Source organism: Salmo salar, chromosome ssa18, assembly GCF_905237065.1.
Source record: "Salmo salar chromosome ssa18, Ssal_v3.1, whole genome shotgun sequence".
NCBI lineage: Eukaryota > Metazoa > Chordata > Actinopteri > Salmoniformes > Salmonidae > Salmo > Salmo salar.
Window position 1 is genome coordinate 1,346,122 of NC_059459.1, and position 72,089 is coordinate 1,418,210.

The following is a 72,089-nucleotide window of genomic DNA, read 5'->3' on the forward strand; positions in this document are numbered from 1 at the left end:
GTGACATCTAGTGGAAGCAATAGGAAGTGCCAAAATATTCCTAAACCCCTGTGTTTTTCAATGGGATAGGTTTAAAGTCAATACAACACATCAGGTATCCACTTCCTGTCAGAAAATGTCTCAGGGTTTTGCCTGCCAAATGAGTTCTGTTATACTCACAGACACCATTCAAACAGTTTTATAAACTTTAGGGTGTTTTCTATCCATATATAATACGTATATGCATATTCTAGTTACTGGGTAGGATTAGTAACCAGATTAAATCTGGTACATTTTTTTATCCAGCCGTGCAAATACTGCCCCCTAGCCCTAACAGGTTAAAATAATGTCTGTGAGTATAACATAATTGATATGGCTGGCAAAAACCGGAGGAAAATCCATCCGGAATCTTTTTTTTTTGCGGTCACAGGCCTTTCCAATGCAAGTCTATGGGTCTATATATAAAAAAAATCCTCCCAGATTGCAGTTCCTTTGGCTTCCACTGGATGTCAAAAGTCTTTATACAGGGTTTCAGGCTTGTTTCTTGAAAACGAACAAGTAATAGTAGTTTTTCCAAAGGGAGCTCAACAGGAAAAATAGGCTTTTGGCGTGCGTGAATGAGGGCGCGCTCTTTGTTATTTTCCTTTCCTATTGAACACCATTCTTTCCGTCTGAAATATTATCATTTATTTACATATTAGGGTACCTGGGGATTGAATAGAAACATTGTTTGACTTGTTTGGACGAAGTTTACCAGTAGTTTTTTGGATTCCTTTGTGTGCATGTTGAAGGAGTGGATTACTGAAATTAATGGCGCCAGCTAAACTGACTTTTTTGGATATAAAGAAGGACTTTATCGAACAAAATGAACATTCATTGTGTAGCTGGGACCCATGGGATTGAAAACAGAGGAAGATCTTCAAAGGTAAGTTATTTATTTAATCGCTATTTGTGATTTTGTGAAGCCTGTGCTGGTTTAAAAAATATTTAACCTCTATGGGCTAGGTGGGATGCTTGCGTCCCACCTACGTAACAGCCACTGGCAGCCTGTGGCGCGATTTTCAAAACGTTAAAAATCCTATTACTTCAATTTCTCAAACATATGACTATTTTACAGCTATTTAAAGACAAGACTCTCGTTAATCTAACCACACTGTCCGATTTCAAAAAGGCTTTGCAACGAAAGCAAAACATTAGATTATGTCAGCAGAGTACCAAGCCAGAAATAATCAGACACCCATTTTTCAAGCCAGCATATAATGTCACCAAAACCCAGAAGACAGCTAAATGCAGCACTCACCTTTGATGATCTTCATCAGATGACAACCCTAGGACATTATGTTATACAATACATGCATGTTTTGTTCAATCAAGTTCATATTTATATCAAAAACCAGCTTTTTACATTAGCATGTGACGTTCAGAACTAGCAAACTTCCGGGGAACTCGCTAACATTTTACTAAATTACTCACGATAAACGTTCACAAAAAGCATAACAATTATTTTAAGAATTATAGATACAGACCTCCTCTATGCACTCGATATGTCCGATTTTAAAATAGCTTTTTGGTGAAAGCACATTTTGCAATATTCTAAGTACATAGCCCAGGCATCACGGGCTCGCTATTTAGACACCCGGCAAGTTTAGCACTCACCATAATCATATTTACTATTATAAAAGTTTGATTACCTTTTGTTGTCTTCGTCAGAATGCACACCCAGGACTGCTACTTCAATAACAAATGTTGGTTTGGTCCAAAATAATCCATCGTTATATCCGAATAGCGGCGTTTTGTTCGTGCGTTCCAGACACTATCCGAAATAGTAAAGAAGTGTCGCGCGCATGGCGCAATTCGTGACAATAAAATTCTAAATATTCCATTACCGTACTTTCGAAGCATGTCAACCGCTGTTTAAAATCAATTTTTACGACATTTTTCTCATAGAAAAGCGATAATATTCCGACAGGGAATCTCCTTTTCGGCAAACAGAGGAAAAAATCCCAAAGGCGGGGGCGGTCGGGTCACGCGCATAAGCCCAGTGTCCCTTGATCGGCCACTTGAGAAAGGCGATAATGTGTTTCAGCCTGGGGCTGGAATGACGACATTCTGTTTTTTCCCGGGCTCTGAGCGCCTATGGACGACGTGGGAAGTGTCACGTTAGAGCAGAGATCCTTAGTAAATGATAGAGATGGAAAAGAAGTTCAACAAATGGTCAGACAGGCCACTTCCTGTAAAGGAATCTCTCAGGTTTTGACCTGCCATTTGAGTTCTGTTATACTCACAGACACCATTCAAACAGTTTTAGAAAATGTAGGGTGTTTTCTATCCATATGTAATAAGTATATGCATATTCTAGTTACTGGGTAGGAGTGGTAACCAGATTAAATCGGGTATGTTTTTTATCCAGCCGTGTCAATACTGCCCCCTAGCCCTAACAGGCTAACCATGTGTATGTGACCAATAACATTTGATTTGATTTCTTTCAGCCTTTTAATTGATAACTTAAAGGACAACTCTGCCACTTTTACATGTGGGTTGTTATTATGAAGTATTTAGTGATGTTTTGTGTAATTTAATGATTTCATGTCTATTGACTGTTAAGTGATGAGCAATACCTGAAATTGCTTCTCTGTTATGTTTTCAAGTAGGATTTCTGAGATGACTAATACAATAAATTATGGACAGTCATTTTCAGCTATCTATATAACCCATCTGTAGTTTTCTGATTATATTGGAACTCCTGGCAATATGTTGCTCTGGTTGTCTTTGTATAATAACATCGGTAAATATTTTAAATAACTTACTCCAATATTTTTCTGATGTTCAAGGCTCAAACTTCCATGATTCCATTCGGCAAAACCACTCCCACCATCACAGACCAAAGGATTCCTGGAAGTGCCTTCTGATGGAGCTAATCAAAGGTAAGGGATTATTAACAATAGTATTTTTGATATTAGATGGTGCTAACCTGTATATCCTAGCCTATTGTTCTTAGCATGTTCTTAGCATAGGACCCCGTTTATTGCAAAGTGTGATTTCCCAGTAAAGTTAATTTGAAATCTGGCAATGCGGTAGCATTTACGAGATGTTAATCTATAATTCTTTGAATGACAATATTATAATTTACCAATGTTTTCGAATAGTACTTTTGTAAATTGTAACCTGATTTACCGGAAGCATTTGAGGGAGAAAAAAAATTCTGCCACTGTAAAATGCTGTTTTTGGATATAAATATGAACTTGATGGAACAAAAATGCATGTATTGTATAACATAATGTCCTAGGAGTGTCATCTGAGGAAGATTGTCAAAGGTTAGTGCATAATTCTAGCTGGTTTTCTGCTTTTGGTGACACCTGTCCTTGAATTGAAAATGGATGTTTGTACTTTTTTGGCTATGTACTGTCCTAACGTAATCTAACTTTATGCTTTTGCCGTAAAGCCTCTTTGAAAATCGAACAATGTGGTTCGATTAAGGAGATGTTTATCTTTTAAATGGTGTAAAATAGTTGATTGTTTGAGAAATTGAAATTATTAGATTTTTGATGTTTTGAATTTCCCGCCTTGCTAGCAATCCCAACTGGGGGATTAAGGCTACCCCCTAGCCCCAACAGGTTAAATTTCATATTAAATGTGGTGTTCTTCTAACAGGCCTACATGTTGTTTGGACTGTTGTTTCAGACAGTTGCTAGGATAAAACTCTGCTGCAATTGTTGCAAACACTATTATTTCAGATTTAGCAATCTGGCTAGCTAGTATGCTAACTAAACTGAACAAAAATATAAACGCAACATGTAAAGTGTTGGTCCCATGTTTCATGAGCTGAAATAAAAAATTCCAGAAATGTTCCATACGCACAAAAAGCATCCCTGTTCATGATTATTTCTCTTTTGCCAAGATAATCCATCCACCTGACAGGTGTGGCATATCAAGAAGCTGACAGCATGATCATTACACAGGTACACCTTGTGCTGGGGACAATAAAAGGCAACTCTAAAATGTGCAGTTTTGTCACACAACACAATGCCTCAGATGTCTTAAGTTTTGAGGAAGCATGCAATTGGCATGCTGACTGCAGGAATGTCCACCAGAACTGTTGCCAGAGAATTTAATGTTAATTTCTCTACCTAAAGCCGCCTCCAACATTATTTTAGAGAATTTGACATTACGTCCAACCGGCCTCACAAACACAGTCCATGTGAAACCACGCCAGCCCAGGACCTCCACATCCAGCTTCTTTACCTGCAGGATCAAACTGAGGAGTATTTCTGTCTGTAATAAAGCCCTTTTGTGAGGAAAATGTCATTCTGATTGGCTGGGCTTGACTCCCCAGTGGCTGGGCCTATGCCCTCCAGGCCCACCCATGGCTGCGTCCCTGCCCAGTCATGTGAAATCAATATAGTGCCTAATTTATTTATTACAGTTGACTGATTTCCTTATATAAACTCTAACTCAGTAAAATCGTAGAAATTCTTCCATGTTGCATTTATATATTTTTTCAGTATAGATACAGTAACTCTGTGTTATGGTTAGCGCAATTAGCTAGTTCCCAGCACATAAAAGCCTACACCCAATGCTGACTCAATGGTTGCTGAAATGGCAAGAGGTCTGTGCATGATAGGGTGTTGTCCTGCCTTTTTAAAATCTCAGTTAACCAGACAGGTCCTACAGGCCCTAGTTTTGTCGCACCTGGACTACTGCTCAGCTGTGTGGTCATGTGCGGCAAAGAGGGACATACTGTCGGTAAATTGCAGATGGTCCAGAACAAAGCACAAATAATACAGTGTCCCTGCAATAGACCTCACTTAGATGTACACGGAGGGCCAGTGTCAGTAACTTGCATGCAAATCTCTCCTGGCTCAAAGTTGAAGAGAAATTGACTGCATTACTATTGATCTTTGTGTGTGGTATTGATGTGTTAAAGGTACCGAACTGTCTATTCAAGCAGATGGCTCACAGTTTGGACACTCATTGGTACAACACAAGAGGTCTCTTCACAGTCCCCAGATCCAGAACACACTCTGCGAAATGCATCGTATTAAATACATCCATGACTACATGGAACTCTCTGCCACTCCAGGTAACTCAGCCTAGCTATAAAACCAGATAAAAAAAACTGATAAAATAACACATTACTGCACAAACGGAACTGTGATGAGACACAGACATTTTATATATATTGTAATTTGCATTGTATTATGTATTAGACCTAGATATTGTGTGTATGTACTGGCTATGTGGGACATTTTACATGTATGTATTTCCGTCCTAGACAAATAATGTTCTGTACTATGTATTACGTCATGTTTCATGTGGACCCCAAGAAGAGTACCTGCTGCATTTGCAGCGGCTAATGGGGATCCTAATAAATACCAAGTGCTATAAATTCAAGACATGATTTGCATCTCTGGCAGATAGCCCCCACTCATGACCATTAGGGAAAGGGGGATACCAAGTCAGTTGTCCAACAATGTATTCAACTGAAGTGTGTCTTCCACATTTAACCAAACTTCTCTGAATCAGAGAGGTGCTGCCTTCATCAACATCTACGGTGCACGGGGAACAGTTGGTTAATGGAAGATTTTTTACCTTGTCAGGTTGGGGATTCGATCCAGCAACCTTGCGGTTACTGGCCCAACGCTCTAACCACTAGGCTACCTGCCACTCATCTGGAGGTGCTGGGAACTGCCTGAAGGCAAGAGGGGCCAGGGAAGTTACCATCAAACCATCAAACCTGTCTTTGATAGAAGTTAAGATTGAAGAATGGCAGATTTTGGATAACAAAATTCCACAGGCAGTAAAGAACAGTTTAATTGTTTGTGAAATACTGAATAATAATACACTAACGGTACCCATTCAGTCGATATAGATAGATGGAGCACCCATCCGCTAGACTGGATATTGAATCAATCCATGGAGAGTGTATCAATGGCCCGGAGACAATAGACCTCATTAGCTAACTTAGTTAGCTAGTTTACATATTTTTTCAGACCAATGCGTTTGAAACATTTTCTAGTTTTTTGTTTCCTCATCTGTTCATGCACCAGATTGGAATGCAAAGTTTGTTTGCAACTATGTAACGTTACTGCTTTCCTTCATTTGGGTGTAGTTTTACTTTTGTAACCTCAACAAGGACTATAATGCAAGCTAGCTAGCCTAGCTAGTTCACATTCCTTGGTTAGCTAGCTAACAACATGAACTTGGCCATTGCTAGCTAGCTAAATGATGGTAAATGCTCTTTAATTGGCTAGTTTGCTATCTGTTTGTGTCCTTGCTAGCTGAGTTACTTAGCTAGCTAGCTACCTTGCTAACGTTAGATGGTTTGCCAAAGTTAGTAAATGTTGTTAGCTAGCTAGCTAACTAATGTTATATGTACATTCAGAGGGGAAAATAACCCCTTTATTCATGTAGCTAATCTGGTGTGTCTTTCAATTAGGGCAATGACCAGCCCTAGCATCATATTCACCACAGCACCTTGTGGATGATAGCCATGGAGGTATTTAAAGTTACATTCACTATCTGTTCTTTCTTGCACAGTATTTACTACATTTCAGTGTAAGTCATTGATTCAAGCAGGGCCAGGTGTGACACTCTACAACAGCCCAACGGTGCCAAATTTGGGCCGCAGAAGTAAGAACATAGCAACTTAAATGTAAATATACTGAACAAAAATATGAACGCAACAGTACGTCCAATCTGCCTCACAACCCGCAGACCTTGTGTAACCACGCCAGCACAGGGCCTCCACATCCGGCTTCTTCAACTGTGGGATCGTCTGAGACCAGCCACCCAGACAGCTGATGAAACTTTGGGTTCGCACAACTGAATAATTTCTGCACAAACTGTCAGAAACCATCTCAGGGAAGCTCATCTACGTGGTTGTCGTCCTCACCAGGGTCTTGACCTGAACGCAGTCCGGCGTAGTAACCGACATCAGTGGGAAAATGCTCACCTTTTTTGGCCCCCGGAATGCTGGAGAAGTGTACTCTTCACTGATGAATCTGGATTTCAACTGTACCGGCCAGATAGCAGACATGGCGTCGTTTGAGCAAGCGGTTTGCTGATGTCAACGTTGTGAACAGAGTGCTCCATGGTGGTGGTGGGGTTATGGTATGGGCAAGCATAAGCTACGGACAACAAACACAATTGCATTTTATTGATGGCAATTTGAATGCAGAGATACAGGGACAAAATCCTGAGGCCCATTGTTGTGCCATTCGTCCGCCACCATCACCTCATGTTTTAGTATGATAATGCACGGCCCCATGTCGCTAGGATCTGTACACAATTCCTGAAAGCTGAAAATTTCCCAGTTCTTCGATGGCCTGCATATTCATCACACGTCACCCATTGAGCATGTTAGAAATCCTCTGGATTGACATGTACGACGGCGTGTTCCAGTTTCCGCCAATATCCATCAACTTCTCACAGCCATTGAAGAGGAGTGGGACAACATTCCACAGGCCACAATCAACAGCCTGATCAACTCTATCCGAAGGACATGTGTCACGCTTCAAGAGGCAAATGGTGGTCACACCAGATACTGACTGGTTTTCTGATCAACACCACTACGTTTTTGTTGTTGTTGCTATCTGTAACCTACCTATACATCTGCATATCTGTATTCCCAGTCATGTGAAATCCATAGATTAGGGCCTAATTACATTTATTTCAATTAACTGATTTCCTTATGTGAAATCAGTCAAATCTTAGAAATTGTTGCATGTATATAAAATATAGGTGGTGGGGGAGGGAAATATGTTAACATAATGTGTCATTTGTAATATGTCTCTTGCATTTGTAGCTTGGGTTTCTGGCTGTAATGGGTGTAAAGGACTTGAAGTTGAGTGTGTGGCAGATGCTACCTTGCTTTCTGTCAAACCATCTTTCCATCGCCACAACCTGGACTGGGGATAAGGCCTGTTTAAAAGACTTGTTTCTGAAGACCATTCTTCACAGTAAGTTTTGATATTATCAAAACTTTTGCCTTCCCTGTATCTCAGTTGGTAGAGCATGGTGTTTGCAACGCCAGGGTTGTGGGTTCGATTCCCACGGGGGGCCAGCACAGAAAAAAAATGTATGAAATGTATGCATTCACTACTGTAAGTCGCTCTGGATAAGAGCGTCTGCTAAATGACTAAAATGTAAATGTAAATATTATTGAATGTGTTACACTTGTTTTCTCTACTTTTCAGTAAGTTCTTCAACTCATGTGTAATACCATGTGCCATTCAAATGTAACTCAATGTTATTTTTTGGTGCATATAGGAGCCATTTGTAAGAACCCTGCAACACGGGATGCCACGGATTAGGGCATCCGATTCAAGTCACCTGTTACCTGGTGCCTTGGATTGTGAATGCAGGAGAAGGAGACTCACAGCGGAGAGGGCTCTGCAGTGAGTGTCAACATCAAGTCTCGGAACACCTGTCTCAAAGCCAGCCTCTACTCCCAAACCACAAGACTATTCCAACAGCTGATTTACTGCCCCCTACCACACACTTACCATTTATTCATATTCTGTACACACTGAAATGACTTTAGTCTAACAGATCAATTAAATAGTTATGTCACCTTACTGCACTACTATTGTATATATTTTCATGTAATTATATGCTGCTACTGCACTGTACCTTATTCAACTCACTATGCACATGGGCAAACAATGTCCATACTCTATCCCTATTTGCACATTTTTAAAAATCCTTATTTTCTTATCTGCATGCCTCTTGTACTTGATTTAGTTCATTTAGTCATTTTATATTTTTTGTAACTTATATATTTACATTGTAACTTATTTGATTGCTTTTTTATGTTATTTATTTGATTACTATGTAACTTGTGTCATTATTGCACTGTGTGAGAAGCCTGCAAGTACATGGACGATAAAATTAGATTCGACTGGATTTGATATGTCATGACCAGTGGATCCAGTTGACCAGGACTGACCCTGGTTATCAGACATACTGTATTTTGCACACACATAATCAATTACAGTACTTTTCCACAAACCTTTTTCAAATGGACATAGCTTATATAATAAAAATAAGTGGTGATAAGTTGCCGCTGGTTTGATGCTGAAAAAGCGCCATGTCGGGAGAACGGCGGCTGGGCTGTGTGAGGAAAACCGTAAGTGAACGTAGGAGCACGGCTTATTGGGGGCACTGTGAGTGAGGCCAATGTGGGAAAAAAAACTGTCAGCACAGTACTCTGGCAGGACACATGCATGCTGTTTGCTCATTGCTAACTGGGTTAGCATCTACATTCAAATTATTTTTGAGTGTATTGCAGTTGATTGGTGACACTAACCAAGTTTCCATCCAACCTTTTTAAAAATGCCATGACAGGCCTGATGGAAACCAAAAACTTGTTGGGAAACTTTCCAAATGTTGAGAAAACAAAATATGCTAGACAAGGTGGGAACTTTTTCCGTCTGTAAAATGTATTATTAATGTTTACATATCTTACATTACTCATCTCATATGTGTATATACTGTATTTTATACCATCTATTGCATCTTTCCTATGCCGCTCATTTTTCCATATTTTCCTCATTAACATTTAAATGAAATTCTTTAATTAAGAGTCCTGTGCAGTATTTTAGTATTTTGATACTTTGTGCAAGGCAATTGATAAGCATTAAAAACTTAGAGGGTGGGCCTTCTCGAGTGGCGCAGCAGTCTAAGACACTGCATTGCAAGTACAAACTGTGTTTTTACAGATGCTGGTTCAAGACCCGTGCCGGCCGCGACTGGGAGACCCATGAGGTGATGAACAATTGGCCCAGCGTTGTCCGAGTTAGGGGAGGGTTTGGCCGGCCGGGATGTCCTTGTCACATTGCGCTGTAGCGACTCCTGTGTCGTGCTAGGCGCATGGACGCTGACACGGTCACCAGGTGTATGGTGTTTCCTCCGAGACAAAATGTTTTTTTGTGGATGGGTATAATTTGTATGTATAAAATGTATAATAGCAATATTTAAAATTACTAAATCGGGTAATTTCATGTACATATATTTAAATTTGCATCGGGCCGCTGGTAAGATTCTGGTAAGATGCCGGCAAAGTCAGCTGAATTCTGGTAGACGGAAACGGCGCGATGTACTTGGGCCGATTCTGGGCAGTGATTCATTTTGATTCCGGGCCAAGTCCGACCCCTTGATTCAATTAGTTCTGGACCCACAGAAGAGGGGGTTCTGGGCCGATTCCTCATTGCTAGCTGGGTCCCTACACTCGCGTTAACATCTGCTAACCATGTGTATGTAACCAATAAAATTTGATTTAGGAACATTGTACACAAAACAGCACTACCTTGCTGCTCTTTTTACAGTTTTATAAACTGAGGAGAAAATGTTCTCTCTCTCCATTCAGCTCCACTCTAATCTTGAGGGGCGTTTCTTTAAAACGCGCATCCAATCCCCTTGATCTGCGGTTCACAGTGCTGTTACAAAACAGGACAATGATAGAGGTTCCAGCGTGATGTTAATAACCTCTTACATCTAGACGTTCCGCTAGCGGAACACCTGCTCCAATATCCAATGATGGGCGTGGCGCGAAATACAAACTCCTCTAAAATACAAAAACTTCAATTTTTTAAACATATGACTATTTCACAGCATTTTAAAGATAAGACTCTCCTTTATCTAACCACACTGTCCGATTTCAAAAAGGCTTTACAACGAAAGCAAAACATTAGATTATGTCAGCAGAGTACCAAGCCAGAAATAATCAGACACCCATTTTTCAAGCTAGCATATAATGTCACAAAAACCCAGAAGACAGCTAAATGCAGCACTAACCTTATATGATCTTCATCAGATGACAACCCTAGGACATTATGTTATACAATACATGCATGTTTTGTTCAATCAAGTTCATATTTATATCAAAAACCAGCTTTTTACATTAGCATGTGACGTTCAGAACTAGCATACCCCCCGCAAACTTCCGGGGAATTCGCTAACATTTTACTAAATTACTCACGATAAACGTTCACAAAAAGCATAACAATTAATTTAAGAATTATAGATACAGACCTCCTCTATGCACTCGATATGTCCGATTTTAAAATAGCTTTTTGGTGAAAGCACATTTTGCAAAATTCTAAGATAATATTCCGACCGGGAATCTGCATTTAGGTAAACAGAGGAAAGAAAACAAAGCATTCGGTCGACGCGGGCACGCGCCTGAGTCTCACAGTACTGTAACCAGCCACTACCCAAACGCGCTACTTTTTTTCAACCAGAGCCTGCAAAGCCACGATTCAGCTTTTTGCCGCCTTCTGAGAGCCCATTGGAGCCGTAGGAAGTGTCACGTAACAGCAGAGATCCTTTGTTTTGGATAGAGATGACAAAGAAGGCCAAGAAATGGTCAGACAGGGTACTTCTTGTACAGAATCTTCTCAGGTTTTGACCTGCCATTTGAGTTCTGTTATACTCACAGACACCATTCAAACAGTTTTAGAAACTTTGGAGTGTTTTCTATCCAAAGCCAGTAATTATATGCATATTCTAGTTACTGGGCAGGAGTAGTAACCAGATTAAATCGGGTACGTTTTTTATCCAGCCGTGTCAATACTGCCCCCTAGCCCTAACAGATTAAAGTGGCCAATGATTTGAGTCTGTATGTAGGCAGCAGCCTCACTGTGTTAGTGATGGTTGTTTTACAGTCTGATGGCCTTGAAAAATAAGCTGTTTTTCAGTCTCTCTGTCCCAGCTTTGATGCACCTGTACTGACCTCACCTTCTGGATGGTAGCGGGGTGAACAGGCAGTGGCTTGGGTGGTTGTTGTCCTTGATGATCTTTTTGGCCTTCCTGTGATATCGGGTGCTGTAGGTGTCCTGGAGGGTACAACCTGACAGGATGCTCTCAATTGTGCATCTGTAAAAGTTTTTGAGAGTTTTAGGTGATAAGCCAAATTTCTGTTGCGCCTTCTTCACCACACTGTCTGTGTGGGTGGACCATTTCAGTTTGTCTGTGATGTGTACGCCGAGGAACTTAAAAAAAGTTCCACCTTCACTGCTGTCCCGTCGATGTGGATAGGGAGGTGCTCCCTCTGCGGTTTCCTGAAGTCCGGAATCATCTCCTTTGTTTTGTTGATGTTGATTGAGAGGTTGTTTTCCTGACACCACACTCTGAGGGCCCTCACCTCCTCCCTGTAGGCGGTCTCGTCATTGTTGGTAATCAAGGCCACTACTGTTGTGTCGTCTGCAAACTAGATGAACAGGGAGTACAAGAGTGGCTGAGCATGACCCTTGTGGGGTGATAGCACTTCATGATGACAGAAGTGCGTGCTACAGGGCGATAGTCATTTAGTTCACTTACATTTCCCTTCTTGGGTATAGGAACAATGGTGGCCATCTTGAAGCATGTGGGGACAGCAGACTGGGATAGGGAGCGATTACGGAATATGTCCGTAAACACACCAGCCAGCTGGTCAGCCGGCTGGTCTGCGCATGCTCTGAGGACGCGGCTAGGGATGCCTTCTGGGCCAGCAGCCTTGCGAGTGTTAACACGTTTAAATGTCTGACTCACGTCGGCCACGGAGATGGAGAGGGGGGCCCGCAGTCCTTGGTAGAGGGCCGCATCGGTGGCACTGTATTATCCTCAAAAGATTGCTGTTACTCCGTCCCTATTTCAGAATGCAGACTTTTGACAGCAAGCAATAATGTAAATTTAATCCACACTTGTATTAGTCCCCTCATGTGAACATTGTCACAGCCTAAAAGCCAACGACAAGAAAGCAGACAAACCTACGGTATGTTTTAGCAGGGAAGTTTGGTAGGGTGACCTGATTTATAACTATGACAATAATTTTGTCAGATTATGTACCCAAAAGTTTATTTTTGATTCTAGAGGGGGGGGGGGGCAATAAATAGAAAAAATATTTGGTAAAGTGTAAGGGAAGATTTATGTCATCTTGTCTTCAGGAGATTTTATTACTTTATTTTGTCTTTATTCTCATTTATTCTCATTCATAACAATGGGCTAAAATAAAGGGTATTCACCACACTTACAGTATTTTATTATTCAATTTCTTCCCAATTTTGCCAGTGTAATCACAGATTTCCTACTTGTCTTTGAAAATGAATTATAAGAGGCTATGTATTTTTGCTGTCATTTATGGACAGTTTTGAATAAATCCTACAAATATGCATTGGATATTAAATGCGCCAAGCCTCGAATATCATTTTTTACATTTTAGTACAGTGCACATCCTAGGCAGTGATGGTAGGGGAATCACAACTCATAAGCACATCATATGTTGTCTATGTAGAGTAAGATGATGGCAAGGATCTTCAACTAGTAGGCATAAACCAATAGAATATTTATATTTATTAGATCTTCCTTGAAGGTTGGGTGATTTTGAGAAATGAATTGTTGTATCAAGAACATTTTCAAACACCCAGCACTTGGGAAACATAGATCAGTGGTGGACAACCCTCCTGGAGAGCTAGCAGGATTTTTCCCCAGACCTATTTCAAAGAGATAGTTAACCAAAATAACAAAGTACAAAATGTTTGTGTCCTTACTTTGAAGGCAGTCTATGGACTAGGAGATTGCAATCTATGATTTGGTTACCCACTGCCATCAGCCATTAATTTTAGTATTTCCTGTGCAGAGCATTCCCACTGACCTTCCCAGTGTTTCTGACATTTGACTGTCTCCCCATCTAATTTAATTAATATCTGAATAAAGTGTCAAACCACCTAAAAAATATGTTGAGATATTAGCATACTTTAAATTTCATCCCTCAAAAATAGCAAAGTAACAAAGTCGTCAAATTTTGAGTGTTCATTTAATGTTCAAACCATTCCGAATATACCTGAACGTTTTTTTAACATAGTCGCATGAAAATCTGTCGCCAATTGGATAGAAACCTAGTTACTGACATGAACATATATTCAGACATAGGAAATATATGCCTTTCCTACGCACTTCTCAGTAGTTGGTTTTCAGACAAACATGCTGACCACATCACTCGCGTTATGTGTGCAAAATAAATGTACACATACATGTTATTCAATCATTGCAACCACACTGCTCGCGCAGTCAACGAGCATCTGTGTAGCCAGGCGCTAAAGTAGAACTTGGTTCTATATGTGACGCTTGACACGTTGCAAGTCCCATCTCCTCATTGGTTTATAGGAGCATATACCCAATTGGGTGACTGAAAGATAATCTGAGGTCCACACTCCAGTCAGTGGTGGTAATGCACGTTAAAGTTGGTTTCCAACCGTCCTATAAAGTCCAAAGAAGAAGAAGAATCCTGACAGAGGAGAGATTACTAGAAACAAACTCGGTTTACCCTTTTATCTGTGGATTAATTGTCGGAGTAGAGGACCTTTTCAGTGCATTTCAGGTAAAATAATAATCCAATGTTTATATCCCAGGACAAATTAGCTAGCAACAGCAAGCTAGCTAGCTAAATTGCCATAAATGTTTCATGCTTTTGATATGTCCCCAAATTAATTTAGTTGGTTTAGAGTTCGTTTTGATATTTCAACCTGCGTGTCCTGATCACGTCTGGTGTGGGTGGACAAAATCCCTTGCTTGCTCTGAATAAATGTATTTCAACCACTGAAAACCCTCCCACTTGCTGGCCAACAGATTTTCTCGTGGAGTTTTAATTCAATAGGGTTTTCAGTACCTTTATCTAAAGCTATCCATTTAAATTTGGTGTACTTTTACCTTTAATTCTCACGACAGACTCACTAGATTATATGGAGAACGGTTCAGAATATTAGGGATTACTGAAAGAAAGCCATATATGCCTAAATACACACATATTCATCTCCTTTTCACCACCAATTGGTATATTAAAAAAAATCTGACCTTGTATATTATTTAGGGTTAGGAAAGCATTCATGAATAAAAAAAAAATGGTTTGGAGAGCCTTTACGCACAAACATTGAATCAAATGACATTTTATAAATATATTTGTGAATGAAAAATGCAGTGTTTTGATTCATCCTGAAAGTTGCCATATTCAATTGTTCAATCCAATTAATATTAGAAGGTTAGAAAAGTGTACAATAGTTGAACAGTAGTCCTATAAATGTACTCTAATATTCCTCACTAATCATGGAACTGTGATGTCAACGGTCGAGTCGTCATGAACCATGCTCCAGGTTTAAACTGCTACATAAGGTCTGTGTTCCATAATGATTCAAATAGGCTATATGTCCCAAATTAATGCACAACTTGTAATACATTAGCCTAATATCATCCACTAATGACGCTCAGTAACAACCAGGCAAACACGGAGGAAATTAAGTTAAACTAACTATGCAATGGAATGATTCAAAATGCAAGGAAATTAAGACTAAAGTCAGTGACAGTTATGAACGTATGTGGGTATAACTGATGGTGGCTACCAATAGTGGCTAATATTTAACATGATACAAATTGTAAGAAATACATTGAAAAGTCCAGACATATAATTAAAACATTCTAGAATTTATAAATGATCTCGGGAAGGTTTGGCGCTATACTGTCATTATAATTAAAACATTCTAGAACTCATAAATGAACTCGTTAGGTTTGGCGCTATACTGTCATTTGTACATGGCTACAGAAATCTATAGCTTGGGTCTCCAAATTTCATCCCAAATTATAAGGCCAGCATTTCATACACTTCACTGTGGAAAAGGTGTTACAGTATGTTAATATGCTTCAGTTTTCTGCCATATGACTGGTTTCACATTTGTCTCCAGTGATCATAAGGTAAAATATATCTGAAACAATTGTAATTTATATTTACAATCCCCTTATCCAAACGACTTAATCATTTACTCAGCTCTTATCAATAGCTCTTATCAATTTGTACATTTCAGTGCATGGAGAAAGGTGTTTTTAAGTAGATTTTCCACTTGGAACCAACAGGTTGCTCGTCCTTATTCATCATTTCATTGCGTGTAAAGGTGTTGGAATTGTGAGGGAATTATGTCAAGGTCAGAATATGTTCTATCTGTACACACATCTCCGAAACACCTTAATTTCTTTGATCTCCACCCCCAATATATAGCGGATAAATAGCATGCTATTCTCATGCTTAAGTCAAGGTCAGAATATGCATAGAGAGAAAAGTGCATAAAAATTGATTTACTTTCCATTTATGTGCGTTTTCTCTGGTCAGAATCGGCCCCTATGACATTCAGGCAACCATTATAATATATTTACAACCCAAAAATGATGTGAAATGCACTCATAACTTATGACATGGGCAAAGTATTTAGACTAAGATGCATCTGGGCTTGATAGCAAGCTAGCTAAGCTAACTGCAGGCTAACTAGGCAAAGCATTGCATCATGGGAGACAAAATGCACCCTGGGAATTGTAGAATGCTGTAGATGAGGGCAATGCAGAAGCTTCAAAATGACAATAACTAGAAATCATGCAGTATGACTAACAAAAATGACAGAACATCACAATGTGTATAAAATCTTACAGTAGTGCATATATACCAACAGCATAATAAATGTTGATAAAGGGGCGGAATTGTCCTTTATCTATGATAAATGTATTTGAATGAAATACTCTGGGGGCTTGTTCATTTAAAACTAATAGTTCCCCATATGTGTAAAAACTCATTACAATATTCAAATTCTCTGTTGAAATACTATACATTTCAGATGTAAAAAAAATATTAATAATTTAATGTCAGAACTCCTTTAAACTGATATTTCCATGATGGTGCATTGTCCAAGCGTCATCTGATAGAACCCCCTATGTGGTGGAGCCCAACGTGGGTGGAGAGGTGGGAGAGAGTCCTGTGCCCTGTGTGAGTGTGTTTGTGGGCGGCTAAGGTGAGAGAAAGGGAGAGAACCAGATATGTGTGTGGGGCTACCGTAAGTGAAAGGGAGACAGTGAGGTGTGTGTGTGGGACTGTGGTGAGTGTGAGCATTTCGACGAGGTGTGTGTGTGGGGCTGTGGTGAACCTCAGAGAGAGTGTGAAGTTTGTGTATGGGGCTGTGGTGATGACGAAGTGTGTCTGTGGGACTTTGCTGAATTTGAGGTTGAGAGAAAGGATTAGGTGTGTGGGGACAAGGTTTGTGTGTGGGGCTATGGTGAGCACGAGGTGTATGTATGGGGCTGTGGTGAGCATGAGGCGTGTGCGTGGGGCTGTGATGAGAGTGAGGTGAGTGAGGATGAGACGTACGTGTGGGGCTATGATGTAGATGAGGTGTGTGTGTGGGGCTATGCTGTAGATGAGGTGTGTGTGTGGGGCTGTGTTGAGCCAGAGTGTGTGAGCGGGGGTGATAGCATGGGGAGGGAGCTGGAGCATGATGTCAGCAGAAGTACTCGTTGGGCTGTCCCTCTATCTTAGCCGTGGCCTCTGAGTCCAGACTGGAGCGGGCCGACAGCAGTCGGTTGGAATCCTCAGGGTTGAGTCTGGTCAGGTACTCACCATCCAACCCTTTAGCCTTGGTCCCGGGGGACAGCGTCTCAAAAGTCACGTACGAATCCTGGATGTCCTTGGACTTCTTGCCCCACATCTTCTGGATGCGCCTCTTGAGTGCGCCACAGCACACGATGACAGTGAGCGGCACGGCGATGACGCACGCCACCGTGATCACGATGACGTTGATGAGCTTCTGGGTGCCGGCTGCGCTGGCCGCCTCATCGGTTGAGAAGATGACGCACTGCTCCTTCTTGGGGATCAGGCCCCGGACGCAAACGCAAGCAATGTACTTGGTCTTGGGCACCAGGCCCTCGATGAAGACGCGATTCTGGCCCGCCGCCACATTGATCTTGCGCATGTCCCGCTCGCCGAAGACAGCGTAGAGCACGCTGAAGGCTGTGGTGTTCTTGGCCTTGGGCGCCCGCCAGTTCAGAGTGATGGTGTTCTCTGTGTCGCCCAACACCTTGACAGAGCGAACTATCCTGTCCGGGTCATACTGGGCCTGGGCCAGGTTGCTCAGGTTGGTTTTCTCCAGCTCCAGGAGTCCATCTGGACTAGGCAAAGTGGTTGGTCCAGGGGTGGCTTTATCTGCCACACTCCCCACACCCTCAGGCGCAGGGCTGGAGTCCAACACAACAAGTGGGGGTGGAGGGCTGGTGGTGGGAACCCCTACCCTAGCCACCAGTTTCTCCTGGTATGCTGCTTTCCCTATCCCATTGGGTTTCTTGACTTTGTTTTTTTTTACGGCAGCAGCAACCACGCTGGTTAGGTTGTTGTTGTTGTCGGGTTTCGGGGGTGCTTCGGAGATAACTAGGGAGATGACGGCCTCGGCATTGCCGGCGTAGTTATTGGCCTTGCAGACATACTTCCCTGAGTCGTGGTAGGACACAGCCGGGACACTGAGGATTGACCAGGCGATGCCTTCCTTGGAGTTCTCCTGCTGGACTGTAGTGCCAGAGAAGTGACATGGACACAATATTAGTCAGAGTATAACATTTAAATAAAATAATACAAAAAGTCATACAAATAGAGAGATTCCCATTGAAGGTGTTTTTTAGACCAGGAACATCCTTAATCAGCGTCCAGAAAAATGGCATCCAATATCGAAAAAATCCAATAATTACAACAACAACAAAAAAATCTGTAATGAATCCCGTCCTTTACATTAAAAGTAAAGTATCCAGTATTGGATGGAAAATTAGCTGTGTTGCTTTCACAGTGCCCTGGGGCTGACACCAAGGATATAGCTCTAGCTCTCTGTTTAATTACCAACATATTAACGCTACAGGGCAAACTGAATGAAAGTTTCTTAACCACCCGCGACGCACGCGTGCAAACTCACACACACGTGTACAGACTCAGAGAGAGAGAGAGAGAAGGCTCTATTAAATCGGTATCGTAGACGATTAGCGTTACATCGTGATTTCAATTTAAAGACAATGTTCCTGTGTTAGTGGAGATAAACTCTGCATATGTCAGCTCAATCAGAAATCATATTTAAGATTTCTATTGCGCAATCTGTAACGCTTCAGTGATATAGATTGAATAGAGCCCAGAGAAAAAGAAGCGCAAACACACACACACACACACACGTACACAAATCTCTTGCTGACTTACCTGTCCCGTTCAGGGCTTTCCCATCCGCCCTCCGCCAGGCCAGATCCGGACTGGGAATGCCAATGGTCCCGCAGCGCAGCAGCACATTGTTTCCCAAGGCGCTGCGGACTCGCGCCACTGCTGTGTGAATGCGCGGCGCCTGGCACCTCCGCAACTCGGCGTCGCTGAACAGAACACCTGACAGGCTCTCGGGGGCGGAGCAGCGGAGACGCGTGTCGATTAATGCCACGGAGAGTGTTGGCGACTTCTGAAACTGGATCAGGTTGTACAGGCGGCAGTCACACACCCAGGAGTTGTCATGGAGACCTGGATGGTTGAAGTTCAACTCATTCATTCACATGTCAGAATACAATTGAACTTTGAATTCTGTGATTAACAAAATAACACTAATGGGGGTTGGTGAGGTCAGAGAAGAGGGGAAAGCATAAGAGTAACTGTTTGAAGTGGGGGAGATGTTATAAGAAGGGCCCACAGTTTTTCCTGGTCAGGTCACGTGGTCAGGAAAAACTCCTGGCCCTGGTCACTTTATAAACACATTGTGAGAGTGTCTGTCTGGTTTCACAGCTTTACTGTGTGGCTACAGATGACTGCTGTGGATGTCTGTGTGAGGATTACTTACATGCTACGCTAAACTACAATGACGTGGTGGTGATGCTGACGATGACGATGGTTAAATTGGGATTAAGGCAGTGATCCCACAATAGTCAGATCATGTTGGCTTTTCCAGATGCTTTTGGAACACATCACACATTCTTCTTTATAGGGGGGTTCTACTAAGCTATATGGCATTTAAGACCCCTTTAAGTATCAAAAAATATATAATTATTATTTATTGAAAAAATGTATTTGGCCTTACTGCTATTAGCATGCATTGCATAACAAATTCACTACATGGAACAACAGAGTCCTCTCCCCAAAACTAATTTAAAGGAAGTTTGTTCTGAAGTGTTTGTCCTATATCTGAGAGATTTAAGTTTTATTAAATTTAATTTTGAATTTACATGTATTTAACCCCTTATTTTTGGCATGAAACAGTCTCCATATATACTTCCATTCATTTTTTCAACTGGTACCGAGGGACCTTCAGACTAGTATGGTAAAACAACTGACATGTACGTGTTCATCTCACCTTTGCACAGATGGGTCATGTTCTTGTGTAGCCTAAACTGTTCGGACGCTACAGACAGAAGTTTGCAGATAGGCTGTACCAACTTGACGAGTCCCAAGACATGTTCGTGAGAGATTCATATTTCCAAAGAGGGATTATAATAGTTTGTAGGCCATACTGTTCGAAAGCTACAGATGATTTTGTGAGAGAACCGATTTTCGGGATGTCTCATGGTCTGACAAACACCGCTCTAACTCCGTCAGCTTTCACAGAAGATGCAGAAGTGCGACATAGGTAAATAATGATTCATAAGATCATTAATAAATTGATCAATGCAGGTCCTTATAAACCATTTACGGTTGTGTCTCAATCCACTGCATCTGCCGGTGTCGGCCATTTGCACCAGTCTTCTTAGGAAAACATATGGTCTTCTCACTAAAGGTCTTCTCACGAAAACATATGTAAAGCCCGAACAGTTTGAGCTAGAAACTATTTGGACCCCACTATCGAAAGCTGAGATTTGCACGTTTGAGCAATTTATTTTTGGACTATCTTTTTTTGCCATGTATGAATATGTAATTCAATGTGCTTCTATGGGCTAATAGCAGTAAGACCAAATGCAAAGTTTCATCAGATAATTGTTTTATATTTTTTTGATACCGCCAGGGGCTTATGACCATATAATTAAAAAATATATATATTAGCATAGTAGATATCACCATCTAGAGGCTTAGATTCTTAGGGTTAAGGTCTCAAAATAGCCCCTAGAACATATCAATGGTTAAAGAAGTCAACAGCAAACGTCATCCCCCACGAATGATGCAGCGTCCCTCCTTGGGCCAATTAGAGACAACAAGTCAAATGGGTCAGGAGAGATGCTTGTTCAAAGTTTGGAATTTCTATTGATTACTATAGCGCTCCACTTGGGTCAATCAGTGTAATTTGGTAAATGATGGCTCTCTATGTCAAGACGCATCATCAAAATTGGGTGAGTGGTGTCTGAGATATCATCATGGGGGACAACAGCAAGCACACTATACAGAGGATGTTTTAGAAAATATAGTCAACATTTTAATCCAAAACAGTTATGCTGTTGTAACAGTGTGATATGTACAGTGCCTTGCAAAAGTATTCATCCCCCTTGGCGTTTTTCCTAATGTGTTGCATTACAACCTGTAATTTAAAATGATTTTTATTTGGATTTCCTGTAATGAACATACACAAAATAGTCCAAATTGGTGAAGTGAAATTAAAAAAATAACTTGTTTAAAAAAAAACATTAAAAAAAGGAAAAGTGGTGCGTGCATATGTATTCACCCCCTTTGCTATATATTGTATTCACCCCTAAATAAGATCTGGTGAAACCAATTACCTTCATAAGTCACATAATTAGTTAAATAAAGTGTGCAATCTAAATGTCACATGATCTGTCACATGATCTCAGTGTATATATATATATGTATATATACACATGTATATATACACACACCAGTTCTGAAAGGCCCCAGAATCAGCAACACCACTAAGCAAGGGGCACCACCAGCAAGGGGCACCACCAGCAAGGGGCACCATGAAGACCAAGGAACTCTCCAAACAGGTCAGGGACAAAGTTGTGGAGATGTACAGATCAGGGTTGGGTTATAAAAAAATATCCAAAACTTTGAACATCCCACTGAGCACCATTAAATCCATTATAAAAAGGTGGAAAGAATATGGCACCACAACAAACCCACAGCAAATCAACAAATCAGCAAAACAACAAATCAGAGAGGCAACAAAGAGACCAAAGATAACCCTGAAGGAGCGGCAAAGTGGAGATTGGAGTATCTGTCCATAGGACCACTTTAAGCCTTACACTCCACACAGCTGGTCTTTACGGAAGACTGGCCAGAAAAAAGCCATTGCTTAAAGAAAAAAATAAGCAAACACGTTTGGTGTTCACCAAAAGGCATGTGGGAGACTCCCCAAACATATGGAAGAAGGTACTCTAGTCAGATGAGACTAAAATGTACCTTTTTGCCCATCAAGGAGAACGCTATTTCTGGCACAAACCCAACACTTCACATCACCCCTAGAACGCCATCCCTGCATGGTGGTGGCAGCATCATGTTGTGGGGATGTTTTCGCAGGGACTGGGAAACTGGTCAGAATTGAAGGAATGATGGATGGCGCTAAATACAGAGAAATTCTTGATGGAAACCTGTTTCAGTCTTCCAGAGATTTGAGACTGGGACAAAGGTTCACCTTCCAGCAGGACAATGACCCTAAGCATACTGCTAAAGCAACACTCGAGTGGTTTAAGGGGAAACATTTAAATGTCTTGGAATGGCCTAGTCAAAGTCAGACCTCAATCCAATTGAGAATCTGTGGTATGACTTAAAGATTGCTGTACACCAGCGGAACCCATCCAATTTGAAAGACCTGGAGCAGTTTTGCATTGAAGAATATGCAAAAATCCCAGTGGTTAGATATGCCAATCTTATAGAGACATACCCCAAGAGACTTGCAGCTGTATTTGCTGCAAAAGGTGGCTCTAGAAAGTACTAACTTTAGGGGGGGGTCAATAATTATGCACACCCAAGTTTCTTTTTTTTTGGTCTTATTTCTTGTTTGTTTCACAAGAAAAAATATCTTCAAAGTGGTAGGCATGTTGTGTTAATCAAATTATACAAACCCCCTCTAAAATCCATTTTAATTCCAGGTTGTAAGGCAACAAAATAGGAAAAATGCCAAGGGGGGTGAATACTTTTGCAAGCCACTGTAACTTCAGACACACTATGCTGAGTAAAGTAACGTTTTTCCTCTGAAAATGCTAATATTAGCGTTTCATGGCAATAACCTTTCTACAAAAGCCAAAGTGTGGAGTGCAGTCACTCCTTAAAAGCAGCTGCAGTCCTGGGTTTCTACGAACCTAACATATGGAATTGTTTTAACCTCTGCGGGATCGGTGTCCCTATACTGGGACGGTTGAGCTAACGTGCGCTAATGTGATTAGCATGACAGTTGTAAGTAACAGCACACTTTCCAAGACATAGACATATCTTATATGGGCCGAAAGATTAAATTCTTCTTAATCTAACTGCACTGTCCAATTTACAGTAGCTATTACAGTGAAAAAATACCATGCTATTGTTTGAGGATTCTGCACAACAACAAAGAAACACATCACGGCAACTGGTTTGAAAGATTCACCCCTGAATGTACTTACATTCAGTAATCTTGCTCTGATTTGTCATCCTGAGGGTGCCAGAGATAAAATGTAGTTTTGCTTGATTCTACAGTTTGAACCCCTGCTTGTCTCTAGCGCCACACCCACCCCACCATCTAGATGTGTGAAAGTTAGTGTTTAAGCTAATGATCCATCATATATGACATTCCTGGGAGTGTGTAAACTTACATTTTGTATTACCATATATTTTCTGTATGTTCTCTATAGTTATGTACTTAAATGTATCAATTGACCAATTCGGCACATTTGGGCTTACTTGATGTAAAATATTGTCCAATGTCCAATTGATCACTGGATCAATCTGCAATTTTGCATACAGACTGATGCACATCTAGTGGCCAAAATCTAAATTTCGCCTAAACTGCACTATTATATTATGGCCTCTCTCTTGCATTTCAAAGATCATGAAAAAAAAATAGAAAACCAGATCTAATGTCTTATATTCTCCTACATTAATGTCACATTTCCACAAACCTCAAAGTGTTTCCTTTCATATGGTATCAAAAATATGCATATTCTTGCTTCAGGTCCTGAGCTACATGCAGTTAGATTTAGGTATGTCATTTTAGGTGAAAATTGAAAAAAAGGGTACGATCTAAGGATAATTTAGATAATTGATTTTAGATAATTGATCATTTAGATAATTGATTTTACATTTTAGGACCCCTGTAAGTATTCAATACATACATACATACATACATACATACATACATACATACATACATACATACATACATACATACATACATACATACATACATACATACATACATACATACATACATACATACATACAGTTGAATTTGGCCTTACTGCTATTAGCCTATAGAAAAGCATTGAATAACAGATTCACACATAGAAAAACAGTCAAGAAATGCATCAAAAGGAAATATGTTTTGAAGTGTCTGTCCTATATCTGAGAGACATAAGAAAGCTCAGAATATTTTGTTGTTAGAGTGGAGTGATCTGTATACCTTCCTATTCACTTCCATTTGTTTTTCAGCCTGGTACTGGGTTACCTTCAGACGAGTCCCGTGACACTTGTGGTGGTTATAGAGCAAAACAGAGAACACCATAGTGTTCGTGAGAGTCAAATCTTTCCATTGAGGGGTCATATTAGTGTGTAGGCCAAACTGCTCGGACGCTACAGACAGAAGTTGGCACATCGGCTGTTCCTATTTCAGACAAGTCCTGTGATGCTTCTAGGGGTCGTAAATCCGTTCCAACTCTTCAGACGTTTTTGTGAGAAGACCGATTTTTGGGAAGTCTCGTGGTCTGAAACACAGCTGTATCTCTGCCACCTTCCACCGCAGATGTGGCAGGCCGACATCGGCGGATGCGGTGGATTGAGACGCAGGATATGCATGAAAACATATCTATAGCTTAAACAGGCAGATTTTGATGGGAATATTTGTATTATGCTAATTAGATAATATAATATATGCCATTTAGCAGACACTTTTATCCAAAGCAACTTACAGCCATAAAGTTCAGCCCTGGCGCAGACATCAACTCTAGGGGCCAAAACATTTATAAAGTATTCATAAATAGGCCTCACTTTACAATAGGCCACGCAAAGACTTAACTAATGATTAGTACATGGTTTACAAGGACCTATATTAAACATCTTTTGAATTATCTTATTAATCATTATTAAATACTTAAAATTTTGAATAAATGTGGGAATAACTAGCTAGTTATTCACACACATAAACAACTTAAGTATTTAATAATACTAACATTTACAAATGGGAGAGTAATGATAAATAAATGAATAAACGAATTACTAATCCATTATAAATGCTTAATTATAAGGTGTTATTACAAAGTGATAGGGCACTGATGTCCTGTGGTTTTATATTAGAGCTGCCTTCTAGCCACATCTCACTTGTAAATGAGATTGTACCTCAATGGTACATGTGATCACCTGTTTAATTCGGTTAGATAAATAGAAGGAAAAATAAAAGGTAAAAATCGCTCTGCCTTACCAAGTATCATTTTGGAGCTATCTGGGCCATGCGGAGATTTAACTGTTAGCCAGGTGGCTAGCACCTCGGCCGGGACAGTCAGAAGGTTGTTGCTGGACAGATCCAGGTAGGTCAGGTTTGTTATATACATTGTGGCGTCTGCAGGAACTGAAGTCAACCGGTTGTTGTGCAAGTCCAGCAGCCTGAGGCTGGACATATCCATAAGAGACTCCCAGGGGAACGCAGTGAGGGCATTCCCATCCAGTCGCAGCTCCTCCAGATCTAGCAGCCCACGGAAACTGTCCGGGTTGAGAGTGGACAGCACGTTAAAGGACATCCAAAGGAACTCCAGATTGGGGAGGTAGTTGAAGGCTTCACTTGGGATCCGTTGGATGGCTGTTTTCTCGATACGCAGCTTGGACGTGTCCACGGGGATACTGGCAGGCACAAGGGAGATCTCGGGGTCGTTGCAAATGACACTCCTTAGGAAACATAACGGGATGTGTTTTATTTAGGTTTATATTATTTCAATTAAAATGTGTGAGGAAAGAAACAAAGTGATTATTATTTGAACTGTATTGTTGTAAAAAAAAGAAGAAGATTGCTGTGAATTATTTATGTGAAATTCATAAATTAATTTATATTGGCTATATGTCCATTAATATTATAATTATTTGCATCATAATTATAGTCAATCAATAACACTCTCACGAAAAACTAAACTCCGAGAGATTGTGAGAGATGGAGAGTTGGTCGACGTGCCATCGCAAAATAATCCTACATTAAATACAATTGGACATCATGCACTCCCCTAATTGAATTTGTCCACGTGCTGATTGCACAGTTTGCGGCAAACATATGTGATCATGGGAGAAAAGTATCTTCAATTAGAGAGAATGCATGTGCACATGAGTGCGCAAACAAATACATCGTGAGCATAAAGCAATCTTTTGTTTGGCATTGTCATTCATTTATTCTACTCACCTGGCCTTAGATCCATCACTTAGGTTGTGAAAAAAACAGCTGCACTGCGACGGGCATGCACTCGCCGAGGAGGGAAACGCACCTGTCGCCAGGTAGAGTCCCAGGAAGAACACGAGGAACATTTTGGCCCACATTTATCTGCAGACTGCACAGCTAGTCTGCATGCATCCAGGCAGCGCCACTGAAGCCAAAGAGACCGGAATATCTAATTTACCGGAATATCATCTGCATGGTTTTGTCCCACCGCTTCGCTGTCCCATAGTGATCAGACTGCTATGAGTCCCAAGATAAAAAGGATAGACAAGGATTAGCGAAAGGACTGTAGTTATTTTCATCTGGATGCGTATTGCATCCCGGAATCCGCAGAGATGTCCCTATTTATTATCACCAAAAATACTTCCGAAATTGTCATAATCCACTGATGTTTTTTTTTTTTTCTCCCCCACAAATTCAGTGTGTTCATTTAAGCCCTGCCGTGACTGCTAATCTGTTGTAGGGCTGCGTTGGTTTTGCCACAAGGTGGCCCAAATACAGCACAAATGCCGGATCCAACGGGACTGCTATTGTCAGCTGTGAGCTCCGGAGATTCACTGCATTCATTTTCACATGTGCATTCAGGAAATGTCCTTTGGTATGTGAATACCTACTCAATTACCAATTCAGTATTTCAATCAGAGTAATTTAAATGAACAGTGTTATACTAAAAGCTTAAACATGCAATGTTTATTTATGGGTTAAAGTAACATTGCTAGGAATGAATGGAAGAAAAGAGAATCTGAAAATACTTTAAGTGGATTTTGCATTTGAGAAAGAAAATGTCCATACAGTGCAGCACCCCTGGAGCAGTTTAGGGGTTAAATTACTTGTTCAAGGGCACAATGGCAGAATATTGGTGACTAGGACACTGATGTCAGCAATTCTCCGGTTGGCGACCCACTCCCCATCAGATGTTTCCTGTCAGAGCTTGGCTATAGTAGTTATGATGACCCACTCAGAACCTTGCAATAGGCTTTTCATTTTCACAATCTAATAGCACAACCAAATGACCTGAATTGCAGTTAAGATTGCATTAATAAAAAAGTACATGGTGCAAGTGATCAATGCTTGTCAAGATTCTGCACAGATTATTAAAGCAATTGTGAAGATCTCTACAAACCTGTGACTATCTTCAAAATGCACACTTTCTATGATTACATACGAGATTGTATAGTTACAGTACACCAAAATGTGGCCATTGATGTTTTACTCATTTTAAATCGTGTTTGGTCTTCTACACAGCCAAAAATCTACATAAAAAAAATCTGGACAGTGCATTCGTATAGTATTCAGACCCCTTGACTTTTTTCAAATTTTGTTACTTTACAGCCTTATTTTAAAATGTATTTTTCCCCCATCATCAATCTACACACAATACCCCATAATGACAAAGCAAAAATGTTTGCACATTTATTAAAAAATAAAACAGATATGACATTTACATAAGTATTCAGACCCTTTACTCAGTACTTTGTTGAAGAACCTCTGGCAGTGATTACAGCCTTGAGTCTTCTTGGGTATGATGCTACAAGCTTGGCACACAAGTATTTGGGGAGTTTCTCCCATTTTTCTTTGTGGATCCTCTTAAGCACTGTCAGGTTGAATGGGGAGCGTTGCTGCACAGCTATTTTCAGGTCTCTCCAGAGATGTTTGATCGGGTTAAAGTCCGGGATCTGGCTGGGCCACTCAAGGACATTCAGAGACCTGTCCTGAAGCCGCTCCTGTGTTGTCTTGGCTATGGTTCCTCAACCACGAGACACTTGCATTCAGTCTGTATGGTTAATGCAGCATATGCAACACTGTTGATGACAACGATGCAGTTGTCACTTTTCTTCTTAATATAAATCTACTAGCATTCTATAATTACACTATCAGCTCGTGTTTCTTACATCTGCAAACAGCTAGTTTGTATTTTCTTAGCAAGTTGTTCCTAAATCTTGTTAGCCACTAATGCTAATTGCTAGCTAGCTAATAAATGTACTGAGTAAGAGCAAGCGTAATTACTGATTGTGTAGACCTAAACCAGCATGTTGTTTGTGCAACAGTGTCTTCTAAATTAACCTGTTTGGGCTAGGGGGCAGTATTTTCACGGCCAGATAAAAAACGTACCCAATTTAAACTGGTTACTACTCTTTCCCAGAAATGAGAATATGCCTATTATTAGTAGATTTGGATAGAAAACACTCTGAAGTTTCTAAAACTGTTTGAATGGTGTCTGTGAGTATAACAAAACTCATATGGCAGGCAAAAACCTGAGAAAATTCCAAGCAGGAAATGGCCTGTCTGAGATTTTGTAGTTCTTCTTTAGATTCTCTATCGAAACTACAGTATCTCTGGGGTTACGTAGCACTTTCTAAGGCTTCCATTGGCTCTCTAAAGCCTTCAGAAAGCGGATTGAGGCGTCTCCTGTCTCTGGGCAGAGTATGGTAGCTCAGTTTGTCAGTGGTCTGCCTGGTGACAAGGAGATTGGATATGCGCGGTCCCGCGACCATGCTGTTTTTTCTTTTTTCCTCTTTGAATGAATACACTATTGTCCGGTTGGAATATTATCGCTATTTTACGAGAAAAATACCATAAAAATTGATTTTAAACAGCGTTTGACATGCTTCTAAGTACGGTAAAGGAACATTTAGAATTTTTTTGTCTCGAAATGCGCTCGCGCGTTACCCTTTGGATAGTGACCTGAACGCACGAACAAAACTGAGATATTTGGACATAACTATGGATTATTTGGAAAAAAAACTACATTTCTTGTGGAAGTAGCAGTCCTGGGAGTGCATTCTGATGAAGAGTAATTTAAGTAATTTAGTAAATTCACCGGAAGTTTTGGGTGGGGATACATTTTCTGAACATCACACGCCAATGTAAAAAGCTGTTTTTTGATATAAATATGAACTTGATTGAACAAAACATGCATGTATTGTATAACATAATGTCCTAGGAGTGTCATCTGATAAAGATCATCAAAGGTTAGTGCTTCATTTAGCTGTGGTTTTGGGTTTCTGTGACATATATGCTTGCTTGGAAAATGGCTGTGTGATTATTTTGGGCTATGTACTCTCCTAACATAATCTAATGTTTTGCTTTCGCTGTAAAGCATTTTTTTGAAATCGGACCATGTGGTTAGAGGACCTGATCCCGGTATTGGGATTTATTGTCAAGAGACCATGGCAGGAAATTCAAAACTGCAAGAATCTAATAATTTCAATTTCTCAAACAATCAACTATTTTTCACCATTTGAAAGATAAACATCTCCTAAATCCAACCACATTGTCCGATTTCAAAGAGGCTTTACGGCGAAAGCATAAAGTTAGGTTATGTTAGGAGAGTACATTGAAAATAGCTGTGTGTAATGTTTTGTCAATTCAAAGACAGGCGTCACCAAAAGCAGATAACCAGCTAAAATTATACACTAACCTTTGACAATCTTCATCAGATGACACTCCTAGGACATTATGTTATACAATACATGCATTTTTTGTTCCATCATGTTCATATTTATATCCAAAAACAGCATTTTACAGTAGCGGTGAAATTCAGAATTTTTTCTCCCTCAAATGCTTCCGGTGAATCAGTGTTACAATTTACAAAATTACTATTCGAAAACATTGGTAAATTATAATATTGTCATTCAAAGAATTATAGATTAACATCTCGTAAATGCTACCGCATTGCCAGATTTCAAAATAACTTTACTGGGAAATCACACTTTGCAATAAACGGGATGCTATGCTAAGAACAATAGGCTAGGATATACAGGTTAGCACCATCTAATATCAATAACACTATTGTAAATAATCCCTTACCTTCGATTATCTTCATCAGAACGCACTTCCAGGAATCCCAGGTCCACAACAAATGTGGTTTCTTTTGACAAAGTTCATAATTTATGTCCAAATAACTCCAAGTTGTTCCATGTTGTTAGGCGTTCAGTAGGCTCCTCAAAATGTAGGGCGGGGGGGGAAAGTCACGACGAAAAGTTAAAAAAAAATCTATTTACGTTCGTTCAAACATGTCAAACGTTGTTTAGCATCAATCTTTACGGCCATTTTTAACGTGAAACATCAGTAATATTTCAACCTGACCTCTCCTGTGTCTTGAAAAACGTTTTTGAAAAATGTCTCGCCTCACATGCATGTGCAGGTGCACACAATAATGAAGTGACGACATCCCAGGGACGTCAACTTCCCTGCATTCGGTCTCTGTTCATCATAGACGCTTCAAACAACTTTATAAAGATCGTTGACATCTAGTGGAAGCCGTAGGAAGTGCAAAATGAATCCTTTGTCACTGTGTGATCTATTAGCAATGACTCGAAAATAGTACAGCCACAAAATTCTCATTTCCTGGTTGTATTCTTCTCAGGTTTTTGCCTGCCATATGAGTTTTGTTATACTTACAGACACCATTCAAACCGTTTTAGAAAATTCAGAGTGTTTTCTATCCAAATCTGTTAATAATATGCATATCCTAGGTTCTGAGTTGGTGTAGGAGGCAGTTAAAAATGGGCACATATTTTTTTCAAAATTCTCAATACTGCCCCCTAGCCCGTAGAGGTTAACCTCTTGGGGCTAGGTGGGACGCTAGCGTGCCACCCGTGGTGCACTCCATCAACAGCAGGTGCATTTCAAGAGCGGCAAATTTGAATCCAAATAAATGTCAAAATTCAAATTTTTCAAAAATACAACTATGTTACACAATTTGAAAGATAAACATCTCCTTAATCTAACCACGTTTTACGATTTCAAAAAGGTTTTACGGTGAAAGCATAAATTTAGAGTATGTTAGGACAGTACATTTACAAGAGTTGTGTGTAATGTTTTGTCAAGTCAAAGACAGGGTCACCAAAACCATAAAACCAGCTAAAATGATGCACTAACCTTTTACAATCTCCATCAGATGACACTCCTAGGACATTATGTTAGACAATGCATGCATTTTTAGTTCTATCAAGTTCATATTTATATACAAAAACAGCGTTTTACTATGGCATTGATGTTGAGGAAATCGTTTCCCTCCAATAACCGGCAGTCAAGTCAGCGTCAGAAATTAAATAATTAAAATTAGAAAACATTGGTAAAATATTATATTGTCATTTAAAGAATTATAGATTTACATCTCTTGAACGCAATCAACTTGCCAGATTTAAAAAATAACCTTACTGGGAAATCACACTTTGCAATAATCTGAGCACTGCGCCCAGAAAAATACGCGTTGCGATACAGACTAGACGTCATGTTGGGGAGATCTAAAATCGAAAATACTATGTAAATAATCCATTACCTTTGATTCTCTTCATCAGATGTCACTTCCAGGTATCACAGGTCCATAACGAATGTAGTTTTGTTCAAAAAAGCTCATCATTTATGTCCAAAAATCTCCGTCTCGTTAGCACATGATGTAAGCCAGCCGGACTTCTCGTCATGAACGAGGGGAAAAAATATATTTCCGTTCGTTCAAACATGTCAAACGTTGTATAGCATAAATCATTAGGGCCTTTTTTAACCAGAACATGAATAATATTCAAGGTGGACGAATGCATACTCTTTTATAACGTATTGGAACGAGGGTACCCAACATGAAGTAGCGCGCCAGGTGTCTAATGGGACATCACCGTTCCATGGCTCTTGTTCGGTCAGATCTCCCTCCAGAAGACTCAAAACACTTTGTAAAGGCTGGTGACATCTAGTGGAAGCAATAGGAAGTGCCAAAATATTCCTAAACCCCTGTGTTTTTCAATGGGATAGGTTTAAAGTCAATACAACACATCAGGTATCCACTTCCTGTCAGAAAATGTCTCAGGGTTTTGCCTGCCAAATGAGTTCTGTTATACTCACAGACACCATTCAAACAGTTTTGGAAACTTTAGAGTGTTTTCTATCCATATATAATAAGTATATGCATATTCTAGTTACTGGGTAGGATTAGTAACCAGATTAAATCGGGTACATTTTTTTTATCCAGACGTGCAAATGCTGCCCCCTAGACCCAACAGGTTAACGAGAGTCTTGTCTTTAAAATGGTGTAAAATAGTCATATGTTTGAACCCAAAAACCCCGGAACACTCTAAACAAACACCCCTCTACATAAACACATAGCCCAACAAACCCCGAACCACATAAAATAAACACCCCCTGCCACGTCCTGACCAAACTATAATAACAAATAACCCCTTTACTGGTGAGAACGTGACATAGACATTCTATTTCCATGATTCCAACAGTTAACCCAAGTGTTAACGCAAGTCAAATTGCAACATTTGGTTAAAAATATGGCCCAGATTACTTGCCCAGATCGTGCAGCCCTATGTGGCAGTGTGGAAATGATCTCAAATGCAGACATTTATGAAAATTATGACTTTTTGGTGGTTGAAGTTGAATTGAACAGTACAAAACAATCAGAATGGAGAAAGACCCATTGAAATCACTTAGAATGTATGTGTTGCCATCCTAGGGTCATGCACTACTCAAAGCAAATGTAGAACTTTTATTATTAAAAAACATAAAATACCGTAATATACCGTCAATCTTTTTAACAATATTGCCCAGCCCTATGTCCAATCAATTGAATTTACCACCGATGGACTCCAATCAAGTTGTAGAAATATCTCAAGGGTGATCAATGGAAACAGGACACACCTGAGCTCAATTTTCGAGTCTCATAGCAAAGGGTCTGAAAACGTATGTAAATAAGGTCTGTTTTTTTTTATACATTTGCAAACATTTCTAAAAACCTGTTTTAATTTTGTCATTATAGGGTATTGTGTGTAGATTGATGAGGACAATTTATTTAATCCATTTTAGAATAAGGCTGTAAAGTAACAAAATGTGGAAAAAGGGAAGGGGTCTGAATACTTTACAAATGCACTGTATATACTGCTTGGATAGTTCCATCTATGTCACTGGCTTAGTCCTATTCTTTAACTTAGAGTTCAATTTTTTAGGATCCGCACTTTTTTTTCAATTTTCACCTAAAATGACATCCCCAAATCTAACTCCCTGTAACTCAGGCACTGAAGCAAGGATATGCATATTCATGGCACCATTTGAAAAGAAACACTTTGAAGTTTGTGGATATGTGAAAGGAATGTAGGAGAATATAACACAATAGATCTGATAAAAGATAATACAAAGAAAAAAAAACTTTATTTTGTATTTTTGTTGTACCATCATCTTTGAAATGCAAGAGAAAGGCCATAATGTATTATTCCAGGCCAGCTGCAATTTAGATTTTGGACACTAGATGAAAGCAGTGTATGTGCAAAGTTTTCGACTGATCCAATGGACCAATGCATTCCTGTTCAAGATGTTGTATCAAGAATGCCAAAATGTGCCTAATATGTTTATTAACCTAGCCATAACAGGTTAACAGAAACACTTAAAACTCAATATTATATAAGAGCCTAATGTTCAGCTTCCTGTGTCAACCAGAAGTGCCTTAAAATGGTGTCATAGGGGCTGTTTTGAAGGGTTAAAAAGGTCAGATCTTTCCACAACTTCATATGTGTGACTAGGCAACCCTCATGAACTGTAAATCAGTCATGTTTCCTATCAGATGTCAAAGAAAAGCTCTCTCACATACACACACAGCAAAGGACGGAGTGACACAGTGCGGTGCTTAAAGACACAAAGAGCCTGCAATGGCATTACCATTATCTCTAGGCTGAGACGAGTTCAACGAGATGCCCCGCTTGACCGTAGGTCGTTCGGTCTGAGCGCAGCGACCGTGAGAAAACTAGGCCCAAAATGATGCCTGCACCAATATGTCAAGTGCTTTTGGGTGACAGTGAGAGAACCGTTAGGGTTAGAAGCACAATTCAACCTCAGGAGCTTTCCTGAGGTCCTCCCGATCTGTGCAAGCCTAACCTTGACCCTGTGGCATTAACCCTTCACAGTGAAAAGAAGGTGTTTAGATCAAACAGTGTCCAATGACTTCTCTCCCCATAGGAATACAATGACAATTCTCCTAAATTCAACCTGAAGTCTATGTGGGTTATGAATGCCTTATGAACCTGTCTTCTATAACAATCCATCAGGCTACTGTGAGGTCTACCTGTGTCGATTCTAAGGTTCCTGTGACAACCGGAAGTTGTTAAAATCACCCTAGAGCTATAAGCAACCTGCAGATAGTGAAAATCACGCAACTCAACCATGTGTCATTCAGTCAATTCTTAAGGTAGAGACTTCATATTCAGGATTATGTTTATGTCTACCCCAAAGACAACGTGTGTGGAGCAAGAGCTTCCTGTGACAACCGGAAGTTGTTAAAAACAGCCTAGAGCTATTGTCATATGGCCACCTGCACATAGTGAAAATCACGCAACTCAACCATGTGTCATTCAGTCAATTCTTAAGGTAGAGACTTCATATTCAGGATTCTGTTTATGTCTACCCCAAAGACAACGTGTGTGGAGCAAGAGCTTCCTGTGACAACCGGAAGTTGTTAAAAAAAGCCTAGAGCTATTGTCATATAAAACACACATAGTGAAAATCACGCAACTCAACCATCTGTCATTCAGTCAATTCTTAAGGTAGAGACTTCATATTCAGGATTCTGTTTATGTCTACCCCAAAGACAACGTGTGTGGAGCAAGAGCTTCCTGTGACAACCGGAAGTTGTTAAAAACAGCCTAGAGCTATTGTCATATGGCCACCTGCACATAGTGAAAATCACGCAACTCAACCATGTGTCATTCAGTCAATTCTTAAGGTAGAGACTTCATATTCAGGATTCTGTTTATGTCTACCCCAAAGACAACGTGTGTGGAGCAAGAGCTTCCTGTGACAACCGGAAGTTGTTAAAAAAAGCCTAGAGCTATTGTCATATAAAACACACATAGTGAAAATCACGCAACTCAACCATCTGTCATTCAGTCAATTCTTAAGGTAGAGACTTCATATTCAGGATTCTGTTTATGTCTACCCCAAAGACAACGTGTGTGGAGCAAGAGCTTCCTGTGACAACCGGAAGTTGTTAAAAAAAGCCTAGAGCTATTGTCATATAAAACACACATAGTGAAAATCACGCAACTCAACCATCTGTCATTCAGTCAATTCTTAAGGTAGAGACTGCATATTCAGGATTCTGTTTATGTCTACCCCAAAGACAACGTGTTGAGTAAGAACTTCCTGTGACAACCGGAAGTTGTTAAAAACACCCAAGAGCTATTGTCATATGGCCAATCAGCAGATAGTGAAAATCACGCAACTCAACCATGTGCCATTCAGTCAATTCTTAAGGTAGAGACTTCATATTCAGGATTCTGTTTATGTCTACCCCAAAGACAACGTGTGTTGAGTAAGAACGTCCTGTGACAACCGGAAGTTGTTAAAAACACCCAAGAGCTATTGTCATATGGCCAATCAGCAGATAGTGAAAATCACGCAACTCAACCATATGCCATTCAGTCAATTCTTAAGGTAGAGACTTCATATTCAGGATTCTGTTTATGTCTAACCAAACGACAACGTGTGTGGCGCAAGAGCTTCCTGTGACAACCGGAAGTGGTTAAAAACAGCCTAGAGCTATTGTCATATAAAACGCACATAGTGAAAATCACGCAAGTCAACCATCTGTCATTCAGTCAATTCTTAAGGTAGAGACTTCATATTCAGGATTCTGTTTATGTCTACCCCAAAGACAACGTGTGTTGAGTAAGAGCTTCCTGTGACAACCGGAAGTTGTTGAAAACACCCAAGAGCTATTGTCATATGGCCAACCAGCAGATAGTGAAAATCACGCAACTCAACCATGTGCCATTCAGTCAATTCTTAAGATAGAGACTTCATATTCAGAATTCTGTTTATGTCTACCCCAAAGACAACGTGTGTGGAGCAAGAGCTTCCTGTGACAACCGGAAGTTGTTAAAAAAAAGCCTAGAGCTATTGTCATATAAAAAGCACATAGTGAAAATCACGCAACTCAACCATCTGTCATTCAGTCAATTCTTAAGGTAGAGACTTCATATTCAGGATTCTGTTTATGTCTACCCCAAAGACAACGTGTGTGGAGCAAGAGCTTCCTGTGACAACCGGAAGTTGCTAAAAACAGCCTAGAGCTATTGTCATATAAAACGCACATAGTGAAAATCACACAACTCAACCATCTGTCATTCAGTCAATTCTTAAGGTAGAGACTTCATATTCAGGATTCTGTTTATGTCTACCCCAAAGACAACGTGTGTTGAGTAAGAGCTTCCTGTGACAACCGGAAGTTGTTAAACACACCCAAGAGCTATTGTCATATGGCCAACCAGCAGATAGTGAAAATCACGCAACTCAACCATGTGCCATTCAGTCAATTCTTAAGATAGAGACTTCATATTCAGGATTCTGTTTATGTCTACCCCAAAGACAACGTGTGTGGAGCAAGAGCTTCCTGTGACAACCGGAAGTTGTTAAAAAAAAGCCTAGAGCTATTGTCATATAAAACGCACATAGTGAAAATCACGCAACTCAACCATCTGTCATTCAGTCAATTCTTAAGGTAGAGACTTCATATTCAGGATTCTGTTTATGTCTACCCCAAAGACAACGTGTGTTGAGTAAGAGCTTCCTGTGACAACCGGAAGTTGTTAAACACACCCAAGAGCTATTGTCATATGGCCAACCAGCAGATAGTGAAAATCACGCAACTCAACCATGTGCCATTCAGTCAATTCTTAAGATAGAGACTTCATATTCAGGATTCTGTTTATGTCTACCCCAAAGACAACGTGTGTGGAGCAAGAGCTTCCTGTGACAACCGGAAGTTGTTAAAAAAAAGCCTAGAGCTATTGTCATATAAAACGCACATAGTGAAAATCACGCAACTCAACCATCTGTCATTCAGTCAATTCTTAAGGTAGAGACTTCATATTCAGGATTCTGTTTATGTCTACCCCAAAGACAACGTGTGTGGAGCAAGAGCTTCCTGTGACAACCGGAAGTTGTTAAAAACAGCCTAGAGCTATTGTCATATGGCCAACCAGCAGATATTGAAAATCATGCAACTCAACAATCTGTTATTCAGTCAATTCTTAAGGTAGAGACTTCATATTCAGGATTCTGTTTATGTCTACCCCAAAGACAACGTGTGTGGAGCAAGAGCTTCCTGTGACAACCGGAAGTTGTTAAAAAAAGCCTAGAGCTATTGTCATATAAAACGCACATAGTGAAAATCACGCAACTCAACCATCTGTCATTCAGTCAATTCTTAAGGTAGAGACTTCATATTCAGGATTCTGTTTATGTCTACCCCAAAGACAACGTGTGTTGAGTAAGAGCTTCCTGTGACAACCGGAAGTTGTTAAAAACACCTAAGAGCTATTGTCATATGGCCAAACAGCAGATAGTGAAAATCACGCAACTCAACCATGTGCCATTCAGTCAATTCTTAAGGTAGAGACTTCATATTCAGGATTCTGTTTATGTCTACCCCAAAGACAACGTGTGTGGAGCAAGAGCTTCCTGTGACAACCGGAAGTTGTTAAAAACAGCCTAGAGCTATTGTCATATGGCCAACCAGCAGATAGTGAAAATCATGCAACTCAACCATGTGCCATTCAGTCAATTCTTAAGGTAGAGACTTCATATTCAGGATTCTGTTTATGTCTACCCCAAAGACAACGTGTGCGGAGCAAGAGCTTCCTGTTACAACCGGAAGTTGTTATAAACAGCCTAGAGCTATTGTCATATAAAACGCACATAGTGAAAATCACGCAACTCAACCATTTGTCATTCAGTCAATTCTTAAGGTAGAGACTTCATATTCAGGATTCTGTTTATGTCTACCCCAAAGACAACGTGTGTTGAGTAAGAGCTTCCTGTGACAACCGGAAGTTGTTAAACACACCCAAGAGCTATTGTCATATGGCCAACCAGCAGATAGTGAAAATCACGCAACTCAACCATGTGCCATTCAGTCAATTCTTAACCTCTATGGGCTAGGTGGGACGCTAGCGTGCCACCCGTGGTGCACTCCATCAACAGCAGGTGCATTTCAAGAGCGGCAAATTTGAATCCAAATAAATGTCAAAATTCAAATTTTTCAAACATACAACTATTTTACACCCTTTGAAAGATAAACATCTCCTTAATCTAACCACGTTTTACGATTTCAAAAAGGTTTTACGGCGAAAGCATACATTTAGAGTATGTTAGGACAGTACATTTACAAGAGTTGTGTGTAATGTTTTGTCAATTCAAAGACAGGGTCACCAAAACCATAAAACCAGCTAAAATGATGCACTAACCTTTTACAATCTCCATCAGATGACACTCCTAGGACATTATGTTAGACAATGCATGCATTTTTAGTTCTATCAAGTTCATATTTATATCCAAAAACAGCGTTTTACTATGGCATTGATGTTGAGGAAATCGTTTCCCTCCAATAACCGGCAGTCAAGTCAGCGTCACAAATTAAATAATTAAAATTAGAAAACATTGGTAAAATATTATATTGTCATTTAAAGAATTATAGATTTACATCTCTTGAACGCAATCAACTTGCCAGATTTAAAAATAACCTTACTGGGAAATCACACTTTGCAATAATCTGAGCACTGCGCCCAGAAAAATACGCATTGCGATACAGACTAGACGTCATGTTGGGGAGATCTAAAATCGAAAATACTATGTAAATAATCCATTACCTTTGATTCTCTTCATCAGATGTCACTTCCAGGTATCACAGGTCCATAACGAATGTAGTTTTGTTCAAAAAAGCTCATCATTTATGTCCAAAAATCTCCGTCTTGTTAGCACATGATCTAAGCCAGCCGGACTTCTCGTCATGAACGAGGGGAAAAAATATATTTACGTTCGTTCAAACATGTCAAACGTTGTATAGCATAAATCATTAGGGCCTTTTTTAACCAGAACATGAATAATATTCAAGGTGGACGAATGCATACTCTTTTATAACGTATTGGAACGAGGGTACCCAACATGAACTCGCGCGCCAGGTGTCTAATGGGCTATCATCGTTCCATGGCTCTTGTTCGGTCAGATCTCCCTCCAGAAGACTCAAAACACTTTGTAAAGGCTGGTGACATCTAGTGGAAGCAATAGGAAGTGGCAAAATATTCCTCAGCCCCTGTGTTTTTCAATGGGATAGGTTTAAAGGAAATACAACACATCAGGTATCCACTTCCTGTCAGAAAATGTCTCAGGGTTTTGCCTGCCAAATGAGTTCTGTTATACTCACACACACCATTCAAACAGTTTTAGAAAATTTAGGGTGTTTTCTATCCATATGTAATAAGTATATGCATATTCTAGTTACTGGGTAGGAGTGGTAACCAGATTAAATCGGGTATGTATTTTTATCCAGCCGTGTCAATACTGCCCCATAGCCCTAACAGGTTAAGATAGAGACTTCATATTCAGGATTCTGTTTATGTCTACCCCAAAGACAACGTGTGTGGAGCAAGAGCTTCCTGTGACAACCGGAAGTTGTTAAAAAAAAGCCTAGAGCTATTGTCATATGGCCAACCAGCAGATAGTGAAAATCACGCAACTCAACAATCTGTTATTCAATCAATTCTTAAGGTAGAGACTTCATATTCAGGATTCTGTTTATGTCTACCCCAAAGACAACGTGTGTGGAGCAAGAGCTTCCTGTGACAACCGGAAGTTGTTAAAAACAGCCTAGAAATATTGTCATATAAAACACACATAGTGAAAATCACGCAACTCAACCATCTGTCATTCAGTCAATTCTTAAGGTAGAGACTTCATATTCAGGATTCTGTTTATGTCTACTCCAAAGACAACGTGTGTGGAGCAAGAGCTTCCTGTGACAACCGGAAGTTGTTAAAAACAGCCTAGAGCTATTGTCATATGGCCAGCCAGCAGATAGTGAAAATCACGCAACTCAACAATCTGTTATTCAGTCAATTCTTAAGGTAGAGACTTCATATTCAGGCTTCCGTTTATGTCTACCCCAAAGACAACGTGTGTGGAGCAAGAGCTTCCTGTGACAACCGGAAGTTGTTAAAAAAAAGCCTAGAGCTATTGTCATATAAAACGCACATAGTGAAAATCACGCAACTCAACCATCTGTTATTCAGTCAATTCTTAAGGTAGAGACTTCATATTCAGGATTCTGTTTATGTCTACCCAAAGACAACGTGTGTGGAGCAAGAGCTTCCTGTGACAACCGGAAGTTGTTAAAAAAAGCCTAGAGCTATTGTCATATAAAACGCACATAGTGAAAATCACGCAACTCAACCATCTGTCATTCAGTCAATTCTTAAGGTAGAGACTTCATATTCAGGATTGTGTTTATGTCTACCCCAAAGACAACATGTGTTGAGTAAGAACTTCCTGTGACAACCGGAAGTTCTTAAAAACACCCAAGAGCTATTGTCATATGGCCAATCAGCAGATAGTGAAAATCACGCAAATCAACCATGTGCCATTCAGTCAATTCTTAAGGTAGAGACTTCATATTCAGGATTCTGTTTATGTCTAACCAAAAGACAACGTGTGTGGAGCAAGAGCTTCCTGTGACAACCGGAAGTGGTTAAAAACAGCCTAGAGCTATTGTCATATAAAACACACATAGTGAAAATCACACAACTCAACCATCTGTCATTCAGTCAATTCTTAAGGTAGAGACTTCATATTCAGGATTCTGTTTATGTCTACCCCAAAGACAACGTGTGTGGAGCAAGAGCTTCCTGTGACAACCGGAAGTTGTTAAAAAAGCCTAGAGCTATTGTCATATAAAACGCACATAGTGAAAATCACACAACTCAACCATCTGTCATTCAGTCAATTCTTAAGGTAGAGACTTCATATTCAGGATTCTGTTTATGTCTACCCCAAAGACAACGTGTGTGGAGCAAGAGCTTCCTTTTACAACCGGAAGTTGTTAAAAACAGCCTAGAGCTATTGTCATATAAAACGCACATAGTGAAAATCACGCAACTCAACCATCTGTCATTCAGTAAATTCTTAAGGTAGAAACTTCATATTCAGGATTCTGTTTATGTCTACACCAAAGACAACGTGTGTTGAGTAAGAACTTCCTGTGACAACCGGAAGTTGTTAAAAACACCCAAGAGCTATTGTCATATGGCCAACGAGCAGATAGTGAAAATCACGCAACTCAACCATGTGCCATTCAGTCAATTCTTAGGTAGAGACTTCATATTCAGAATTCTGTTTATGTCTACCCCAAAGACAACGTGTGTGGAGCAAGAGCTTCCTGTGACAACCGGAAGTTGTTAAAAAAAGCCTAGAGCTATTGTCATATAAAAAGCACATAGTGAAAATCACGCAACTCAACCATCTGTCATTCAGTCAATTCTTAAGGTAGAGACTTCATATTCAGGATTCTGTTTATGTCTACCCCAAAGACAACGTGTGTGGAGCAAGAGCTTCCTGTGACAACCGGAAGTTGTTAAAAACAGCCTAGAGCTATTGTCATATGGCCAACCAGCAGATATTGAAAATCACGCAACTCAACAATCTGTTATTCGGTCAATTCCTAAGGTAGAGACTTCATATTCAGGATTCCGTTTATGTCTACCCCAAAGACAACGTGTGTGGAGCAAGAGCTTCCTGTGACAACCGGAAGTGGTTAAAAACAGCCTAGAGCTATTGTCATATAAAACACACATAGTGAAAATCACACAACTCAACCATCTGTCATTCAGTCAATTCTTAAGGTAGAGACTTCATATTCAGGATTCTGTTTATGTCTACCCCAAAGACAACGTGTGTGGAGCAAGAGCTTCCTGTGACAACCGGAAGTTGTTAAAAAAGCCTAGAGCTATTGTCATATAAAACGCACATAGTGAAAATCACACAACTCAACCATCTGTCATTCAGTCAATTCTTAAGGTAGAGACTTCATATTCAGGATTCTGTTTATGTCTACCCCAAAGACAACGTGTGTGGAGCAAGAGCTTCCTGTTACAACCGGAAGTTGTTAAAAACAGCCTAGAGCTATTGTCATATAAAACGCACATAGTGAAAATCACGCAACTCAACCATCTGTCATTCAGTCAATTCTTAAGGTAGAGACTTCATATTCAGGATTCTGTTTATGTCTACCCCAAAGACAACGTGTGTGGAGCAAGAGCTTCCTGTGACAACCGGAAGATGTTAAAAACACCCAAGAGCTATTGTCATATGGCCAATCAGCAGATAGTGAAAATCACGCAACTCAACCATGTGCCATTCAGTCAATTCTTAGGTAGAGACTTCATATTCAGGATTCTGTTTATGTCTAACCAAAAGACAACGTGTGTGGAGCAAGAGCTTCCTGTGACAACCGGAAGTGGTTAAAAACAGCCTAGAGCTATTGTCATATAAAACGCACATAGTGAAAATCACGCAACTCAACCATCTGTCATTCAGTCAATTCTTAAGGTAGAGACATCATATTCAGGATTCTGTTTATGTCTACCCCAAAGACAACGTGTGTGGAGCAAGAGCTTCCTGTTACAACCGGAAGTTGTTAAAAAAAGCCTAGAGCTATTGTCATATAAAACGCACATAGTGAAAATCACACAACTCAACCATCTGTCATTCAGTCAATTCTTAAGGTAGAGACTTCATATTCAGGATTTTGTTTATGTCTACCCCAAAGACAACGTGTGTTGAGTAAGAGCTTCCTGTGACAACCGGAAGTTGTTAAAAACACCCAAGAGCTATTGTCATATGGCCAACCAGCAGATAGTGAAAATCACGCAACTCAACCATGTGCCATTCAGTCAATTCTTAAGGTAGAGACTTCATATTCAGGATTCTGTTTATGTCTACCCCAAAGACAACGTGTGTGGAGCAAGAGCTTCCTGTTACAACCGGAAGTTGTTAAAAACAGCCTAGAGCTATTGTCATATAAAACGCACATAGTGAAAATCACGCAACTCAACCATCTGTCATTCAGTAAATTCTTAAGGTAGAAACTTCATATTCAGGATTCTGTTTATGTCTACCCCAAAGACAACGTGTGTTGAGTAAGAACTTCCTGTGACAACCGGAAGTTGTTAAAAACACCGATGAGCTATTGTCATATGGCAAATCAGCAGATAGTGAAAATCACGCAACTCAACCATCTGTCATTCAGTAAATTCTTAAGGTAGAGACTTCATATTCAGGATTCTGTTTATGTCTAACCAAAAGACAACGTGTGTGGAGCAAGAGCTTCCTGTGACAACCGGAAGTGGTTAAAAACAGACTAGAGCTATTGTCATATAAAACGCACATAGTGAAAATCACGCAACTCAACCATCTGTCATTCAGTCAATTCTTAAGGTAGAGACTTCATATTCAGGATTCTGTTTATGTCTACCCCAAAGACAACGTGTGTGGAGCAAGAGCTTCCTGTGACAACCGGAAGTTGTTAAAAAAGCCTAGAGCTATTGTCATATAAAACGCACATAGTGAAAATCACACAACTCAACCACCTGTCATTCAGTCAATTCTTAAGGTAGAGACTTCATATTCAGGATTCTGTTTATGTCTAACCAAAAGACAACGTGTGTGGAGCAAGAGCTTCCTGTGACAACCGGAAGTTGTTAAAAAACAGCCTAGAGCTATTGTCATATGGCCAACCAGCAGATAGTGAAAATCACGCAAATCAACAATCTGTTATTCAGTCAATTCTTAAGGTAGAGACTTCATATTCAGGATTCTGTTTATGTCTACCCCAAAGACAACGTGTGTGGAGCAAGAGCTTCCTGTGACAACCGGAAGATGTTAAAAACAGCCTAGAGCTATTGTCATATAAAACGCACATAGTGAAAATCACGCAACTCAACCATCTGTCATTCAGTCAATTCTTAAGGTAGAGACTTCATATTCAGGATTCTGTTTATGTCTACCCCAAAGACAACGTGTGTGGAGCAAGAGCTTCCTGTGACAACCGGAAGATGTTAAAAACACCCAAGAGCTATTGTCATATGGCCAATCAGCAGATAGTGAAAATCACGCAACTCAACCATGTGCCATTCAGTCAATTCTTAGGTAGAGACTTCATATTCAGGATTCTGTTTATGTCTAACCAAAAGACAACGTGTGTGGAGCAAGAGCTTCCTGTGACAACCGGAAGTGGTTAAAAACAGCCTAGAGCTATTGTCATATAAAACGCACATAGTGAAAATCACGCAACTCAACCATCTGTCATTCAGTCAATTCTTAAGGTAGAGACATCATATTCAGGATTCTGTTTATGTCTACCCCAAAGACAACGTGTGTGGAGCAAGAGCTTCCTGTTACAACCGGAAGTTGTTAAAAAAAGCCTAGAGCTATTGTCATATAAAACGCACATAGTGAAAATCACACAACTCAACCATCTGTCATTCAGTCAATTCTTAAGGTAGAGACTTCATATTCAGGATTTTGTTTATGTCTACCCCAAAGACAACGTGTGTTGAGTAAGAGCTTCCTGTGACAACCGGAAGTTGTTAAAAACACCCAAGAGCTATTGTCATATGGCCAACCAGCAGATAGTGAAAATCACGCAACTCAACCATGTGCCATTCAGTCAATTCTTAAGGTAGAGACTTCATATTCAGGATTCTGTTTATGTCTACCCCAAAGACAACGTGTGTGGAGCAAGAGCTTCCTGTTACAACCGGAAGTTGTTAAAAACAGCCTAGAGCTATTGTCATATAAAACGCACATAGTGAAAATCACGCAACTCAACCATCTGTCATTCAGTAAATTCTTAAGGTAGAAACTTCATATTCAGGATTCTGTTTATGTCTACCCCAAAGACAACGTGTGTTGAGTAAGAACTTCCTGTGACAACCGGAAGTTGTTAAAAACACCCAAGAGCTATTGTCATATGGCAAATCAGCAGATAGTGAAAATCACGCAACTCAACCATCTGTCATTCAGTAAATTCTTAACCTGTTGGGTCTAGGGGGCAGCATTTGCACGTCTGGATAAAAAAAAATGTACCCGATTTAATCTGGTTACTAATCCTACCCAGTAACTAGAATATGCATATACTTATTATATATGGATAGAAAACACTCTAAAGTTTCCAAAACTGTTTGAATGGTGTCTGTGAGTATAACAGAACTCATTTGGCAGGCAAAACCCTGAGACATTTTCTGACAGGAAGTGGATACCTGATGTGTTGTATTGACTTTAAACCTATCCCATTGAAAAACACAGGGGTTTAGGAATATTTTGGCACTTCCTATTGCTTCCACTAGATGTCACCAGCCTTTACAAAGTGTTTTGAGTCTTCTGGAGGGAGATCTGACCGAACAAGAGCCATGGAACGATGATGGCCCATTAGACACCTTGCGCGCGAGTTCATGTTGGGTACCCTCGTTCCAATACGTTATAAAAGAGTATGCATTCGTCCACCTTGAATATTATTCATGTTCTGGTTAAAAAAGGCCCTAATGATTTATGCTATACAACGTTTGACATGTTTGAACGAACGGAAATATTTTTTTCCCCTCGTTCATGACGAGAAGTCCGGCTGGCTTACATCATGTGCTAACGAGACGGAGATTTTTGGACATAAATGATGAGCTTTTTTGAACAAAACTACATTCGTTATGGACCTGTGATACCTGGAAGTGACATCTGATGAAGAGAATCAAAGGTAATGGATTATTTACATAGTATTTTCGATTTTAGATCTCCCCAACATGACGTCTAGTCTGTATCGCAACGCGTATTTTTCTGGGCGCAGTGCTCAGATTATTGCAAAGTGTGATTTCCCAGTAAGGTTATTTTTAAATCTGGCAAGTTGATTGCGTTCAAGAGATGTAAATCTATAATTCTTTAAATGACAATATAATATTTTACCAATGTTTTCTAATTTTAATTATTTAATTTGTTACGCTGACTTGACTGCCGGTTATTGGAGGGAAACGATTTCCTCAACATCAATGCCATAGTAAAACGCTGTTTTTGGATATAAATATGAACTTGATAGAACTAAAAATGCATGCATTGTCTAACATAATGTCCTAGGAGTGTCATCTGATGGAGATTGTAAAAGGTTAGTGCATCATTTTAGCTGGTTTTATGGTTTTGGTGACCCTGTCTTTGACTTGACAAAACATTACACACAACTCTTGTAAATGTACGGTCCTAACATACTCTAAATTTATGCTTTCGCCGTAAAACCTTTTTGAAATCGTAAAACGTGGTTAGATTAAGGAGATGTTTATCTTTCAAATGGTGTAACATAGTTGTATTTTTGAAAAATTTGAATTTTGACATTTATTTGGATTCAAATTTGCCGCTCTTGAAATGCACCTGCTGTTGATGGAGTGCACCACGGGTGGCACGCTAGCGTCCCACCTAGCCCCAAGAGGTTAAGGTAGAGACTTCATATTCAGGATTCTGTTTATGTCTAACCAAAAGACAACGTGTGTGGAGCAAGAGCTTCCTGTGACAACCGGAAGTGGTTAAAAACAGACTAGAGCTATTGTCATATAAAACGCACATAGTGAAAATCACGCAACTCAACCATCTGTCATTCAGTCAATTCTTAAGGTAGAGACTTCATATTCAGGATTCTGTTTATGTCTACACCAAAGACAACGTGTGTTGAGTAAGAACTTCCTGTGACAACCGGAAGTTGTTAAAAACACCCAAGAGCTATTGTCATATGGCCAATCAGCAGATAGTGAAAATCACGCAACTCAACCATCTGCCATTCAGTCAATTCTTAAGATAGAGACTTCATATTCAGGATTCTGTTTATGTCTAACCAAAAGACAACGTGTGTGGAGCAAGAGCTTCCTGTGACAACCGGAAGTTGTTAAAAAACAGCCTAGAGCTATTGTCATATAAAACGCACATAGTGAAAATCATGCAACTCAACCATCTGTCATTCAGTAAATTCTTAAGGTAGAAACTTCATATTCAGGATTCTGTTTATGTCTACCCCAAAGACAACGTGTGTTGAGTAAAAACTTCCTGTGACAACCGGAAGTGGTTAAAAACACCCAAGAGCTATTGTCATATGGCAAATCAGCAGATAGTGAAAATCACGCAACTCAACCATCTGTCATTCAGTAAATTCTTAAGGTAGAGACTTCATATTCAGGATTCTGTTTATGTCTAACCAAAAGACAACGTGTGTGGAGCAAGAGCTTCCTGTGACAACCGGAAGTGGTTAAAAACAGCCTAGAGCTATTGTCATATAAAACGCACATAGTGAAAATCACGCAACTCAACCATCTGTCATTCAGTCAATTCTTAAGGTAGAGACTTCATATTCAGGATTCTGTTTATGTCTACCCCAAAGACAACGTGTGTGGAGCAAGAGCTTCCTGTGACAACCGGAAGTGGTTAAAAACAGCCTAGAGCTATTGTCATATAAAACGCACATAGTGAAAATCACGCAACTCAACCATCTGTCATTCAGTAAATTCTTAAGGTAGAAACTTCATATTCAGGATTCTGTTTATGTCTACACCAAAGACAACGTGTGTGGAGCAAGAGCTTCCTGTGACAACCGGAAGTTGTTAATAAAAGCCTAGAGCTATTGTCATATAAAACGCACATAGTGAAAATCACGCAACTCAACCATCTGTCATTCAGTCAATTCTTAAAGTAGAGACTTCATATTCAGGATTCTGTTTATGTCTAACGAAAAGACAACGTGTGTGGAGCAAGAGCTTCCTGTGACAACCGGAAGTGGTTAAAAACAGCCTAGAGCTATTGTCATATAAAACGCACATAGTGAAAATCACGCAACTCAACCATCTGTCATTCAGTCAATTCTTAAGGTAGAGACTTCATATTCAGGATTCTGTTTATGTCTACCCCAAAGACAACGTGTGTGGAGCAAGAGCTTCCTGTTACAACTGGAAGTTGTTAAAAAAAAGCCTAGAGCTATTGTCATATAAAACGCACATAGTGAAAATCACACAACTCAACCATCTGTCATTCAGTCAATTCTTAAGGTAGAGACTTCATATTCAGGATTTTGTTTATGTCTATCCCAAAGACAACGTTTGTTGAGTAAGAGCTTCCTGTGACAACAGGAAGTTGTTAAAAACACCCAAGAGCTATTGTCATATGGCCAACCAGCAGATAGTGAAAATCACGCAACTCAACCATGTGCCATTCAGTCAATTCTTAAGGTAGAGACTTCATATTCAGGATTCTGTTTATGTCTACCCCAAAGACAACGTGTGTGGAGCAAGAGCTTCCTGTTACAACCGGAAGTTGTTAAAAACAGCCTAGAGCTATTGTCATATAAAACGCACATAGTGAAAATCATGCAACTCAACCATCTGTCATTCAGTAAATTCTTAAGGTAGAAACTTCATATTCAGGATTCTGTTTATGTCTACCCCAAAGACAACGTGTGTTGAGTAAGAACTTCCTGTGACAACCGGAAGTTGTTAAAAACACCCAAGAGCTATTGTCATATGGCAAATCAGCAGATAGTGAAAATCACGCAACTCAACCATCTGTCATTCAGTAAATTCTTAAGGTAGAGACTTCATATTCAGGATTCTGTTTATGTCTAACCAAAAGACAACGTGTGTGGAGCAAGAGCTTCCTGTGACAACCGGAAGTGGTTAAAAACAGCCTAGAGCTATTGTCATATAAAACGCACATAGTGAAAATCACGCAACTCAACCATCTGTCATTCAGTCAATTCTTAAGGTAGAGACTTCATATTCAGGATTCTGTTTATGTCTACCCCAAAGACAACGTGTGTGGAGCAAGAGCTTCCTGTGACAACCGGAAGTTGTTAAAAAAAGCCTAGAGCTATTGTCATATAAAACGCACATAGTGAAAATCACACAACTCAACCATGTGTCATTCAGTCAATTCTTAAGGTAGAGACTTCATATTCAGGATTCTGTTTATGTCTACCCCAAAGACAACGTGTGTGGAGCAAGAGCTTCCTTTTACAACCGGAAGTTGTTAAAAACAGCCTAGAGCTATTGTCATATAAAACGCACATAGTGAAAATCACGCAACTCAACCATCTGTCATTCAGTAAATTCTTAAGGTAGAAACTTCATATTCAGGATTCTGTTTATGTCTACACCAAAGACAACGTGTGTTGAGTAAGAACTTCCTGTGACAACCGGAAGTTGTTAAAAACACCCAAGAGCTATTGTCATATGGCCAATCAGCAGATAGTGAAAATCACGCAACTCAACCATCTGCCATTCAGTCAATTCTTAAGATAGAGACTTCATATTCAGGATTCTGTTTATGTCTAACCAAAAGACAACGTGTGTGGAGCAAGAGCTTCCTGTGACAACCGGAAGTTGTTAAAAAACAGCCTAGAGCTATTGTCATATAAAACGCACATAGTGAAAATCATGCAACTCAACCATCTGTCATTCAGTAAATTCTTAAGGTAGAAACTTCATATTCAGGATTCTGTTTATGTCTACCCCAAAGACAACGTGTGTTGAGTAAGAACTTCCTGTGACAACCGGAAGTGGTTAAAAACACCCAAGAGCTATTGTCATATGGCAAATCAGCAGATAGTGAAAATCACGCAACTCAACCATCTGTCATTCAGTAAATTCTTAAGGTAGAGACTTCATATTCAGGATTCTGTTTATGTCTAACCAAAAGACAACGTGTGTGGAGCAAGAGCTTCCTGTGACAACCGGAAGTGGTTAAAAACAGCCTAGAGCTATTGTCATATAAAACGCACATAGTGAAAATCACGCAACTCAACCATCTGTCATTCAGTCAATTCTTAAGGTAGAGACTTCATATTCAGGATTCTGTTTATGTCTACCCCAAAGACAACGTGTGTGGAGCAAGAGCTTCCTGTGACAACCGGAAGTTGTTAAAAAAAGCCTAGAGCTATTGTCATATAAAACGCACATAGTGAAAATCACACAACTCAACCATCTGTCATTCAGTCAATTCTTAAGGTAGAGACTTCATATTCAGAATTCTGTTTATGTCTACCCCAAAGACAACGTGTGTGGAGCAAGAGCTTCCTTTTACAACCGGAAGTTGTTAAAAACAGCCTAGAGCTATTGTCATATAAAACGCACATAGTGAAAATCACGCAACTCAACCATCTGTCATTCAGTAAATTCTTAAGGTAGAAACTTCATATTCAGGATTCTGTTTATGTCTACACCAAAGACAACGTGTGTTGAGTAAGAACTTCCTGTGACAACCGGAAGTTGTTAAAAACACCCAAGAGCTATTGTCATATGGCCAATCAGCAGATAGTGAAAATCACGCAACTCAACCATCTGCCATTCAGTCAATTCTTAAGATAGAGACTTCATATTCAGGATTCTGTTTATGTCTAACCAAAAGACAACGTGTGTGGAGCAAGAGCTTCCTGTGACAACCGGAAGTTGTTAAAAAACAGCCTAGAGCTATTGTCATATAAAACGCACATAGTGAAAATCATGCAACTCAACCATCTGTCATTCAGTAAATTCTTAAGGTAGAAACTTCATATTCAGGATTCTGTTTATGTCTACCCCAAAGACAACGTGTGTTGAGTAAGAACTTCCTGTGACAACCGGAAGTGGTTAAAAACACCCAAGAGCTATTGTCATATGGCAAATCAGCAGATAGTGAAAATCACGCAACTCAACCATCTGTCATTCAGTAAATTCTTAAGGTAGAGACTTCATATTCAGGATTCTGTTTATGTCTAACCAAAAGACAACGTGTGTGGAGCAAGAGCTTCCTGTGACAACCGGAAGTGGTTAAAAACAGCCTAGAGCTATTGTCATATAAAACGCACATAGTGAAAATCACGCAACTCAACCATCTGTCATTCAGTCAATTCTTAAGGTAGAGACTTCATATTCAGGATTCTGTTTATGTCTACCCCAAAGACAACGTGTGTTGAGCAAGAGCTTCCTGTGACAACCGGAAGTGGTTAAAAACAGTCTAGAGCTATTGTCATATAAAACGCACATAGTGAAAATCATGCAACTCAACCATCTGTCATTCAGTAAATTCTTAAGGTAGAAACTTCATATTCAGGATTCTGTTTATGTCTACACCAAAGACAACGTGTGTTGAGTAAGAACTTCCTGTGACAACCGGAAGTTGTTAAAAACACCCAAGAGCTATTGTCATATGGCCAATCAGCAGATAGTGAAAATCACGCAACTCAACCATGTGCCATTCAGTCAATTCTTAGGTAGAGACTTCATATTCAGGATTCTGTTTATGTCTAACCAAAAGACAACGTGTGTGGAGCAAGAGCTTCCTGTGACAACCGGAAGTTGTTAATAAACAGCCTAGAGCTATTGTCATATGGCCAACCAGCAGATAGTGAAAATCACGCAACTCAACAATCTGTTATTCAGTCAATTCTTAAGGTAGAGACTTCATATTCAGGATTCTGTTTATGTCTACCCCAAAGACAACGTGTGTGGAGCAAGAGCTTCCTGTGACAACCGGAAGTTGTTAAAAACAGCCTAGAAATATTGTCATATAAAACGCACATATTGAAAATTCACGCAACTCAACCATCTGTCATTCAGTCAATTCTTAAGGTAGAGACTTCATATTCAGGATTCTGTTTATGTGTACCCCAAAGAGAACGTGTGTTGAGCAAGAGCTTCCTGTGACAACCGAAAGTTGTTAAAAACAGCCTAGAGCTATTGTCATATGGCAAATCAGCAGATAGTGAAAATCACGCAACTCAACCATCTGTCATTCAGTAAATTCTTAAGGTAGAGACTTCATATTCAGGATTCTGTTTATGTCTAACCAAAAGACAACGTGTGTGGAGCAAGAGCTTCCTGTGACAACCGGAAGTGGTTAAAAACAGCCTAGAGCTATTGTCATATAAAACGCACATAGTGAAAATCACGCAACTCAACCATCTGTCATTCAGTCAATTCTTAAGGTAGAGACTTCATATTCAGGATTCTGTTTATGTCTACCCCAAAGACAACGTGTGTGGAGCAAGAGCTTCCTGTGACAACCGGAAGTTGTTAAAAAAAGCCTAGAGCTATTGTCATATAAAACGCACATAGTGAAAATCACACAACTCAACCATCTGTCATTCAGTCAATTCTTAAGGTAGAGACTTCATATTCAGGATTCTGTTTATGTCTACCCCAAAGACAACGTGTGTGGAGCAAGAGCTTCCTTTTACAACCGGAAGTTGTTAAAAACAGCCTAGAGCTATTGTCATATAAAACGCACATAGTGAAAATCACGCAACTCAACCATCTGTCATTCAGTAAATTCTTAAGGTAGAAACTTCATATTCAGGATTCTGTTTATGTCTACACCAAAGACAACGTGTGTTGAGTAAGAACTTCCTGTGACAACCGGAAGTTGTTAAAAACACCCAAGAGCTATTGTCATATGGCCAATCAGCAGATAGTGAAAATCACGCAACTCAACCATCTGCCATTCAGTCAATTCTTAAGATAGAGACTTCATATTCAGGATTCTGTTTATGTCTAACCAAAAGACAACGTGTGTGGAGCAAGAGCTTCCTGTGACAACCGGAAGTTGTTAAAAAACAGCCTAGAGCTATTGTCATATAAAACGCACATAGTGAAAATCATGCAACTCAACCATCTGTCATTCAGTAAATTCTTAAGGTAGAAACTTCATATTCAGGATTCTGTTTATGTCTACCCCAAAGACAACGTGTGTTGAGTAAGAACTTCCTGTGACAACCGGAAGTGGTTAAAAACACCCAAGAGCTATTGTCATATGGCAAATCAGCAGATAGTGAAAATCACGCAACTCAACCATCTGTCATTCAGTAAATTCTTAAGGTAGAGACTTCATATTCAGGATTCTGTTTATGTCTAACCAAAAGACAACGTGTGTGGAGCAAGAGCTTCCTGTGACAACCGGAAGTGGTTAAAAACAGCCTAGAGCTATTGTCATATAAAACGCACATAGTGAAAATCACGCAACTCAACCATCTGTCATTCAGTCAATTCTTAAGGTAGAGACTTCATATTCAGGATTCTGTTTATGTCTACCCCAAAGACAACGTGTGTGGAGCAAGAGCTTCCTGTGACAACCGGAAGTGGTTAAAAACAGCCTAGAGCTATTGTCATATAAAACGCACATAGTGAAAATCACGCAACTCAACCATCTGTCATTCAGTAAATTCTTAAGGTAGAAACTTCATATTCAGGATTCTGTTTATGTCTACACCAAAGACAACGTGTGTTGAGTAAGAACTTCCTGTGACAACCGGAAGTTGTTAAAAACACCCAAGAGCTATTGTCATATGGCCAATCAGCAGATAGTGAAAATCACGCAACTCAACCATGTGCCATTCAGTCAATTCTTAGGTAGAGACTTCATATTCAGGATTCTGTTTATGTCTAACCAAAAGACAACGTGTGTGGAGCAAGAGCTTCCTGTGACAACCGGAAGTTGTTAATAAACAGCCTAGAGCTATTGTCATATGGCCAACCAGCAGATAGTGAAAATCACGCAACTCAACAATCTGTTATTCAGTCAATTCTTAAGGTAGAGACTTCATATTCAGGATTCTGTTTATGTCTACCCCAAAGACAACGTGTGTGGAGCAAGAGCTTCCTGTGACAACCGGAAGTTGTTAAAAACAGCCTAGAAATATTGTCATATAAAACGCACATATTGAAAATTCACGCAACTCAACCATCTGTCATTCAGTCAATTCTTAAGGTAGAGACTTCATATTCAGGATTCTGTTTATGTGTACCCCAAAGAGAACGTGTGTGGAGCAAGAGCTTCCTGTGACAACCGAAAGTTGTTAAAAACAGCCTAGAGCTATTGTCATATGGCCAACCAGCAGATAGTGAAAATCATGCAACTCAACCATGTGCCATTCAGTCAATTCTTAAGGTAGAGACTTCATATTCAGGATTCTGTTTATGTCTACCACAAAGACAACGTGTGTGGAGCAAGAGCTTCCTGTTACAACCGGAAGTTGTTAAAAACAGCCTAGAGCTATTGTCATATAAAACGCACATAGTGAAAATCACACAACTCAACCATCTGTCATTCAGTCAATTCTTAAAGTAGAGACTTCATATTCAGGATTCTGTTTATGTCTACCCCAAAGACAACGTGTGTGGAGCAAGAGCTTCCTGTTACAACCGGAAGTGTTAAAAACAGCCTAGAGCTATTGTCATATAAAACGCACATAGTGAAAATCACGCAACTCAACCATCTGTCATTCAGTAAATTCTTAAGGTAGAAACTTCATATTCAGGATTCTGTTTATGTCTACCCCAAAGACAACGTGTGTTGAGTAAGAGCTTCCTGTGACAACAGGAAGTTGTTAAAAACACCCAAGAGCTATTGTCATATGGCCAACCAGCAGATAGTGAAAATCACGCAACTCAACCATGTGCCATTCAGTCAATTCTTAAGGTAGAGACTTCAAATTCAGGATTCTGTTTATGTCTACCCCAAAGACAACGTGTGTGGAGCAAGAGCTTCCTGTTACAACCGGAAGTTGTTAAAAACAGCCTAGAGCTATTGTCATATAAAACGCACATAGTGAAAATCATGCAACTCAACCATCTGTCATTCAGTAAATTCTTAAGGTAGAAACTTCATATTCAGGATTCTGTTTATGTCTACCCCAAAGACAACGTGTGTTGAGTAAGAACTTCCTGTGACAACCGGAAGTTGTTAAAAACACCCAAGAGCTATTGTCATATGGCAAATCAGCAGATAGTGAAAATCACGCAACTCAACCATCTGTCATTCAGTAAATTCTTAAGGTAGAGACTTCATATTCAGGATTCTGTTTATGTCTAACCAAAAGACAACGTGTGTGGAGCAAGAGCTTCCTGTGACAACCGGAAGTGGTTAAAAACAGCCTAGAGCTGTTGTCATATTAAACGCACATAGTGAAAATCACGCAACTCAACCATCTGTCATTCAGTCAATTCTTAAGGTAGAGACTTCATATTCAGGATTCTGTTTATGTCTACCCCAAAGACAACGTGTGTGGAGCAAGAGATTCCTGTGACAACCGGAAGTTGTTAAAAAAAAGCCTAGAGCTATTGTCATATAAAACGCACATAGTGAAAATCACACAACTCAACCATCTGTCATTCAGTCAATTCTTAAGGTAGAGACTTCATATTCAGGATTCTGTTTATGTCTACCCCAAAGACAACGTGTGTGGAGCAAGAGCTTCCTTTTACAACCGGAAGTTGTTAAAAACAGCCTAGAGCTATTGTCATATAAAACGCACATAGTGAAAATCACGCAACTCAACCATCTGTCATTCAGTAAATTCTTAAGGTAGAAACTTCATATTCAGGATTCTGTTTATGTCTACACCAAAGACAACGTGTGTTGAGTAAGAACTTCCTGTGACAACCGGAAGTTGTTAAAAACACCCAAGAGCTATTGTCATATGGCCAATCAGCAGATAGTGAAAATCACGCAACTCAACCATCTGCCATTCAGTCAATTCTTAAGATAGAGACTTCATATTCAGGGTTCTGTTTATGTCTACTACAAAGACAACGTGTGTGGAGCAAGAGCTTCCTGTTACAACCGGAAGTTGTTAAAAACAGCCTAGAGCTATTGTCATATAAAACGCACATAGTGAAAATCACGCAATTCAACCATCTGTCATTCAGTCAATTCTTAAGGTAGAGACTTCATATTCAGGATTCTGTTTATGTCTACCCCAAAGACAACGTGTGTGAGGCAAGAGCTTCCTGTGACAACCGGAAGACGTTAAAAACACCCAAGAGCTATTGTCATATGGCCAATCAGCAGATAGTGAAAATCACGCAACTCAACCATGTGCCATTCAGTCAATTCTTAGGTAGAGACTTCATATTCAGGATTCTGTTTATGTCTAACCAAAAGACAACGTGTGTGGAGCAAGAGCTTCCTGTGACAACCGGAAGTGGTTAAAAACAGCCTAGAGCTATTGTCATATAAAACGCACATAGTGAAAATCACGCAACTCAACCATCTGTCATTCAGTCAATTCTTAAGGTAGAGACATCATATTCAGGATTCTGTTTATGTCTACCCCAAAGACAACGTGTGTGGAGCAAGAGCTTCCTGTTACAACCGGAAGTTGTTAAAAAAAGCCTAGAGCTATTGTCATATAAAACGCACATAGTGAAAATCACACAACTCAACCATCTGTCATTCAGTCAATTCTTAAGGTAGAGACTTCATATTCAGGATTTTGTTTATGTCTACCCCAAAGACAACGTGTGTTGAGTAAGAGCTTCCTGTGACAACCGGAAGTTGTTAAAAACACCCAAGAGCTATTGTCATATTGCCAACCAGCAGATAGTGAAAATCACGCAACTCAACCATGTGCCATTCAGTCAATTCTTAAGGTAGAGACTTCATATTCAGGATTCTGTTTATGTCTACCCCAAAGACAACGTGTGTGGAGCAAGAGCTTCCTGTTACAACCGGAAGTTGTTAAAAACAGCCTAGAGCTATTGTCATATAAAACGCACATAGTGAAAATCACGCAACTCAACCATCTGTCATTCAGTAAATTCTTAAGGTAGAAACTTCATATTCAGGATTCTGTTTATGTCTACCCCAAAGACAACGTGTGTTGAGTAAGAACTTCCTGTGACAACCGGAAGTTGTTAAAAACACCCAAGAGCTATTGTCATATGGCAAATCAGCAGATAGTGAAAATCACGCAACTCAACCATCTGTCATTCAGTAAATTCTTAACCTGTTGGGTCTACGGGGCAGCATTTGCACGTCTGGATAAAAAAAAATGTACCCGATTTAATCTGGTTACTAATCCTACCCAGTAACTAGAATATGCATATACTTATTATATATGGATAGAAAACACTCTAAAGTTTCCAAAACTGTTTGAATGGTGTCTGTGAGTATAACAGAACTCATTTGGCAGGCAAAACCCTGAGACATTTTCTGACAGGAAGTGGATACCTGATGTGTTGTATTGACTTTAAACCTATCCCATTGAAAAACACAGGGGTTTAGGAATATTTTGGCACTTCCTATTGCTTCCACTAGATGTCACCAGCCTTTACAAAGTGTTTTGAGTCTTCTGGAGGGAGATCTGACCGAACAAGAGCCATGGAACGATGATGGCCCATTAGACACCTTGCGCGCGAGTTCATGTTGGGTACCCTCGTTCCAATACGTTATAAAAGAGTATGCATTCGTCCACCTTGAATATTATTCATGTTCTGGTTAAAAAGGCCCTAATGATTTATGCTATACAACGTTTGACATGTTTGAACGAACGGAAATATATTTTTTCCCCTCGTTCATGACGAGAAGTCCGGCTGGCTTACATCATGTGCTAACGAGACGGAGATTTTTGGACATAAATGATGAGCTTTTTTGAACAAAACTACATTCGTTATGGACCTGTGATACCTGGAAGTGACATCTGATGAAGAGAATCAAAGGTAATGGATTATTTACATAGTATTTTCGATTTTAGATCTCCCCAACATGACGTCTAGTCTGTATCGCAACGCGTATTTTTCTGGGCGCAGTGCTCAGATTATTGCAAAGTGTGATTTCCCAGTAAGGTTATTTTTAAATCTGGCAAGTTGATTGCGTTCAAGAGATGTAAATCTATAATTCTTTAAATGACAATATAATATTTTACCAATGTTTTCTAATTTTAATTATTTAATTTGTTACGCTGACTTGACTGCCGGTTATTGGAGGGAAACGATTTCCTCAACATCAATGCCATAGTAAAACGCTGTTTTTGGATATAAATATGAACTTGATAGAACTAAAAATGCATGCATTGTCTAACATAATGTCCTAGGAGTGTCATCTGATGGAGATTGTAAAAGGTTAGTGCATCATTTTAGCTGGTTTTATGGTTTTGGTGACCCTGTCTTTGACTTGACAAAACATTACACACAACTCTTGTAAATGTACGGTCCTAACATACTCTAAATTTATGCTTTCGCCGTAAAACCTTTTTGAAATCGTAAAACGTGGTTAGATTAAGGAGATGTTTATCTTTCAAATGGTGTAACATAGTTGTATTTTTGAAAAATTTGAATTTTGACATTTATTTGGATTCAAATTTGCCGCTCTTGAAATGCACCTGCTGTTGATGGAGTGCACCACGGGTGGCACGCTAGCGTCCCACCTAGCCCCAAGAGGTTAAGGTAGAGACTTCATATTCAGGATTCTGTTTATGTCTAACCAAAAGACAACGTGTGTGGAGCAAGAGCTTCCTGTGACAACCGGAAGTGGTTAAAAACAGACTAGAGCTATTGTCATATAAAACGCACATAGTGAAAATCAAGCAACTCAACCATCTGTCATTCAGTCAATTCTTAAGGTAGAGACTTCATATTCAGGATTCTGTTTATGTCTACCCCAAAGACAACGTGTGTGGAGCAAGAGCTTCCTGTGACAACCGGAAGTTGTTAAAAAAAGCCTAGAGCTATTGTCATATAAAACGCACATAGTGAAAATCACACAACTCAACCATCTGTCATTCAGTCAATTCTTAAGGTAGAGACTTCATATTCAGGATTCTGTTTATGTCTACCCCAAAGACAACGTGTGTGGAGCAAGAGCTTCCTTTTACAACCGGAAGTTGTTAAAAACAGCCTAGAGCTATTGTCATATAAAACGCACATAGTGAAAATCACGCAACTCAACCATCTGTCATTCAGTAAATTCTTAAGGTAGAAACTTCATATTCAGGATTCTGTTTATGTCTACACCAAAGACAACGTGTGTTGAGTAAGAACTTCCTGTGACAACCGGAAGTTGTTAAAAACACTCAAGAGCTATTGTCATATGGCCAATCAGCAGATAGTGAAAATCACGCAACTCAACCATGTGCCATTCAGTCAGTTCTTAGGTAGAGACTTCATATTCAGGATTCTGTTTATGTCTAACCAAAAGACAACGTGTGTGGAGCAAGAGCTTCCTGTGACAACCGAAAGTTGTTAAAAACAGCCTAGAGCTATTGTCATATGGCCAACCAGCAGATAGTGAAAATCATGCAACTCAACCATGTGCCATTCAGTCAATTCTTAAGGTAGAGACTTCATATTCAGGATTCTGTTTATGTCTACCCCAAAGACAACGTGTGTGGAGCAAGAGCTTCCTGTGACAACCGGAAGTTGTTAATAAAAGCCTAGAGCTATTGTCATATAAAACGCACATAGTGAAAATCACGCAACTCAACCATCTGTCATTCAGTCAATTCTTAAAGTAGAGACTTCATATTCAGGATTCTGTTTATGTCTAACCAAAAGACAACGTGTGTGGAGCAAGAGCTTCCTGTGACAACCGGAAGTGGTTAAAAACAGCCTAGAGCTATTGTCATATAAAACGCACATAGTGAAAATCACGCAACTCAACCATCTGTCATTCAGTCAATTCTTAAGGTAGAGACTTCATATTCAGGATTCTGTTTATGTCTACCACAAAGACAACGTGTGTGGAGCAAGAGCTTCCTGTTACAACCGGAAGTTGTTAAAAACAGCCTAGAGCTATTGTCATATAAAACGCACATAGTGAAAATCACGCAACTCAACCATCTGTCATTCAGTCAATTCTTAAGGTAGAGACTTCATATTCAGGATTCTGTTTATGTCTACCCCAAAGACAACGTGTGTGAGGCAAGAGCTTCCTGTGACAACCGGAAGATGTTAAAAACACCCAAGAGCTATTGTCATATGGCCAATCAGCAGATAGTGAAAATCACGCAACTCAACCATGTGCCATTCAGTCAATTCTTAGGTAGAGACTTCATATTCAGGATTCTGTTTATGTCTAACCAAAAGACAACGTGTGTGGAGCAAGAGCTTCCTGTGACAACCGGAAGTGGTTAAAAACAGCCTAGAGCTATTGTCATATAAAACGCACATAGTGAAAATCACGCAACTCAACCATCTGTCATTCAGTCAATTCTTAAGGTAGAGACATCATATTCAGGATTCTGTTTATGTCTACCCCAAAGACAACGTGTGTGGAGCAAGAGCTTCCTGTTACAACCGGAAGTTGTTAAAAAAAGCCTAGAGCTATTGTCATATAAAACGCACATAGTGAAAATCACACAACTCAACCATCTGTCATTCAGTCAATTCTTAAGGTAGAGACTTCATATTCAGGATTTTGTTTATGTCTACCCCAAAGACAACGTGTGTTGAGTAAGAGCTTCCTGTGACAACCGGAAGTTGTTAAAAACACCCAAGAGCTATTGTCATATGGCCAACCAGCAGATAGTGAAAATCACGCAACTCAACCATGTGCCATTCAGTCAATTCTTAAGGTAGAGACTTCATATTCAGGATTCTGTTTATGTCTACCCCAAAGACAACGTGTGTGGAGCAAGAGCTTCCTGTTACAACCGGAAGTTGTTAAAAACAGCCTAGAGCTATTGTCATATAAAACGCACATAGTGAAAATCACGCAACTCAACCATCTGTCATTCAGTAAATTCTTAAGGTAGAAACTTCATATTCAGGATTCTGTTTATGTCTACCCCAAAGACAACGTGTGTTGAGTAAGAACTTCCTGTGACAACCGGAAGTTGTTAAAAACACCCAAGAGCTATTGTCATATGGCAAATCAGCAGATAGTGAAAATCACGCAACTCAACCATCTGTCATTCAGTAAATTCTTAACCTGTTGGGTCTAGGGGGCAGCATTTGCACGTCTGGATAAAAAAAATGTACCCGATTTAATCTGGTTACTAATCCTACCCAGTAACTAGAATATGCATATACTTATTATATATGGATAGAAAACACTCTAAAGTTTCCAAAACTGTTTGAATGGTGTCTGTGAGTATAACAGAACTCATTTGGCAGGCAAAACCCTGAGACATTTTCTGACAGGAAGTGGATACCTGATGTGTTGTATTGACTTTAAACCTATCCCATTGAAAAACACAGGGGTTTAGGAATATTTTGGCACTTCCTATTGCTTCCACTAGATGTCACCAGCCTTTACAAAGTGTTTTGAGTCTTCTGGAGGGAGATCTGACCGAACAAGAGCCATGGAACGATGATGGCCCATTAGACACCTTGCGCGCGAGTTCATGTTGGGTACCCTCGTTCCAATACGTTATAAAAGAGTATGCATTCGTCCACCTTGAATATTATTCATGTTCTGGTTAAAAAAGGCCCTAATGATTTATGCTATACAACGTTTGACATGTTTGAACGAACGGAAATATATTTTTTCCCCTCGTTCATGACGAGAAGTCCGGCTGGCTTACATCATGTGCTAACGAGACGGAGATTTTTGGACATAAATGATGAGCTTTTTTGAACAAAACTACATTCGTTATGGACCTGTGATACCTGGAAGTGACATCTGATGAAGAGAATCAAAGGTAATGGATTATTTACATAGTATTTTCGATTTTAGATCTCCCCAACATGACGTCTAGTCTGTATCGCAACGCCGTATTTTTCTGGGCGCAGTGCTCAGATTATTGCAAAGTGTGATTTCCCAGTAAGGTTATTTTTAAATCTGGCAAGTTGATTGCGTTCAAGAGATGTAAATCTATAATTCTTTAAATGACAATATAATATTTTACCAATGTTTTCTAATTTTAATTATTTAATTTGTTACGCTGACTTGACTGCCGGTTATTGGAGGGAAACGATTTCCTCAACATCAATGCCATAGTAAAACGCTGTTTTTGGATATAAATATGAACTTGATAGAACTAAAAATGCATGCATTGTCTAACATAATGTCCTAGGAGTGTCATCTGATGGAGATTGTAAAAGGTTAGTGCATCATTTTAGCTGGTTTTATGGTTTTGGTGACCCTGTCTTTGACTTGACAAAACATTACACACAACTCTTGTAAATGTACGGTCCTAACATACTCTAAATTTATGCTTTCGCCATAAAACCTTTTTGAAATCGTAAAACGTGGTTAGATTAAGGAGATGTTTATCTTTCAAATGGTGTAACATAGTTGTATTTTTTGAAAAATTTGAATTTTGACATTTATTTGGATTCAAATTTGCCGCTCTTGAAATGCACCTGCTGTTGATGGAGTGCACCACGGGTGGCACGCTAGCGTCCCACCTAGCCCCAAGAGGTTAAGGTAGAGACTTCATATTCAGGATTCTGTTTATGTCTAACCAAAAGACAACGTGTGTGGAGCAAGAGCTTCCTGTGACAACCGGAAGTGGTTAAAAACAGACTAGAGCTATTGTCATATAAAACGCACATAGTGAAAATCACGCAACTCAACCATCTGTCATTCAGTCAATTCTTAAGGTAGAGACTTCATATTCAGGATTCTGTTTATGTCTACCCCAAAGACAACGTGTGTGGAGCAAGAGCTTCCTGTGACAACCGGAAGTTGTTAAAAAAGCCTAGAGCTATTGTCATATAAAACGCACATAGTGAAAATCACACAACTCAACCATCTGTCATTCAGTCAATTCTTAAGGTAGAGACTTCATATTCAGGATTCTGTTTATGTCTACCCCAAAGACAACGTGTGTGGAGCAAGAGCTTCCTTTTACAACCGGAAGTTGTTAAAAACAGCCTAGAGCTATTGTCATATAAAACGCACATAGTGAAAATCACGCAACTCAACCATCTGTCATTCAGTAAATTCTTAAGGTAGAAACTTCATATTCAGGATTCTGTTTATGTCTACACCAAAGACAACGTGTGTTGAGTAAGAACTTCCTGTGACAACCGGAAGTTGTTAAAAACACTCAAGAGCTATTGTCATATGGCCAATCAGCAGATAGTGAAAATCACGCAACTCAACCATGTGCCATTCAGTCAGTTCTTAGGTAGAGACTTCATATTCAGGATTCTGTTTATGTCTAACCAAAAGACAACGTGTGTGGAGCAAGAGCTTCCTGTGACAACCGAAAGTTGTTAAAAACAGCCTAGAGCTATTGTCATATGGCCAACCAGCAGATAGTGAAAATCATGCAACTCAACCATGTGCCATTCAGTCAATTCTTAAGGTAGAGACTTCATATTCAGGATTCTGTTTATGTCTACCCCAAAGACAACGTGTGTGGAGCAAGAGCTTCCTGTGACAACCGGAAGTTGTTAATAAAAGCCTAGAGCTATTGTCATATAAAACGCACATAGTGAAAATCACGCAACTCAACCATCTGTCATTCAGTCAATTCTTAAAGTAGAGACTTCATATTCAGGATTCTGTTTATGTCTAACCAAAAGACAACGTGTGTGGAGCAAGAGCTTCCTGTGACAACCGGAAGTGGTTAAAAACAGCCTAGAGCTATTGTCATATAAAACGCACATAGTGAAAATCACGCAACTCAACCATCTGTCATTCAGTCAATTCTTAAGGTAGAGACTTCATATTCAGGATTCTGTTTATGTCTACCCCAAAGACAACGTGTGTGGAGCAAGAGCTTCCTGTTACAACCGGAAGTTGTTAAAAAAAGCCTAGAGCTATTGTCATATAAAACGCACATAGTGAAAATCACACAACTCAACCATCTGTCATTCAGTCAATTCTTAAGGTAGAGACTTCATATTCAGGATTTTGTTTATGTCTACCCCAAAGACAACGTGTGTTGAGTAAGAGCTTCCTGTGACAACAGGAAGTTGTTAAAAACACCCAAGAGCTATTGTCATATGGCCAACCAGCAGATAGTGAAAATCACGCAACTCAACCATGTGCCATTCAGTCAATTCTTAAGGTAGAGACTTCATATTCAGGATTCTGTTTATGTCTACCCCAAAGACAACGTGTGTGGAGCAAGAGCTTCCTGTTACAACCGGAAGTTGTTAAAAACAGCCTAGAGCTATTGTCATATAAAACGCACATAGTGAAAATCATGCAACTCAACCATCTGTCATTCAGTAAATTCTTAAGGTAGAAACTTCATATTCAGGATTCTGTTTATGTCTACCCCAAAGACAACGTGTGTTGAGTAAGAACTTCCTGTGACAACCGGAAGTTGTTAAAAACACCCAAGAGCTATTGTCATATGGCAAATCAGCAGATAGTGAAAATCACGCAACTCAACCATCTGTCATTCAGTAAATTCTTAACCTCTTGGGGCTAGGTGGGACGCTAGCGTGCCACCTGTGGTGCACTCCATCAACAGCAGGTGCATTTCAAGAGCGGCAAATTTGAATCCAAATAAATGTCAAAATTCAAATTTTTCAAAAATACAACTATGTTACACCATTTGAAAGATAAACATCTCCTTAATCTAACCACGTTTTACGATTTCAAAAAGGTTTTACGGCGAAAGCATAAATTTAGAGTATGTTAGGACAGTACATTTACAAGAGTTGTGTGTAATGTTTTGTCAAGTCAAAGACAGGGTCACCAAAACCATAAAACCAGCTAAAATGATACACTAACCTTTTACAATCTCCATCAGATGACACTCCTAGGACATTATGTTAGACAATGCATGCATTTTTAGTTCTATCAAGTTCATATTTATATACAAAAACAGCGTTTTACTATGGCATTGATGTTGAGGAAATCGTTTCCCTCCAATAACCGGCAGTCAAGTCAGCGTCAGAAATTAAATAATTAAAATTAGAAAACATTGTTAAAATATTATATTGTCATTTAAAGAATTATAGATTTACATCTTTTGAACGCAATCAACTTGCCAGATTTAAAAATAACCTTACTGGGAAATCACACTTTGCAATAATCTGAGCACTGTGCCCAGAAAAATACGCGTTGCGATACAGACTAGACGTCATGTTGGGGAGATCTAAAATCGAAAATACTATGTAAATAATCCATTACCTTTGATTCTCTTCATCAGATGTCACTTCCAGGTATCACAGGTCCATAACGAATGTAGTTTTGTTCAAAAAAGCTCATCATTTATGTCCAAAAATCTCCGTCTCGTTAGCACATGATGTAAGCCAGCCGGACTTTCTCGTCATGAACGAGGGGAAAAAAATATTTCCGTTCGTTCAAACATGTCAAACGTTGTATAGCATAAATCATTAGGGCCTTTTTTAACCAGAACATGAATAATATTCAAGGTGGACGAATGCATAGCCTTTTATAACGTATTGGAACGAGGGTACCCAACATGAAGTAGCGCGCCAGGTGTCTAATGGGACATCACCGTTCCATGGCTCTTGTTCGGTCAGATCTCCCTCCAGAAGACTCAAAACACTTTGTAAAGGCTGGTGACATCTAGTGGAAGCAATAGGAAGTGCCAAAATATTCCTAAACCCCTGTGTCTTTCAATGGGATAGCTTTAAAGTCAATACAACACATCAGGTATCCACTTCCTGTCAGAAAATGTCTCAGGGTTTTGCCTGCCAAATGAGTTCTGTTATACTCACAGACACCATTCAAACAGTTTTGGAAACTTTAGAGTGTTTTCTATCCATATATAATAAGTATATGCATATTCTAGTTACTGGGTAGGATTAGTAACCAGATTAAATCGGGTACATTTTTTTTATCCAGACGTGCAAATGCTGCCCCCTAGACCCAACAGGTTAAGGTAGAGACTTCATATTCAGGATTCTGTTTATGTCTAACCAAAAGACAACGTGTGTGGAGCAAGAGCTTCCTGTGACAACCGGAAGTGGTTAAAAACAGCCTAGAGCTATTGTCATATAAAACGCACATAGTGAAAATCACGCAACTCAACCATCTGTCATTCAGTAAATTCTTAAGGTAGAAACTTCATATTCAGGATTCTGTTTATGTCTACACCAAAGACAACGTGTGTTGAGTAAGAACTTCCTGTGACAACCGGAAGTTGTTAAAAACACCCAAGAGCTATTGTCATATGGCCAATCAGCAGATAGTGAAAATCACGCAACTCAACCATCTGCCATTCAGTCAATTCTTAAGATAGAGACTTCATATTCAGGATTCTGTTTATGTCTAACCAAAAGACAACGTGTGTGGAGCAAGAGCTTCCTGTGACAACCGGAAGTTGTTAAAAAACAGCCTAGAGCTATTGTCATATAAAACGCACATAGTGAAAATCATGCAACTCAACCATCTGTCATTCAGTAAATTCTTAAGGTAGAAACTTCATATTCAGGATTCTGTTTATGTCTACCCCAAAGACAACGTGTGTTGAGTAAGAACTTCCTGTGACAACCGGAAGTTGTTAAAAAAAGCCTAGAGCTATTGTCATATAAAACGCACATAGTGAAAATCACACAACTCAACCATCTGTCATTCAGTCAATTCTTAAGGTAGAGACTTCATATTCAGGATTCTGTTTATGTCTACCCCAAAGACAACGTGTGTGGAGCAAGAGCTTCCTTTTACAACCGGAAGTTGTTAAAAACAGCCTAGAGCTATTGTCATATAAACCGCACATAGTGAAAATCACTCAACTCAACCATCTGTCATTCAGTAAATTCTTAAGGTAGAAACTTCATATTCAGGATTCTGTTTATGTCTACACCAAAGACAACGTGTGTTGAGTAAGAACTTCCTGTGACAACCGGAAGTTGTTAAAAACACCCAAGAGCTATTGTCATATGGCCAATCAGCAGATAGTGAAAATCACGCAACTCAACCATGTGCCATTCAGTCAATTCTTAGGTAGAGACTTCATATTCAGGATTCTGTTTATGTCTAACCAAAAGACAACGTGTGTGGAGCAAGAGCTTCCTGTGACAACCGGAAGTTGTTAAAAAACAGCCTAGAGCTATTGTCATATGGCCAACCAGCAGATAGTGAAAATCACGCAACTCAACAATCTGTTATTCAGTCAATTCTTAAGGTAGAGACTTCATACTCAGGATTCTGTTTATGTCTACCCCAAAGACAACGTGTGTGGAGCAAGAGCTTCCTGTTACAACCGGAAGTTGTTAAAAAAAGCCTAGAGCTATTGTCATATGGCCAATCAGCAGATAGTGAAAATCACGCAACTCAACCATCTGCCATTCAGTCAATTCTTAAGATAGAGACTTCATATTCAGGATTCTGTTTATGTCTAACCAAAAGACAACGTGTGTGGAGCAAGAGCTTCCTGTGACAACCGGAAGTTGTTAAAAAACAGCCTAGAGCTATTGTCATATAAAACGCACATAGTGAAAATCATGCAACTCAACCATCTGTCATTCAGTAAATTCTTAAGGTAGAAACTTCATATTCAGGATTCTGTTTATGTCTACCCCAAAGACAACGTGTGTTGAGTAAGAACTTCCTGTGACAACCGGAAGTGGTTAAAAACACCCAAGAGCTATTGTCATATGGCAAATCAGCAGATAGTGAAAATCACGCAACTCAACCATCTGTCATTCAGTAAATTCTTAAGGTAGAGACTTCATATTCAGGATTCTGTTTATGTCTAACCAAAAGACAACGTGTGTGGAGCAAGAGCTTCCTGTGACAACCGGAAGTGGTTAAAAACAGCCTAGAGCTATTGTCATATAAAACGCACATAGTGAAAATCACGCAACTCAACCATCTGTCATTCAGTAAATTCTTAAGGTAGAAACTTCATATTCAGGATTCTGTTTATGTCTACACCAAAGACAACGTGTGTTGAGTAAGAACTTCCTGTGACAACCGGAAGTTGTTAAAAACACCCAAGAGCTATTGTCATATGGCCAATCAGCAGATAGTGAAAATCACACAACTCAACCATGTGCCATTCAGTCAATTCTTAGGTAGAGACTTCATATTCAGGATTCTGTTTATGTCTAACCAAAAGACAACGTGTGTGGCGCAAGAGCTTCCTGTGACAACCGGAAGTTGTTAATAAACAGCCTAGAGCTATTGTTATATGGCCAACCAGCAGATAGTGAAAATCACGCAACTCAACAATCTGTTATTCAGTCAATTCTTAAGGTAGAGACTTCATATTCAGGATTCTGTTTATGTCTACCCCAAAGACAACGTGTGTGGAGCAAGAGCTTCCTGTGACAACCGGAAGTTGTTAAAAACAGCCTAGAAATATTGTCATATAAAACGCACATATTGAAAATTCACGCAACTCAACCATCTGTCATTCAGTCAATTCTTAAGGTAGAGACTTCATATTCAGGATTCTGTTTATGTCTACCCCAAAGACAACGTGGGTGGAGCAAGAGCTTCCTGTGACAACCGGAAGTTGTTAAAAAAAGCCTAGAGCTATTGTCATATAAAACGCACCTAGTGAAAATCACGCAACTCAACCATCTGTCATTCAGTCAATTCTTAAAGTAGAGACTTCATATTCAGGATTCTGTTTATGTCTACCACAAAGACAACGTGTGTGGAGCAAGAGCTTCCTGTTACAACCGGAAGTTGTTAAAAACAGCCTAGAGCTATTGTCATATAAAACGCACATAGTGAAAATCACGCAACTCAACCATCTGTCATTCAGTCAATTCTTAAGGTAGAGACTTCATATTCAGGATTCTGTTTATGTCTACCCCAAAGACAACGTGTGTGGAGCAAGAGCTTCCTGTGACAACCGGAAGATGTTAAAAAAAGCCTAGAGCTATTGTCATATAAAACGCACATAGTGAAAATCACACAACTCAACCATCTGTCATTCAGTCAATTCTTAAGGTAGAGACTTCATATTCAGGATTCTGTTTATGTCTACCCCAAAGACAACGTGTGTGGAGCAATAGCTTCCTTTTACAACCGGAAGTTGTTAAAAACAGCCTAGAGCTATTGTCATATAAAACGCACATAGTGAAAATCACGCAACTCAACCATCTGTCATTCAGTAAATTCTTAAGGTAGAAACTTCATATTCAGGATTCTGTTTATGTCTACACCAAAGACAACGTGTGTTGAGTAAGAACTTCCTGTGACAACCGGAAGTTGTTAAAAACACCCAAGAGCTATTGTCATATGGCCAATCAGCAGATAGTGAAAATCACGCAACTCAACCATCTGCCATTCAGTCAATTCTTAAGATAGAGACTTCATATTCAGGATTCTGTTTATGTCTAACCAAAAGACAACGTGTGTGGAGCAAGAGCTTCCTGTGACAACCGGAAGTTGTTAAAAAACAGCCTAGAGCTATTGTCATATAAAACGCACATAGTGAAAATCAAGCAACTCAACCATCTGTCATTCAGTAAATTCTTAAGGTAGAAACTTCATATTCAGGATTCTGTTTATGTCTACCCCAAAGACAACGTGTGTTGAGTAAGAACTTCCTGTGACAACCGGAAGTGGTTAAAAACACCCAAGAGCTATTGTCATATGGCAAATCAGCAGATAGTGAAAATCACGCAACTCAACCATCTGTCATTCAGTAAATTCTTAAGGTAGAGACTTCATATTCAGGATTCTGTTTATGTCTAACCAAAAGACAACGTGTGTGGAGCAAGAGCTTCCTGTGACAACCGGAAGTGGTTAAAAACAGCCTAGAGCTATTGTCATATAAAACGCACATAGTGAAAATCACGCAACTCAACCATCTGTCATTCAGTCAATTCTTAAGGTAGAGACTTCATATTCAGGATTCTGTTTATGTCTACCCCAAAGACAACGTGTGTGGAGCAAGAGCTTCCTGTGACAACCGGAAGTGGTTAAAAACAGCCTAGAGCTATTGTCATATAAAACGCACATAGTGAAAATCACGCAACTCAACCATCTGTCATTCAGTAAATTCTTAAGGTAGAAACTTCATATTCAGGATTCTGTTTATGTCTACACCAAAGACAACGTGTGTTGAGTAAGAACTTCCTGTGACAACCGGAAGTTGTTAAAAACACCCAAGAGCTATTGTCATATGGCCAATCAGCAGATAGTGAAAATCACGCAACTCAACCATGTGCCATTCAGTCAATTCTTAGGTAGAGACTTCATATTCAGGATTCTGTTTATGTCTAACCAAAAGACAACGTGTGTGGAGCAAGAGCTTCCTGTGACAACCGGAAGTTGTTAATAAACAGCCTAGAGCTATTGTCATATGGCCAACCAGCAGATAGTGAAAATCACGCAACTCAACAATCTGTTATTCAGTCAATTCTTAAGGTAGAGACTTCATATTCAGGATTCTGTTTATGTCTACCCCAAAGACAACGTGTGTGGAGCAAGAGCTTCCTGTGACAACCGGAAGTTGTTAAAAAAAGCCTAGAGCTATTGTCATATAAAACGCACATAGTGAAAATCACACAACTCAACCATCTGTCATTCAGTCAATTCTTAAGGTAGAGACTTCATATTCAGGATTCTGTTTATGTCTACCCCAAAGACAACGTGTGTGGAGCAAGAGCTTCCTTTTACAACCGGAAGTTGTTAAAAACAGCCTAGAGCTATTGTCATATAAAACGCACATAGTGAAAATCACGCAACTCAACCATCTGTCATTCAGTAAATTCTTAAGGTAGAAACTTCATATTCAGGATTCTGTTTATGTCTACACCAAAGACAACGTGTGTTGAGTAAGAACTTCCTGTGACAACCGGAAGTTGTTAAAAACACCCAAGAGCTATTGTCATATGGCCAATCAGCAGATAGTGAAAATCACGCAACTCAACCATCTGCCATTCAGTCAATTCTTAAGATAGAGACTTCATATTCAGGATTCTGTTTATGTCTAACCAAAAGACAACGTGTGTGGAGCAAGAGCTTCCTGTGACAACCGGAAGTTGTTAAAAAACAGCCTAGAGCTATTGTCATATAAAACGCACATAGTGAAAATCATGCAACTCAACCATCTGTCATTCAGTAAATTCTTAAGGTAGAAACTTCATATTCAGGATTCTGTTTATGTCTACCCCAAAGACAACGTGTGTTGAGTAAGAACTTCCTGTGACAACCGGAAGTGGTTAAAAACACCCAAGAGCTATTGTCATATGGCAAATCAGCAGATAGTGAAAATCACGCAACTCAACCATCTGTCATTCAGTAAATTCTTAAGGTAGAGACTTCATATTCAGGATTCTGTTTATGTCTAACCAAAAGACAACGTGTGTGGAGCAAGAGCTTCCTGTGACAACCGGAAGTGGTTAAAAACAGCCTAGAGCTATTGTCATATAAAACGCACATAGTGAAAATCACGCAACTCAACCATCTGTCATTCAGTCAATTCTTAAGGTAGAGACTTCATATTCAGGATTCTGTTTATGTCTAACCAAAAGACAACGTGTGTGGAGCAAGAGCTTCCTGTGACAACCGGAAGTGGTTAAAAACAGCCTAGAGCTATTGTCATATAAAACGCACATAGTGAAAATCACGCAACTCAACCATCTGTCATTCAGTCAATTCTTAAGGTAGAGACTTCATATTCAGGATTCTGTTTATGTCTACCCCAAAGACAACGTGTGTGGAGCAAGAGCTTCCTGTGACAACCGGAAGTGGTTAAAAACAGCCTAGAGCTATTGTCATATAAAACGCACATAGTGAAAATCACGCAACTCAACCATCTGTCATTCAGTAAATTCTTAAGGTAGAAACTTCATATTCAGGATTCTGTTTATGTCTACACCAAAGACAACGTGTGTTGAGTAAGAACTTCCTGTGACAACGTGAAGTTGTTAAAAACACCCAAGAGCTATTGTCATATGGCCAATCAGCAGATAGTGAAAATCACGCAACTCAACCATGTGCCATTCAGTCAATTCTTAGGTAGAGACTTCATATTCAGGATTCTGTTTATGTCTAACCAAAAGACAACGTGTGTGGAGCAAGAGCTTCCTGTGACAACCGGAAGTTGTTAATAAACAGCCTAGAGCTATTGTCATATGGCCAACCAGCAGATATTGAAAATCACGCAACTCAACAATCTGTTATTCAGTCAATTCTTAAGGTAGAGACTTCATATTCAGGATTCTGTTTATGTCTACCCCAAAGACAACGTGTGTGGAGCAAGAGCTTCCTGTGACAACCGGAAGTTGTTAAAAACAGCCTAGAAATATTGTCATATAAAACGCACATAGTGAAAATCACGCAACTCAACCATCTGTCATTCAGTCAATTCTTAAGGTAGAGACTTCATATTCAGGATTCTGTTTA

The 72,089-nt window shown here is 39.6% G+C and overlaps 1 protein-coding gene across 1 annotated transcript; it reads right to left on the minus strand.

The window, feature by feature from the left end:
• Nucleotides 1-14,939: 14,939 nt before the first annotated feature.
• LOC106573508 (leucine-rich repeat, immunoglobulin-like domain and transmembrane domain-containing protein 1) lies at nt 14,940-26,556 on the minus strand. The gene is made up of 4 exons (XM_014148629.2): nt 26,283-26,556; nt 25,320-25,780; nt 18,995-19,300; nt 14,940-18,322 (listed from the first exon to the last, which is right to left on the minus strand). The coding sequence occupies exons 1-4, from the start codon at nt 26,414-26,416 to the stop codon at nt 17,265-17,267; spliced, it is 1,959 nt and encodes a 652-aa protein (XP_014004104.1). The 5' UTR covers nt 26,417-26,556; the 3' UTR covers nt 14,940-17,264.
• Between the last annotated feature and the right edge of the window lie 45,533 nt (nt 26,557-72,089).

Coding starts and splice junctions, on each gene's coding strand:
- LOC106573508 (XM_014148629.2), bottom strand. CDS start 26,416: ATGTGGGCCAAAATGTTCCTCGTGTTCTTCCTGGGACTCTACCTGGCG. Junction 19,301..25,319: donor TAGCTCCAAAATGATACTTG/GTAAGGCAGAGC, acceptor TCAACCATCCAG/GTCTCCATGACAACTCCTGG. Junction 18,323..18,994: donor GAAAGCCCTGAACGGGACAG/GTAAGTCAGCAA, acceptor CTGGCACTACAG/TCCAGCAGGAGAACTCCAAG.